The following is a 72,089-nucleotide window of genomic DNA, read 5'->3' as shown; positions in this document are numbered from 1 at the left end:
AAAATGGAGGGAATTGGGCTTCGTTTTACAGATGATCACTTAAGAAGAAGTACTGGGTAGCTGAGCAACTTCAATAACTTTAGAAAAGTATTCTATCAGTACAAGATAAGAGCTGTTATCAAGGTTATAAAGGTCAGTTCCAACCTTTGCTAAGGTCGACTTGGGAGGACAGAAAAGGCTTAAAGGCTTCTAGTGGATTGGTTCACATGCTGGCACAGACATCACAGTGTTCAACCCACTTTTGGAGCTGCGTACTCAGCCCTGGCCATCACACAGACATTTTGGCTCATGCTGTACATTTTGTGATTCCTTGATGGCCTCATGAAGTTTGTGCAGGATGTATTATGTAAAGAGGCAAGAATTACCAGTCTGGTGTCTTTCAATAACAGACTTGTTTTACTGTGAGTTCTTCAGATACTGCCCAATATGGAGGCATCTGATTTAGCTTTTTCTGGCCAGCCTTCATGTCAGTGGATGATGATTCAGCATAAAGTCTCATCTGCCTCTTGCTTGAGTTTCAACTCATGTGCTTCATTGTCTGACACTGAACCTAAGCACACTGTCTTGACTTAATGAGGCTCAGTACTTGGTTTTGATCAATTTGTGGTGTTTAATTATGACAACTGACTTCATAAAGGCTTGAACATCACATGGAACCTTGATTGCAAATTGCAAACTCCTGATTAGAACAAGCAGGATTTGACAGGTTCAGACATTGTGGTAAAATGATTCTATAAACTGGGACTGGGACTATAAAAGTTTCTCCACTTGTACATGAGGCCAAGGTATATTAATGTCAGGCATGGAACCATTATTAAACTACAGTTTCAACTCATGCAGGCATCTATCTGTAACAGGCAGCATTTTAGAACAGAAGCAACAAACTCATCAATTAAACATCACTCTTGGGCATGGTCCTCTGGTAGCATCTCGAGAAGTGGAGCCCTGGAGAAGGTATCACCTGCAGTGATGTTCTTTCCAGATACATGGGAGATTGTAAAATGAAATATCATGAGTTGCATACGGAAGCGTTGTATCCTCTGTGATAGCTTGTCCATTATCTTGCATCCCAGCAATGTAAGAACTTTTGGTTGGTTTTTATGTGAAACGTTAGTCCTAACAGGTAGTCATAACTCACAAGCCCATGTAATGGCCAGGGCCTCTTTTTTTAATTTGAGCATATCACTGTTCAGTGGGTGTGAGTGATCTTGATGCATACACCATAGGTTGCCAGCAAGCTGGAGACTGTTCCTGGAAGAGGACTCCCACTAAGCCGTAAAGAGGAGGCATCAGCTGAGACCTTGATGGCTTTATTCAGATTGTAGAGAACCAAATGTGTAGGGGGGGAGGTGCTGAGGGCATTTGCTCTCTCTTCAAAAGCCATTCTTTATGCCTCACCCCAATACCTTGATTGTTGGGGGCTTCAGAGGTCTCACAATGGTTTTGATTTTACTGCCAAGTGAGGGGAAAAATTTCCCATGCACCCAAACCTGCAGATGTCATGAATGTTTTGAGGTTCCAACATCTGGGCAATTGCATTGACTTTTCCTGATTTGGACAGACCCCTGTACTATCAATGATCTGGCCCAGGAATGTTTTTGAAAACTCATATTTATCATTAAGAGTGATGTCAGATGTCTCCAACCATTTCAGGACAACATGGAGTCATTGATCATGTTGTGTTTGTGTGGATCAAAAATGAGGATATCAACCATCTGGCACAGGATCCCTTCAAGGCCTTCCAGCAGCTGGGACATCCATTTCTCAAAGTGCTCAAGTGCTGAAGAAATGTCAAATGTCAATTAAAACAAAATGTCTGGGATTTCTACTCTTGAAATTACACCCACCTTTTACAGGTGTTCCAGTTCATCCTTTCCTCTGGGTAATAAGGACAGAGAAACTCTGTGTGGTGTTGCTAGGGCAAAGGCCTTTGCATTTTCTTTAAGTTCAATCTTATAGTCGTCCTCCAGGTTGCCTAGGCCCTGGAATGATGTGGGGAATCTTCTCTTGATGTCTGCAGCTGTAGAGAATTGTAATACTCTCTACCCTCTTCAGCACGCCTAGAGCCTTGATTGCTGGGTGGCCCAGGAGAGTCATGTGGAGGTCATCCACTACATATATCTCTTGGGATATAGTTTCTCTACCATGTTTGAAGGTAGGGTAAAATTTCCCCATCACATCTAGCAGAGACTGTCCTGGCCCTTTCAATATCTTGTGGGGTTCTTGAAATGTTGGTGCTTGTAAGATCCTATAAATTGAGAGGGGGATCACCATTACATCTGCCCCGAATCAATTTTAAATTCTATTTGGAGGCCTCTTTTAGTAACTATGGTGGTCCATGCTGGTTCTGTTGGAGTGTCTCTGTCAGTGGAGCCCAGGAAAGCTATTTTAATGTCCCTCAAGACCTCTTCTTGGGATACTGTCCCAAGCATAGTTTTTGAGTGGTGTACTGCAGTGTAGCCTTATATTTCTACAGTCTCTGCATACTGTATCACAAGTAGAACATTCTCTCCTTCTGTGGGACGACTGCTGGATTGCACTCACCCTTGAAAGTCCATGTTTTAGATTGTGAGCCCTTTGGGGACAGGGATCGATCTTATTTATTTATTATTTCTCTGTGTAAAGCGCTCTGAGCCATTTTTGGAAAGGCGGTATAGAAATCGAATAAATGATGATGATGATGATGATGATGATGATGATGTAGGCCCAACCTTTTCAGCTGTAGGCCTCCGTTCTCAGGTGGCTGTACTATGCAGAAACAGGAGCAGTAGCTGGTTGTCCTTCAGGGTTAGTAGATTTGATTTTGTGTCTCCCTGTTTCCATAATGATGTTTGCAGTGCCCTGCAAAGAGTTATTCCCCACTCTGACATCATTTGGAGATAGCAAAGAACCTGGACACCCTGTTGAGCTGAAACAGAAACTAACTTTTATTTTCTTTCTCCAAACCTTTCCCTTCTCCCCACACAGTGCCACCTAGTGGTCCTGAACTATATACAACTATTACCACAGTCTGGACATCCTAGCACTGCAACGGTGCCTCAAATTCTTAAAAATAACAAAAATCAGGTCTGAAAAACATTGGTGGATAACACAGTTTGACTGCAACAATTTGACAATGAGGTCATCTGGATTCTTTGCAATAAGTGAACAATGACATATCCAGACCACATAATAGTCTCGTTCAGATATTACATTGTATGTATGTACAGGTGTCTGTACACATGTATATGGGTTTTTTTTGTGAATTTATGTACCTGTGTTCATTTTGAAAGTGAGCCTGGGTACAGGTCCCTGAAAATGCAGGGTACAGATAGGAAATGTACTGCTGTGTGTGCATATGGAACATAATGTATGATTAATTTTTGTGTGTATAGGTCTGTACATGTGCACATTTTGTATTTGTCTACAGATTGCACATGCATTTTAGATAATGTCTGAGTGTAACAGGGAACTTGTCTAAGGCCATCGATGAAGGGCCATAGAGGAACTGAGAGTTGAAATGGGGGCTTCCATCTCATTCCCATAACTGCTACACTACACCAGTTCTTCTGTTTTTAGCACATCATCATCCAGTGCACATTTTGTGAAACTAAAAAAATGAATAACTGTGACATTTAACATTGCCACTTTTCAGATATGTTTAGATGGTTCCTTTCTTCCATTAATAGTCAAACAACAAATATGGCATAGAAGTAAAACACTTCCACCGCCATTTTTCTGTTGTTTCCCTATGTCTTTCAAATACTTGTTTCCTTAATTATGCCTCTAAGGTTCAAAAGGCCCCCTGCAATGTAACATTCTCATTTTGTAATATTTCAAACCAGAATAACTATCTTTTAATTGCACAGATATTTCACAGCTACCTGGGATTGCATGTCTTATTTGTTTCTTAATTCATCATTTAGGAAGCCATGCATTTTTATTTTTTTATGGTCAAGTCTGTGTGTATGTGAGATAGAGAGAGACGGGGGGGGGGGGGTGTCATGCATTTTGAATACCACTAGATACAGGATGCCAATTAAATAATTCATTCCACAAAAAAGGATCCAGAAGGTATGAGGAAAATAAATTAATTGTATCTTCTGGGGCTTTCATAACTTATGATTTTCATGTGAACATTTGCATTTCTACTGGACCGTCTATCAAACAGTTATGAAAATTATGCAAAATTTGAAAATGTTCTATGATTTTTCAGTCAAGTCTTCAACAACAACAAAGATTTTACAGAGGAAGCCGAGAAGGGGGCCTCAAAGGGATGACTTTTACAGGCTTTAAGAAGTAGGGCTGTGCATGGAACTGACTGTACAGTACAGTTCAGTTTGAGTCCAAATCGGACCCGAACTAGACTGGGCCATTTCAGTCTGGCACACCCTCAACCCCCCTGGTCTGGTCTGGCGGGGTTTGGGGCCATTTTGGAGGATGTCGCGCACGTGCAAATGGCCCTTGCATGGCCAGGTCATGACCAGTGGCCTCCAAAATGGCCTCTGTGCTGGGGGAAAGGCCCAGAAAGGGCTGAATACCACACAAATTGGGTGATGGGTGCATAACGGAGGCCAGCGGGGGAGGGGAACCTCCATAGACCCCCCCGCCACCTCAGAGAAGCCCCTCAGAGGGGTAAAATGGCCCTATCCACCCTCAGCACAGTACCTCCAGTGACTGTTGCTGGTGTCTATCTTATATTTCTTTTTAGATTGTGAGCCCTTTGGGGACAGGGATCCATCTTATTTCTTTATTATTTCTCTGTGTAAAGCACTCTGAGCCATTTTTGGCTGTATAGAAATCAAATCAAATCAAATCAAATCAAATCAAATCAATCCATCCATCAATAATTGAATAAACAATTTAAAAAACTTTTAAAAAATGTTTTGGTCTGCAAACCCCCTAAACAGCCAGGGGAAGTTCAGTCCAGGGTCAAGCTGAACCAGGAGTGATTCAGCTTGACACTGAACTGTCAAACTGAACCATCTCAAAATCGAACCAGTTTGTTTCCAAAGCAGTTCACACACCCCTACTAAGGAGATGTGCCATACCTGAGCTAGCTTACAAGGGCCAGGCTCAGAGAAGTTCTTTGTGTCAACTGCAGGAAGCTCAGCCAGTCCTCCTTTATAAAGCGTATAATGCTCCCCATCACAGAGCATTGGACCAGTATTAGCTGTACTCATATTCATTACCTAGGTTTCAAAATATACTTCTGCATATAGCTTGCCTTCTGAACATGGTTATCTATGCCAAGGGTCACTGTAAGGTGTAGTAAGGGGTAGCAGGTGGTGTCTCCAAAATATTTCCCATTCCCCCTTTCTCTCCCACCTCATTCTGGTACTTTACAGTGCAGTCAAGACAATGCAGTCATAGTTTATTATGGTCCTATAACTTTAATTAATTATTTTAAAAGTCCTCCATTGTGTAAAGAAGCCTCATTCATTCACTCCTCTACAAGCAGCGAAGCCAGTGCAGCCAGGCAGATAGGAGGTTTCTCTGGCCACCCAGAAGCCAGGCCAACCTGTTAGGTTTCATACTGACCAGGAACTGAGCTTAGGAGACCTATGCCAGGAACTAGACAGGGGGAGTGCATCCCTGTTGGTTCTGCTGGACCTCTCGGCGGCGTTCGATACCATCGACCATGGTATCCTTCTGGGCCGCCTCTCGAGTATGGGAATTGGAGGAACTGCATTGCAGTGGTTCCGGTCCTTTCTTGAGGGGAGGGTCCAGAAGGTAGTGCTGGGAGACTGCTGCTCGGCCCCGTGGCCGTTGGCCTGGGGGGTCCCACAGGGTTCGGTCTTGTCCCCCATGCTGTTTAACATCTACATGAAGCCGCTGGGAGAGGTCATCCGGGGACTTGGACTGAGTTGTCAGCAATATGCAGATGACATTCAGCTCTATCTCTCCTTGTCACCTGATCCTAGGGAGGCAGTGGATGTCCTGAATTGGGGGCTGGAGGCCGTGATGGGCTGGTTGTGGGCTAATAAACTGAAATTGAATCCAGACAAGATGGAGGTACTGTTGGTCAGTAGGAGAGTCAATCGGGATGAGGAGATTTTACCGGTTCTGGGGTTGCACTCCCCTTAAAGGAGCAAGTACGCAGCTTGGGGTTACTACTGGACCTGGCTCTGCTATTGGAAGCTCAGGTGGAGGTGCCTTTGCACTGCTTCAGCTAGTCCGCCAGCTGCGTCCCTTTCTCAAGAAGGCAGATCTGGCCACAGTTGCCCATGCCTTAGTCACGTTACGGCTGGATTACTGTAACATGCTCTACATGGGGCTGCCCTTGAAGAATATCCAGAAACTGCAGCTAGTGCAAAATGCGGCAGCTAGGATGTGCCCAATAGGAGCACATCACACCCATTCTGAAAGAGTTGCACTGGCTGCCAGTTCATGTCTGGGTCCAATTCAAGGTGCTGGTTTTGACCTTTAAAGCCCTTAACGGTTTGGGCCCGGGGTACTTGAGGGACCGCCTGCTCCCAAGGGTTGCTGCCTGCTTGATGAGGACATCTGAGGGTGCTCTGCTCCGGGTGCTGACAATGAGGGAGGCCCGGCTGTCATGCACTCAGGACAGGGCGTTCTCTGTTGCTGCCCCCAGACTTTGGAATGCTCTCCCAGTGGCTATTCGCTCCTCAGACCCCATTACAGCTTTTAGAAAGCTTGTTAAATCTTGGCTTTTTATCCAGGTTTTTACATAATTGTTTTTATTGCAGCTTCTATGTGTTTTTATCTGTGTATCGTTTTTATGCTTGTATTTTATAGATTTTAAATTTGGTTTGTTTTTATATTTTTAGCTTAATACTTTTATTGTCATTTTATTGTATGTTTTTTAACTTTTGTAAACCATCTTGTGATTGTTTTTAATGAAAGGCGGTATATAAATGCAACAATCAATCAATCAATCAATCAAATATGTTCAGGGAGTCATCACCCCTGAAGATACTGACCTCCAGAATTTCCTGCCACATGAAGCCCCTTCAGACATTATTACTTTGCCCCACTAAAGCTGTGTACAGTGGGGCAAAGGGAGAGGAAGTCCCACCCCTGCCATGTCACTCACCCACGCCCCGTTTGAGAAATCCTCACTAGGTCTTGATGGGCCTCAGACTTCCCTGTCACTGGTTTCCCTCCTTGCTCCTCTTTCCTAAGCTTAACTTATGGGGTGAGGGCGAGGAGTGGCGGGAAAGCAATATCTAGGAAGGCAGGAAATAGACAACTAACTTTAATTTCCTGCCAGTGTGGTCTCAGCAACAAAATGGAGGCTGTAGCTGGGATCACTGAGATCTTTAGTTTTAATTCCTCCTGGCTGGGTGGATTCCTCCCAGTTTGGGGGAAGCTTCCATGTTGTCACTCGGCAAAGAGTGCAAATTTAAAGATGAGCATATATGTGCTCAGCTTTCTCAGGTACCAACTTTCTTCCTTTCTGACCATAAGGTAAATTTGTGGAAAGTGGGAGAACAAAACTGGTAGCAAAGGAAGCTGGAGATCGCCAGTATAGAGGTAAGCTAATTAGGAGCCGACCTAAAATGTGGAGGACGTTTGGCTTGGCATTTTTGGAACACGGGAGAATGGTAGAAATTAATAAGTTCATGATCACCATATGCAGTCAAAAGTAACAATTACATGTTAGTTTTCCTTGGAGCTACTTTATTTTTTAAAAAAATTAGAAAAATCTTCATACGCCTTGTTAAGCTTTATTGTGTCTCTTGACAAAAAATAGGGTTTTTGAAAAATCTTAATGTAACAAATAAAGCTTAAAACTGACACCTAGTAGAATACAATAAGGAAAACAAATGCTTGCCGAAACTCAGGGGGGCAGCCCTGAATGGAAGGATCTGAATATTTTGAAAGGATGTGTGAAACCTTTTGGGTACGGAATGATCTGTACCCAAATCAGGCTGTTTCAGGCGATTTATGCACAAAACAAATTGTCTGAATTTTGGCTCCGAAAATTTTGTTGTTTCGGACCTCCATTTTGTGGAGATCTCCATGTAGTCTCCATTTTGTGTTTGACTTCTATTTGAATTTCCCGCCTTCAGATCAGTGAACAAAAGCATGGCCTGATCTGCTGACAATTGTCTCCTTGTTCCCGATTGGCTCTTTTGGCGCTTGCCACTTCTGACTGACCTCACATTGGTCAGGGGAAGGGTCAAAGAAGGGGCAAGGGTGGGGGGGGGAAGTTCAAGGAGGAATTTTAAATCAGATTTAAAGAGGCAGCAGTGACCATTCTGCCCTTCTGCCTTGTGTGGGAGAAGAGAGAGCCATTGCCATTGCCATTGCCATGCCTATTGCCTTCTGCCTTGCCAGCCTGAGCCCAGGCTGCCTTGCCACCCAGCCTGCCTGCCCCTGCTGGCTACTGCATGCCAGCCTGGAAATGGATTGTCTGCTGCATTGCTTTTTTGTTCCTGAGAAGAATTCTTTTTTCACCCCCTTGAGAGAATCACTGCCTGCCTGTGCCTGCTGTATCTGTGCCAGCAGCAGCCAGCAGCCTGCTGGCCACTGGTCACCTGGCCAGCCACCCACTTTCCCCCCAGATTTTCCAGGCCTTTGCCCCAGCCCCCCCCAGCCCCTCCCCCCCGAAGACTGAAGAAGGAGAAGAAGAAGATGGAAGAAGAAAGAGTAGACTCATCAGAGACTAGACCGCAGAAGTGGAATACTGGACGCAACGTGGGTGAAGCCTTAGACTGAGTGATTAGTACCCATTACACACACACACACACACACACACACACACACACACACACACACACATATCTCTGGAATTGTGTATTCCTGGGGTTTTTTCCTGTTTGGACAGAAGTTTTGTGTTGCAATTGAAAAATGTTGTGTGCTATTTAGAAGAAGTTTAAACAGGGGTTCTGTGTGGGAGAGATCCCCGTTAGCTAGTACTACCGGTAGTAGATGGTTAGAAGGGTAGCGTAGCCTCGTGGTTTAAAAAAACCACAATTCTTTCTTTTTTCCCATTCCAAAGATGGGGGGGGGGCATTTTTTTAAAAATAGAAGTCTGTCTGCCAGCCCTCTGTGCCCATAATATATCAGTTTTAATATTTTCTGCCCAGTAGCCTACAGGCTTTGAGTGGCAGGAAGGCACAGACTCTAGCCTCCTCCCTATGCCCATTTACTCCCCACCCCCCACCCCCAACTGCAGCATTCTGAGGCCATGGGAAAAATTAATCCTAAACCCACTAACCCTTTCACAGAGCACACACGCACAGGTATACTATGCTTCCCCCCTACATAATCTCAAGTCTAGCTATATATATAATGCAATTCAAATGCCTTGGATGGTTTGTTGCTGTGGCTGTATTTTGGGAACCTCATGGATGTGCACAGGACAGGTTCTTGCTCTTTTGCGTGCTCTCTTGCTCTCTCTCTGGACTTCTTTGCAATGAAGATTGGGTCATATTGTGACTTCTAGGATTGTCATCATCATTTTTATTCAAACTAGATTGCCTGCATCGACAGTAGGTTGTGCTGGTGCCACAGGCTCCGATCTGCTGCAGAAATGTCAAAAAATGTGCAATTGTGTGTCATTGTTGTCATCATCACTCTTTTACTTGTGTAGGTGGGAGAGGGGACAAACCTCGCTGTTCTACTGGCAGAATGTTGTTCACCCTTCCTTCCTTAACCCGCTTTTATGGCTGGGTGCCACAGATGTCGCTGTGTCTGTTGCTTGTGGATGAAAAATGCTTGGTGGAGGGAGGACAGGGCACATTTGATGCTGTTGTTGGCCCTAGTCTGCTGCATCTGTAATATCACACTTGCTTGCTTGTTTGTTGCTGGCGGCTGCTGTTACCCTGCATTGGAAGGGGGCATGTGGGGCAGTGCATTTCATTGTTGTTGTTTCATACTGTTGTGTGTAGATCAATTGCATTTTGAGGGGGCACAATGGATGTGGTGAGTGTGTGACACAGTGGATGGGTGTGGCCTTTGGGAACCTTGTTATTTGAAAAGCTCTGCTGTTGTTGTTGATGTGTGCTGCAGCCACCCTATGGGACAATGGGGACAGACAGTGCCCATTTCTGCCTGTGGGTGCCTCCTAGGAGTGCCACAGTGGGTCAGGTAGTAGTGCCCCAATGGATGCCTGCTACCACCCAGATTTGAAAGGAATTGGGAAAAGGGCTGGTTTTTAAAGAATTTCTGAAGTTTGCACATCTTTGAGGCAGGTTTGGGGCAGAAAAGGGTCTTTGGGGACATAAGAGTGGGTCAGGTGGTAGTGCCCCAATGGGTGCCTGCTACCATCCAGATTCCAAAGGAATTGGGCAAAGGGGTGATTTTTAAAGCCAATGGGGTCCTGGGTATTGTTTTTTCTGAGGTGTTCTGAGTGTAGATTTTCTGGTAGCAAATGAGAGTGGATGCATTGTTTGTCATTGAAAATGAATCTACTCTCATTTGCTACCAGAGAATCTACACTCAGAATACTTCAGAAACAACAAAACCCAGTACCCCTTGGGCTTGTGGGTATGGGGGTGGTTGGAACCCTATATGCACTACAACATCACTCACTCTGGGCCACCCCAGTGCCCCCCAAGTGGAGTTATGGGGCTGCTGAAACTCCCATTATTCCCTTTGGGGGAAAAGCTTAAAGACGTACAAACGTCACAAATTCTTTAAAAATCACCCCTTGGCCCAATTCCTTTGAAATATGGATAGTAGCAGGGACCTATTGGGGCACTACTGCCCAACCCACTCTTCTGCCCCCCAAACCCCATTTCTGCCCCAAATCTGCCCCAAAGACATGCCAACTTCAAAAATTCTTTAAAAATCAACCCTTTGCCCAGTTTATTTGGAATCTGGCTGGTAGCTTCCTTGCACCCATTGGACACTACCACCCACCACAACCGACCCTGGGCCACCCTGGTGACAGCCCCCCTCCCAGGGAGTTATAATTAAGGCTGCTGGAATCACCATTATTCCCTATGGGGAAAATCCTAAAGATGTGTAAACTTCAAAAATCATTTAAAAATCAGTCCTTTGCCCAATTCCTTTGAAATATGAGTGGTAGCTTCCTTGCATCCATTGGGCCCTACCACCCATCACACCCTGCTCTGGGCCACCCCAGTGCCCCCCATGTGGAGCTATAATGTTGCTGGAATCCCCATTATTCCCCATGGGAAAAATCTTAAAGAAGCGTAAACTTCAAAAATTCTTTAAATATCACCTCTTTGCCCAATTTCTTTGAAATTTGGGTGGTAGCTTCCACCCATTGGGCACTACCACCACCCCACTTTTTTGGCCCCAGGACTCTTTTTAAAAATCTGAATCGATTCAGATTTGAAAAATTGGGTACAAATCCAATTTGGGGTGATTCGGGGGATTCAGATTTGGACCCAAAACAAAGTGGAGGTGTTTTGATTTGGGTGCAAATTGAAATGAAAAAATTGATTTGTGCATTTTTTTTGATTGCAGAGCAAAGTTTCATTGCTCTCTAAAAACACAAATGAGAATGAATAGTGCGAATTAATATTATATGACTTTGTTCCATGGTTTGGGTGGTTATTTTATGTGACGTGTGTGAGTTTCCCTAACTGATAGAGCTGGGTAGCTGAGTCAAAACTCTGCGGGCAGATGCATAAGGAAAACAGAGGCAGAGAATACTGGCTTGTGGATGGGGTGGCTAATGCTGAGTCCTGTATACGTACTATGGGATTAAAGAAAGAGCTAAAATTAAGAGTGCAGTCATTCATTCAATTTATATACCACCCTACAGGGGCTCAGGGCAGTTTATATAAAAATCAAAAACACACGATAAAACAATTACATTTTTTAAAAAAAACATTTAAAGCAGATTAAAATTAAAACTAAAACTAGATATACTTAAAAGCCAAGCTAAAAAGGCTCAGTTCTAAGCCTTTAAGGCTCAGTTCTGTTGCAATAGAAAACTAGGGTTCTGTCCTAGTTTTCTAAGAGAGCGGAGATCTACTGCTTTGATTCTGGGAGAAGAAACTACTGATCTGCTTGCATGATGAGCTCAGGCTGTGTTCCTAATAGAACCACAACCCATTTTTCAGACCAGGCTGACACAGATTCTGAACAACAGAAGTCCCAGATCTAGTAGATAAGCATGAAAGTGAGAGCACAGTCCTTTCTACTTTGGATCTGACAAGATCTGGCAAGGTCATCTGTGGCTGATCAACCTTTGGACACCTGAGGAACTCTTTTGGGAACTTTAGGTTACTGAGCTCAGCTGTCCGGTCATGGACTTGCTAATGCTACCTCTTTAAAATAATTTGTTAATTTGGGTAACCTTTGGTTATTGTTTCAAAGTTTCTCAATCAATCTTTAGTTAAGTGATTCACCAGGTGTGAGCAAGAAGGTTTTTTAAATACATTAACGTATAGGCTGCGGTACCTGTATGCAAGCAACATGCAGTGCCTCATGGAGCTAAGAGCAGTGTGTGTAGCTTCTGCATGACTGAACAGAGCATCCACACAGCTTGTAAATGCAGAGGCTGCTCTGTATCTCTGAAGCTGTGTGTCATTGCTGCTGCACTGCTACTGCCATTGTTCCCAATGGCATGGCAGCACAGCACCAGTGATGCACAACTCCAGAGACATGGAGCAGCTCCCACCTTTGGAAGTTGCAAGCATGGCTGGCATGGAAGAACCTCTTCCATCCCTCTTGAATGGATGACTCACTGAGCAATATGGCAGCCATTTTCTCCAATGCAGAGCAGCTTAAAACTTACCAGATTTTTAGCAAATGTTCAGAACAAGCCTTGTCTGTTTCTAAGAATTCTCTCTTGACTCAGAATGTTGGTGCATGCATGTTATTTATTTGTTTGTTTGTTTGTTTGTTTAAAATATTTCTATACTGCCCAAAACTTGCGTCTCTGGGTGGTTTACAATTAAAACCATTTAAAACATTAAATCAATTAACAATTGAAATCATTTAAAAGATTAAAACCTTGAAAACCAAGTATTAAAATTATTTAAAACTATAAATCTAATTAAAAGCCTGGGTGAATAAATGTTTCTTCAATGCTTTTTAAAAAGTTGCCAGAGATGGGGAGGCTCTTATTTCAACAGAGAGCGCATTCCAAAGTCCAGGGGCTGCAACGGAGACGGCCTGTTCCTGAATAGCTGCCAGACAAGTTTGCAGCAGCCGCAGCAAACCTCTGCAGATGATCTTAGCAAGCGGTGGGGCTCGTGGCGAAGAAGACGTTCTCTTAAATACCCAGGGCCTAAGCTGTTTAGGGCTTTATAGGTAATGACCAGTACCTTGTATTTTGCCTGGAAACATATCGGCAGCCAGTGCAATTCCTTCAACACAGGAGTAATATGGTCTCTCCTAGATGACCCAGAGACCAATCTGGCTGCCACGTTCTGAACCAACAGCAATTTCCAGACTACATACAAAAGCAGCCCCACATAGAGTGCATTGCCGCAATCTAGCCTAGAAGTTGCCAGAAGACGAACCACTGTTTTGATGGTGCAATATACAACATGTGCCTTGTTGTATTGGTCCCTGGGAACTGTAGTTTCCAGCACCTTCCAGATGCACCCCCCTCCCCCACTCATGTCAAAACAACAAATGGAGAATTCCAAAGCCACTCTTTGTAACAATATTGAAATGATAAAGCTGAATAAACAGTATAGAAATGTTGAATCAGCATAAACACCACAAGGGGAAAAAGGCTGAAAAATTACAGAAACCCAGCAGAAATGCTGCATCGGTGTAAATGCCACATAAGCGTAAACACCGCAGTTAGAGGGGGACATCATGCATTATTTTTTCATTTGTGTTGAACGCTTAAAATTTTACTGCAGCTTGATCCTGAATTCTACTGTAAATGCTGCATCATCGTAAACACTGTAGGCAGCGATAAACAACTTTTAGTAGTGTACCTGCTGCAGCCTTTGTACCCAACATTACAGTAAGTAACATTGCAAAATTAAGGGATAGAAGACAGCACAAAGAAAAACAAATCACAGTTGAATAGTGTCCTTTTATTAAGCAAAAATATTGATTTTTAAAATATTAACATAGCATTTTTAATAAATCTGTGCATGTTCTTTGTTATCTGTTTGTATTTTTGTATATCAGTACAATTAAAAACAAAACACACACACCTGGGAACAAGAGAGGGTTTTCGGTAGATGTATCACCAATTTTGTGGAAGTATGGGTCTGAAGAAATGTTTGGTGTTCAAAAAGCAGGTTCTCAGAGCAGAGCTCTCCAAACTTCCATAATTATTTTTCCATTCAGAAAAGCTGCAAAATTTGTCCCTCCACCCTTATCCAGCCAGCCCCTTGTAATAATATAGGCATGGCCATGCACATGCCCCACCACCCCAGAGAGTATTCCAACTCCTAATTGCAACCAGCCCCATCTGAAACAGGGCCATCACATAATGAGATTCATCACTCCTGCCATCAATATGTGATGGCTCCAACATGTACAATGAATTGTTGACAGAGGGAGACTTGCAATGATTATGTGAGAATAGTTTACATCTAGACCAGTTCTCAGAGAATTTAGATAAAGGGTATAAGAGGAAGAAGCAGACTAACCTATTCTCAGATGTATTTTCCAAGAGAGGGGTGCATCCTCCAGTCCTTCATGGAAAGTAGTATGCTCTTCTGTAAAAGTTGGCCTTGTAAATTTTGTTTTTTAAAAATGGCCTTGCTAATTCACCCTGTAGACATTTTCCTTCACACCATCTCAGGCCAGCAGGGTGGGGGCAATGTGAAAAGCAACAAATCTGATGAGATACTGCACACAAATGGCTCATTGTGTGACCACTTTGTAGCATGATACACATAAGCTTACAGTGCTTTTATTTCTACTTTCTTTCAATGACCAGAAGTTAAAAAGGTATGGTGTTTGTGTGTACATAGGTAGGTAGGTAGATAAGATTATATCTATCTTTTTTATTGTATTGCATTGTATTTGAAGGCCTTTTATCTGCCCCAGGCCAAAGCAATAGTTTGGGATGGAAATAAAACTAAATGAACAATAAATTACCAAAATAAATCAAGTTCTTCTTTAAAATTATTTTTCTTAGATGCACCTTCTCCAGACTTCAGCTGCTACAGGCTCCCAGTTGATATCCTTTGTCTTAATAAAGACTTTAAAGAAATAAAATTGAAAGTACTTCCTGAACATTTACAAGTTTTTTTTTTCTTGTTAATACTGTCAAGAAGATGAACGACATTGCTTTCTCTGGGAACAGCACACCCGCTCAGGTTCATTTACACACGTAGCGATCTGAAATAGCCGCATCGTAATCCCCATAGTGACAAAACAGTAATTGTTCTGGGAGGCCACAATGAAAGTTGTGAGTTACAGAAGAAGATGTTGTTTCAATTGATTTCACTTATTGTTAGGAATTGACTCTGCTGTTCAACATCTAAATTTAATGTTTTCAGTTTCCCAGAGGATTGATCACAAGTTTTCATACGTTGTTGTTTCAGTAACTAACCTGTCACTTCGCAGACTTCACTCTCTATCAAACTGAAATAATCTCATTCATTTAGCTTTTATTGCACTTCTGTTGAAGTTCAAGGAAATACAATGCAGTGACACACACCTAAAGAAGACATCTTTTGCTTGGGCAGTTCTGTCTTCAGTCATCTCTGTTTGGGGTCCCTTCAGGAAGCTGACCCATGGGATGTTTGTGAATAGCCTGCCTCCTCCAGTGTTTAGCCATTTCTGTAGCAGACTCTCCTGAACAGTTGCAGGCTGGATAAAAAGAGTGACTTAGTCCTTTTGGGAAATATCCCTTTCCTACATATATGTTCTAAAGCAGTGCTGCTCAACTTCGGCCCTCCTGTCTATAACTCTCATATTTCCCAGCCACTGGTGGTCAATAGCCAGGGATTGTGGGAATTGTGGGCTAACATATGTAGGATGGCAAGTTGAGCAGCCTTGTTCTAAATAATGCTATATGTACTCATATATATCATTTTTACCTTTGGATGTCCATCCGTTTGAGGGTGAATGCTAATGTGCTACCAGCAGGGCCCTACTACTACTACTTCTACTACTACTACTACTACTACTACTACTACAACTACTACGATGACGACGACGATGATTATTTATATACTGTTGTCCAACCAAAGTTCTCAAAGTGGTTTACATAGAAAAATAAATAATACATAAATAAGATGGTCCCCTGCAGTGTTTTCTCTATTTTTTTTTCCACCTGTGTGCAGAATGAGTTTTGTTCTTGGTGACGGTATCAAGGCAGTTTGTGCACATAGGCATTCAGAGTGGGACCTTCCTGATTCAGCCTGAGCAGGATCTAAAATTAACTGAGCGGAAATTAAAAAAAACTCTTATGAATACATGCACATGCCTTAGAGGGAAAACTGGTCTCCTGTCCCTAAAGGGCTCACAATCTTATAATGATCATTAATAATCATTAATAATAATAATAATAAATTAATAATAAAGGCAGATACCAGCAACAGCCACTGGAGGGTGGGTGTACTGGGGTTGGATAGGGACAGTTGCTCCCCCACTGCTAAATATAATTATGACTTTAAAAGGCGTCTCTTTGCTCAGTTAGCAGGGATACAAGTTATTATTTTATTGTATTTATTTATTTGATTTATATACCACCTTTCCAAAAATGGCTCAGGGCAGTTAGGGGTACAAGTTAGGGGTACAAGTTGGCAGATCCTGGTCTGCTTGGCATCTGCAAAAACCAAGTGCAATGGGCCACGGGAGCAGTGGTCTTCTTCATTCTTCATCTTCAGTTTCAACTCCCCCTGGTACTGCCAGCATGAAGGAAGGGGAGAAGAGAAAGAGACATCAGCTTGGTTTGGATTCTCCTGAAGCAGGGGGAGAGAAATGAAGAAGGGGAGAAACAGACAACATAAAGTCTCCAGTTGTGAACTCAGACGCTGCCACAGTGTTTAAGAATCTGATTGGACTCCTTGAGACTCAGAAACTCTAATCATAATGCCAGAGTGGGAAGACAAAGGATGTTTAGAAAAAATAAAACACGGCAACCATATGTGGTCTGTTCATTCTTGTGTCACTGCTTTCCCACTCCAGTATTCACAACAGCACCACACCTCAAATTCTTCTATTTTTACCAGCATGTTGATAAAAATAAGAGTTGTTTAATGGTATTTTACTAAAAACAGAGTAAAGAACACTTTATAGAGTGTTCTTAGCTTGGCTTTATATAGAGCAGTTAATTAATCTGTGTCCCACTGATCTACCACCCCTTCCCACATTCTTCTATTTTTCACAGCATATTGAAGGTGTGTATACTTTTCTGTTTGTGCTCTTTGTTTTGGAGATTTTTACTTTTAAAACAAGCTGCCATTGGTCCAATGGTTATATATGAGTGAGAAAGACACTGAAAGATAGTGATTTGCCAATGCTTCCCTCCTGTAGCACTCCTCGATTCTGAGATTCTCACAAATAGTAGTAGACTATACACCATTTGCTATTGATTGATTGATTGATTTCAAAATTTATATACCACCTTTCATTAAAAACAATCCCAAGGCAGTTTACAAAAGTTAAAAAACATACAATAAAAATGACAGTTAGAAGTATTAAGCTAAAAATATGAAAACAAATCTGATTTAAAATATATAATATACAAACACAAAAACTGTACATGGATAAAAATGCATGATAATGTCCTCAAAAGATACCATACAAGTGATTTATGCTTCTGCCAGTGGCAATGTTCATCTCCATGTGGGGCAATGGCAAAGAACTTACTGGCAACTGATTAGCAGCTTTGCGGGGAGTTTTGTCTAGGCGCCTTCACTGGTATTCCGCAAGAGGGATCCTCAGCACTTTTTTCATCCATATAGTAACTCTAGGTCTTATTGGGGTAGCTTTGGGGTTGCCTGGAATAAGTAGCTCACTCTGCTAATTTCTCCGCAGAGTAGGTTCACGTCCAGATTTATTGTAGATGACGAGTTGTGCTTAAAACTCAGAATTCCCCAGTGTAAATGGCAGCCTTGTTTCTTCTGAAAGGAGAAACAACAACAGCAACCTTAGAATATCTGTAGAGTCTGTGGGTAGAGTGTGTAGCTTTGCCAGTCAGACTCTCTAACCTTTAACCTCTATAAGAGAAAAATAAATGAATCACATTTTAATTTGTGCCCAGCTCTTCTCCAAGTTTTTTACTCTGATGCTGATAGGTTTTTTTGTTTGTGTGTTCCAAGTGGCTTCAGCTCAGGCCCACTGGATTTTACCCATAGCACTGTCAAATTTCTCCAATATTTCCTCAAATTCATATTGCCATTTCCTTGAATCTCAGTAATTTCTCCATGAAATCAAGTGTGTGTGTGTGTGTGTGTGTGTGTGTGTGTGTGTGTGTGAGAGAGAGAGAGAGAGAGAGAGAGAGAGAGAGAGAGAGAGAGAGAGTTTCTTAAACACAGTATGAATTTTCTGGATGAAACTTTCTCCAGTTTTCAGAACAGCATCACAACAGCATCACAACACAAATCTTTACTGTTTTGCTTCTTGTGCCACACGATGGCAGCATAGGTCTTTTTGGTTGTGGATTAGAGCATATGTTAACCCATCAGCAGAGCTGGTGAAAAAGAATCTCCCCTTTTCTAAAAGTTGGTTTGTGTTACTAAAGCTGTTTTCTGTCTATACATGAAGGCATGCATGAATATATTGTGCAAAAAGGTCGGGCAGAGAGAGAACCTCTCAAACGAACATTCTAAAATGACTGGCATGGCATCCATGCTGATATTGGTTCTTCCTTACAAAGCCCAGTTAAACTTGACAGGCAAATAAAGGATGCTTTCATAAAAGCAAACCACATATAACTCACCCTGAGTCAGTCTGGAACAAAGCCATGTTATAATTAGAAGTGGTTAGGAAAACCTTTGTTGGTCATTCCTGGCTTAATCATTTTAAGTCAATAAAATCAATGAATAATAACTGTATTCCATGGCAGAGAATTTATGTGATGTCCGAAAGACTGGGCTTTTAAGGCTTTAGGAGCAAATACAAGTTAATTGTTTTATTTACAGTGTGAGTATTGAAGGCCTAAACAGCTATTAAACCAAAGTTCTACACATGAAAAAGGCAAGAAGATATTTCAGCATTATTTCATCAGCAATGAAGAGTTGCTGAAACATCAGTAGCTTTAGGTAACATGGCATATTATTCGAGAACTTTTTGGCATATTCAACATTTCAGGGTTTTTTTTATTTTACTGTATCGAAGAGTGCTTGAAACATGAAGCTGTATATAAAAAGCTAGAGTGCTAGAAGTTTCTGGTCTAAAACAGCAGGCATAAAACTGCAGTGTGTATATGTGTCTGAAATAGCTTGCATGAGACTATACCAATTCAATATCCATTATAGGCAAGTAGAGCCATTCAGAGAGTCAGGTAAACATTTGGTCTGTGATAGGAATGTATCTGAATTTTTCTTCCAACTGAACTTCTGTCTTCTGCACCCCTAAAGGTAAGCAGTTCCAATTTACATTGCTCTTGTTACAGAGCAGCATCAGTGCAAGTGCCTTGTCCCATTCTTCCAAATTGAGTTTTTGGAATTTGTAAGATCACTGCACACAATAATTGATCAATGGACTGTGGAAGTATCTCCTCTCCTCCCTGCTTTCTCCAGTGCCCACCCCACTCTCCATCTCTCAAGATCCTAACTCATAAGGCAATTCTTTTTCCTTTCTAACACTTAACCCCACTCGTTCTGCCTACTAACTCCTGAAATCTCTTTCCACATGATCCTAATCCCCTACTATATATGTATGCCCTCCCACATGACTAGGAACCCTGACTGAACAAAATGCCTGATCACATGTAGGGCCTACATGTGTACTGTTATATGCATGTGTATGAGTGTCCTTGTATGTGATCCTACTCCCTCTCCATGTGTGAAGTGTTCATGAGAAGAGGGATTATGTTTCTGTAAGCCAAATTAGATGAGACATTGGAGATCATTCACTGGACTACAGCCCCTTTTAATGTCTCTTTACAATAACCATAGGCAGAGGCATGGCCACTGGTGCTCACACATCTTGTGAACATGGCTGCCACACCTGTAGCTGCCACTGCCTCCTACACGTGGCCTCTTGTGCAAGTGAAGAAACCTCCCATCCCCTCACTGGCTGTCTCACTGGCGGTGGCAGTGAATGAAGGCAAAAGGCAGGAGATTTCCTTGCTGGCACCAGAGGAAACCTAATTCCAAAGGTTTTGGTGAATTTTCATTAACTGATTTATTAAATATTGCCTGACATGTTTCATAAGAACATAAGAACAGCCCTACCGGGATCAGGCCCAAGGCCCATCTAGTTCAGCATCCTGTTTCACACAGTGGCCCACCAGGTTTCAAGCATGAGATGCAGTTTTTCAGAGGCAACTTGAGTAAATAACATCAATCAAAGTATCTTTTGCTTACTTGTCTCTTTGGAGAAAGAGACAAGTAAGCAAAAGATACTTTAGTTAATGTTATTAAGTTGCCTCTGAAAAAGAGCATCTCATGCTCAAAATGTAGTAGGCAATATTTAATAAATCAATGAAAATTAATCAGTAACTCTGGAATTTTTTTCACTCTTTATTCAGTCTTGATTTGTTGGTGCTGCATCACCCCACCCCCACCCCCAGTTTCCTCTTTTTTGGTCAGAGAAAACCTCACATCTTTTCACTAGTCACTCTGAGAGCCTGCCGGGAGTTCCAACTCTTAGAGCAGCCAAGGGGGGGGGTGACGTTTTCCCCCCTGGTGTGAGAAAGGAAATCTCACATGCCTGCAATAGCAGGCAGCTTAATGACCATGGGGAGAGGAGGGAGGAGACTGAAGTGAGAGGAGGAGGAGGAAGAAAGAGGCAGGTGGCAGCAAGGAAAGGCAGGGGGTGACTTGCCTCACATACAAGTGAGTGACGAGATGATGGTGGAAACACAGGCCACCATGGGACTTGCTATGCCCCTGTGAGAAAGAGGTTGTGTAATAACCAGCCACCCATCCCCGAAAGAGTTAACCTGAAGTGACCCCTGTCATGCCCTCTCTCCTGCTGTTTCTCCTCTGCAACTGGTATTCACAGGCATCATTTACGGGTTGTAAAAGATGTAGTTTTGCTCCAAGCTCTGTTTTTTTACAGATTGTAAAAGAACAGAACTACAGCCCTGGGAAGGGGGTTAGGCCTTCCCCACTGTCACATTTTCCTGGCCAAACTGGCCCTCTATTTGTCCCAATAAGAAAAAAAAATAAGGGTACATATATATTTTCACTAATTGGGCACAGACCAGACTAGGGGGCAGTATTTAGACTGGGAAAAGCACAAAGGGAAAGGATTAACCAACACACCCCAAACAGAATGGGCTTCCTAGAGGCATCTGGTGGGCCACTATGTGGAACAAGATTCTGGACTAGATAGGCATTGGGTCTGATCCAGCAGGGCTGTTCTTATGTTCTTAGAATAGTCCTGATGCAATTCAGGGCCCTGATCCAATTCAGGGCTGCTTTAAAAATGAATTGAAAGAGACAAGAGATCCAATAATGGATCTGCAATGTTTTGTAGTTTTGCTCCAAGTTCTGTTCACAACTGACTTGGAGAGAATATTTCCCCCCAATCTTATTCTCTCACGGGAAGAATATGAGAGGGGGAGAAAATTCTGTTTAATTTCTACAGAACTCCTGAATTTTCTCTCAAATTCTTGTGCAAATCTTTTTCTTCAGCATGGCATCTGGCTTATCTGGGCAAACTTTCCTAGGTGCATAATTTTCTTTTTAAAGAAACCCAATGTATTAAAGGAGAAATAAAGGTTTACCTTCAATACGTTAGCAGTCATACAACTGATGCAACAGAAAATACTGAGTTATCAGAATGCATCATGATTAATCTCTCTCTCAGAGACTTTATTATTGTTTATCATGTTTCTATACAGCCTGGTATGTGCACCTATAGGCAGTGTACAAAGTTTAAAAACACAACAAATGTAAAAACATTATTAAAACAGTTAAAATTCACAGGACAAATAAAAACAATCTCACAAGATAAAAACACATTGAATAGTTTAAAATTTTCAGTTAAAAGCCTGAGAAAACAGGTGCATCTTGAAAACAGATGTGTCTTGCCATGATTATCAAAGGCTGCCTGCCCTAATTGTACACATTAATAAAACAAAAGTAGGTGGTGCTTTCACAGTGGGCGTAGAGGAGGGCTATTTAAAACCAACCAACCATAAGTCTTAATTAATTAATGTCTCATATAAAAATAGCAGTACATTTTAAGGGCCTAATGTCATTAAATGTATACAAATACGGTATACAAATGTGTTAAATATAATAAAAAATAAAAGTCATCCTTTTTTATTCACATAGAATGATCAATTTGGTTTCCAGATTTGTACTGATCTGTTTTCATACAGTAGAGGTCCGAACAGCTCCATTCCAACAATGGTTGATAATTAATGTTGCCTTTTTATTTTTCTCATTTTCTGAGCTAAACAGGTGACATTCTAAGAGCAGAAAAGATGCTATGTATAACATCAGTGTTCACTGCATGCTTTAACAGGTATTGAGCACCCAATGCACATATCATCTAGACTTTAAAAAAAAAAAAAAAACCACCATGAAAGTACAGAGACCTATTATGGATACTTATCATCATCCATGGTAGGAATGCTAGTTTTAGAATCCACCTAGTTTCTAAATTAAATAGAGTTTGACAAAAACTAAAATAAAATGCATGGAACAGCAGATATGTGTTACTAATGCTCGAAGACAGGGGGAACTGTGTGTGTCATACAACAGCTTTGGTCTTCCTTTGAACCATTGCTCTTTTTCTGAAGCTTTCCATGCGTATGGGTAAGAAGTTATAGTACTTTTTGATGACTTCCACCCCACCCCCCAATAATAATAATAGGTCTCCACACAATTGAGGAATTTGCTGCCTTTGCCCATCCCTTCCTCCCATTTCTGGATTCCATCTGTGGTTGGCGTTGCATATCCTTTTTAAAATAATGGTTTTTAAAAGGACATTTCTAACATAAAAACAAATGGATCCAATCTTTAGGTAACATTGTATTGGTTACCAGCAAATGGATGTCATTTACAAAAGAAATCTGACAATAGTGATTATTAAGTTGATGAACAAAGTCTACAAATTTGTCCATTTGTGTGATTTCCAACACTTTCAATAACCACTCCATTGCTGTGAGTGAAAATGCAGATTTCTGGCATTTTTCTAGTTCTATCTTTTGCTGCAAAACACTGAACATACTAACCTACATACTCTATAATGATGATCTTCAAAATAACTTCAAATCATCATCAAAATATCAAATTTCAGCTTCATTTGTCATCTAATTAATGACCTGAACCACCTGATGCTAGTGGGGTTGGATCTGAGCATCAAACATGCTCAGCCTGCAGACTGAACATTACTATTTCCAAGGTTGAACATATTGATCTGGAAAATTTTATTTCGTTTCTGATTAGTATTATCTATGTAGATGTGGGGATGCTGCTGCTGCTGCTGGTGATGATGATGGAGAGTGGTAATTAACTCACACGAACAATTTGTACTGCTAAACAAATTAAACTAATTTATTGAGGAAGTTTGCAAAGATTCCATATTCAGTGCAGATGGTGACTCATCCAGAAGCCTTCCTTCTTCCAAAGCTCTGGGGAATTTCTTGACTGGCTCTTAGAGCTTCTTCAAAAGATAGTACAAGCACTACTTTTTAATAGCATAGGTGAACTTTATATTGTTCACAGTGTTTAGATCCTTCCATAATTAGTCACTTACTAATGTAATTACATACAATTAGAAAACAGAGACAGGATGCATAATTATGTAATCCTAAAACATAAGTGGACATACTTATAAGTATGCAAGTGTCCTGTTTCTGTTTTCTGATTGATTCTGACCATGCTATATTAATATCCAAGCAGATGTCATTTTGGCTGTTCTCACAGGATGGGCTTAACGTCCACTTTGTTGATGAAGGGTTTTGTTTTTTAATGTGCTGGCATTAATCAGGATACAGGCAATGATGCTATTGTAGCTGGTCAGTAACTCATTAAATGAAGAGTAAGATGGTATAACAGCAATGAAATATGCAGAAGAGTACACAACTCATATTCTGCTTGTTTGTTTGGCTAAAAGAAATAGAATGTCCATGTCCATGAATCCATTTGGGGTCAAAATGCCTTTTGCAGAGCTTTATCTGACCTCAGATCATGGAGGTTCTATAGCCAAACAACAGAGAAAGAAAACAGAAGATATAGGGAGAAAACAGAAAATGGATAACATAGCCTCCAGTGAAGAGGAGTCATGAACCACCAATAAACAATCTTACAAAATTCTCAAATAAAAGCACAGCAAAAAACAGTTAATTTTTGCTTCTATTTGTCCTCTTTTCATTTATGAAACTCCATATCCTAAGCATTCATTTGTTACATTTGGCAATTATGAAGCAAATGTTGACATAATCCTACTGTATCTAGTAGAAACCTTTTCTGACCAAATGGCAATAAGATGTAATAAATGCTAGCTTTCCCATTGGGATTTTGAGGGCATGGGGTTGGGCAAAATGTATGCACATTCTCAGTAATGCTGTGGTTACTCCTATTCCAGAGAAGGTCCCAGTATGATGCAGAAAAGGGTGGCTGGAGCGAGGGAAACAGGGTAATATTGTTGTTGTTGAAACTCCTTAGACTCAAAGTTTCTCATTGGTGCATCCCAAACGGAATATTATAGTAGCTGAATCAAGCTTTAAAGTATTATCCTAAAAGCTATCACCCGAAGGATGATGATTTATACTAGTCTCAACATAGTTGAGTAGCTGAGAGACATATATCCTCTGTAGTATGGGTGTGCAATTCGGGGGAAAACTTCTGAGGTGTGAATTCTCATTGTATCATAGCAAATGAGATTTTTTTTCAATTAGACAACTCTCATGACCCCACTTTCACTTTTTCACACTCTCTATTACTATGAATAATATGAGGAAGTAATCAATTTAGCACACTTCACCTTATGAAGACAAACCTCATAAAAATAAATTCACCAAAATTCACCCCTCTGCCCAATCCCCCTGAAATTGGGGTGGTAGCCTCCACCCATTAGGCACTACCACCCCACCCCACTCTTTTGGGCAGATCCACTTTCTGCCCCCAAACTGCCCCAAAGTCACTAAAACTTCAAAAATTCTCAAAAAAATCACCCCTTTGTCCAAACCCCCTGAAATTGGGGTGGTAGCCTCCACCCATTAGGCACTACCACCCCACCCCACTATTCTGCCCCAGGCCCCTCTTTCTGCCCCAATCTGCCCCAAAGACATGAAAATTTCAGAAATTTACCAAAAATCAGCCCTTTGCCCAATCCCCCTGAAATTGGGGTGGTAGCCTGCACCCATTAGGCACTACCACCCCACCCCACTCCTTTTGCCCAGATCTTATGCTATGCCCCTGAACTGCCCCAAAGTCACTAAAACTTCAAAAAATCGCCAAAAATCAACCATGAACCGAATCACCCGAATATTTCAGGTCCGAAATTCGGGTGATTCGGCTCGTGCCCGAAAAATATCGGGGGACATCAGGGGTGATTCGGTTCGGCCCTGAATCACCCGAAATTGTTCGTTTCAGGCACAGATCGTTCTGTGCCCGAAATTTTTTGCACATCCCTACTGGACACCGCCCCCCAAAAGACTCTACACCAATCATGGTATCCTGGTCAGCTTGAATATGAGTCAATGTGATATGAATAAATATGAGAAACTTCCACTGACATTTTAATTAGTGATGGTGAACTACAACACTGGAAGAATCAGACAACAGATTTTTGCAATCTACTCGTCCACAGGAATCCTTTTCAGATTGAACCCACATCCCTCTGGAGTCAGGACCTTAACTCTTTCAGCCTGAAGTTTTCACTGAGTGCTCTCCTCATTGATTCTCCCTCCTCTTTCCCAAATACACCAAGGTAAGGGAGATGGCAAAGAGGGAAATCAGGAGCCACAGCAGGCAGGCCTTTGGGTGTCTTGCTTGAAGCAATGTCCAGGGATAGTGTTCCCATTGTTCTCCGAATCTCTGGACACTGTGATGAGAATGTATGACAGTATCCAGAACCTAAGTGCTATCTACAACATTGCCCCAAAGCCCTCCCAACTGCCACTTAGTGCTGTAAGTTTGTAAACATGGGGAATGGGAATGAAGAGGAACCCTATGGACCGCTGTGAACAGGTCAGAGGCCTTTACGTCCTGTAGCATGGCAATAATGTTATTACTGGGCACCCGAGCTTAAGGGCCCAATCCACTTTGGACACAATTTGTAGTTTGGATGATTTTTCAAATGTCCTGCAGACATATGACAAAATAAGTCATTTACCCTGTATTATTTATGGAGTGGACTGGAGTGTCGCTACCCATCACTAATTTTAATTCTGACATCATTTTCATTAGCCTTATAGTGCCATAACTTCTTTTACTGGAGCTATCTCCAGTCGTACTAAGCAGAGACAAGGCCCAAGGGCTGTGATGTACTAAGTAAAAAATAGTTCTGAGCTATACAGATTCTGTCGAGCATAATATTTTGTTGCTGAAAAACCTGTCTTAATTGTGGAGTTGGGCAGGACCACAATCACCATTTTCATTTGCTGTCTTCATTAATACCAAGGGGAAAGGGGGGAAGATAAAGTGGCCTCCCCTCCCCTCCAGTAATGTGACACTATAAAACAATCAGACAAGAGTAAGTAGGTGTTTACAGAGGCTGGAATTGATTTTGGTGTTTCACTATTGTTCCTGGTGGGTGGAAAAATCAATTGTAAACACCCGGCGTTGTTTAATACAATTTTGTTAAATTGAAAAGGAAATCTCCCAAAGAAAGGAAGGCTTTTAGTGTCTTGTTGCTAAGCCAAATAACATATGGAATTTCTGAATGAGAAATGCAGACAAATTCTCAGCTCAAAAGTTATCAAAACCATTTCCCTAAATGTCCTTTCCTAAAGGTGCTGGAACAGTGTAGCACAGTGGCCAAAAAGCTAGTAATTTCCACCAGAAGTTCATGGGCTACATTTGAGTTCACACATGAACTTAATACGAATGTTTTGTACCAGCCTGTAGGGTCTCACGGATCGTGAAACCTGCCTCATTGTATATCAATGCCCTGCTGCCCAACCAGACAACACATGCATCACCTTTGAAAGCGTACCTTTTTGAGGAGTTGCACTACACCAGGTGTCTTGCTAATGAAAGGGTTCCTTGTGCATGTGCCCCTTCTCCTTCCTCAGATGGAAGCTGTCAAAACATTTTCTATGTTCATTCTAGGCAAAAGTCCTTCATGCTGGGCCAGGCGTCAAAGTGTGCATTGCAGGTTGCTCAAGAAATCCAGTCCAATAGACAGAGACAGAAACCAGATCTGTGGGGCTACATGTTGTCTCTTTAATTGACTGAAACACAGGAGATTTGCCACAGCCGGAGTTTCCACAGGTGTGTTCCAGATGTAACATTGATGGGAACCCCATTGTGCACAGGGTTGGCAGATTGGTATTTCTGATAAGTGCCATGGTATCACTCCCCCAATGGCCTGGCATGTGTGCCCTTTGTAGGAAACAACCTGGTAGTTCAATTTCTGGGGTTGCCAAGGTTTCATGTGTTTGTGCACAATTCACTGCAGTCCTGAATTGCTGGAGACCTCTCTTGCTGTGCCCGTGCTGTCATCCCATCCTTTTTGTGTGGATTGACAAGCAGGGTGCATAAGAAGCAGGGAAACGTGGGCTTTCTCCAATGTGGTTCTTTCTTTCCCTTTAAATGAATGAATTCTTGGGACATGGCATTTCTGTTGCCAAGCACCAGCAGGAGGAGTGAAGAGACAGCACAAGGTGGGACACTAGCTCCAAGAGGCAGCCAGAAAGAAACACAGCCGGCATAGAGCTGACCCATTTCTGGGCTGTTCTGAGCCACCCTCTCTATGGTTTCAGGAGAAGCTAGAGCACAAAACCCAGGTTACGGCAGTGGGAGAATTTGGACAAAACAATGGCCCTTTGGAACCTGATGTTTTGGGGGCAAAACTCACTACAAACTGAAGGTTCAAATTCAGGTTTGGAGATGAAAATGGAGCCACAGTTGGGAGACAAAACTGCGGCTTCATGCATTTGGATGACCACAAACTCAAACGGACCACATTTTTGTCTGGTTTTGTGTTATGTCTGAAGGCAGGCTAGGTCATCTTACAACTGACACTGCATCCAGCCAATTGCAGGGCAAAATACAATGTTGCCAGAAAGCAGCTGCAGGGAGGATCTCCATTGGTCAGTCAAAACTAGTCCAAAGACTCAAAGGAATAATAATAATAATAATAATTATTATTATTATTATTATTATTTTATTTTATTTTATTTTATTTTATTTTATTTTACACAGTCATTTTATTTTACACAGGTGTTATTGACTGGTTTGTTTTATCCAGACATCGAGTCCTTCCCAAGGACCTGGGATGCCAGAATGTTATTGTCAATGTTGTTGCTGTTGTTATAGGTATCGTCGCAGAATATAGGCTGTTCCCAGTAAAGCTGGTTTTTGTAATTGGCTGATGGTGATTTCTGTGGCCCCTATGGTGTTGAGGTGCTCTTCAAGGTCTTTTGGAACTGCACCCAGGGCGCCAATTACCACTGGGATTATTTTGGTCTTTTTCTGCCATAGCCTTTCAATTTCAATTTGTAGATCTTTGTATTTGGTGATTTTTTCTATTTCTTTTTCTTCTATTTTGCTATCCCCAGGTATTGCTATGTTGATTATTGTAACTTGTTTTTCTTTCTTCTCGACTACGGTTATATCTGGTATATTGTGTGGCAGATGTTTGTCTGTTTGTAGTCGCAAGTCCCATAATATTTTTACATCTTCATTTTCAACAACTTTTTCAATTTTATGGTCCCACCAATCTTTGGCTACAGGTAGCTTGTATTTTTTGCAGATGTTCCAGTGTATCATCCCTTCTACTTTGTCATGCCTTTGTTTGTAGTCAGTCTGTGCAATCTTTTTACAACAGCTGCTTAGGTGGTCCACTGTTTCATCTGCTTCTTTACAAAGGCGGCACTTGCTATTTGTGGTTGATTTTTTGACTTTTGCTCTTATTGCATTTGTTAGTGCCTGTTCTTGCGCAGCCAGTATTAAACCCTCTGTTTCTTTCTTCAAGTTGCCATTCTTAAGCCATTGCCAGGTCTTGGTGATGTGTGATTTTCCACTTATAATGTGCAAATATTGACCATGCAGTGGCTGAGTTTTCCATTTTCCTGCTCGGTTCTTGACTTGTTCTTTCTTGTAGGCCTGCTTTGTTTCATTGGTGTTGAATAGTTCCACGTTATTTACCATTTGAAATGCATCTTCTTGATATATTCTTCAAGGCCTCTTTTCTCCTCCTCTACTGTTTGATGGACTTGCAGCATTCCTCTTCCACCTGAGCTGCGAGGGAGGTATAGCCTATCAACATCACTGCGGGGTGCAAAGCATGATTGATGGTCATGATTTTCCTGGTCTTACGATCTACCGTCTCTGGCTCTGCCTGGGTCCAGTCTATTATTCCTGCAGTGTATCTGATAACAGGTATAGCCCAGGTATTTATGGCTTGTATGGTGTTCCCACCATTGAGTTTGGACTTGAGGATTTTTCTAACTCTCCTGATGTATGCACTTCCAATTTTTCTTTAAACTTCAGTGTGTGCAATGTTATCAGCCTGGAGAATGCCCAGGTATTTGTAATGTTCTTTCTCTTCCAGGTTCTTGATCTTGCTTCCATTGGGCAGATCTGTTCCTTCTGTTTTTCTTATTTTTCCTCTGTTCATTATTAATGCAGCACACTTGTCTAGTCCAAACTCCATTGTTATATCGCTACTGAATATACGGACAGTGTTTAGCAGTGATTCGATTTCTGACTGGGACTTTCCATACAACTTCAGATCATCCATGTACAGCAGATGGTTGATTTGACTTGATGTTTTAGATGTTTGGTATCCGAGGACTGTTGTGTTTAGTATTTGTGAAAGTGGGGTCATGGAGATTACAAACAACAGAGGGGATAGTGAGTCCCCTTGGAAAATGCCTCTTCTAATGCTAATCTGTCCAAGTGTCTCGCCATTGATTGTTAACTGTGTACTCCACATGCTCATTGCTTTTTTTATAAATATCTGAATGTTTTTGCTGACACCAGTTGTTTCTAAACAGTTTAGTATCCATGTGTGAGGCGATGAATTGAAGGCTTTCTTGTAGTCAATCCATGCAACACTTAGATTTGTTTTTCTTCTCTTGCCATTTTCTAAAATCATTTTGTCAATCAGCAGCTGGTCTTTTGTGCTTCTGGTGTTTAGGCAATTTCCTTTCTGTTCAACTGGAAGCTGCTTATTAGTTAATAAGTGTTGCATCACTTCATCTGCTATTATTCCAGTTAATAATTTGGCAGGCAGGTTATCGGTCTATAATTACTTGGAACGGCACCTTTTTCTTATTATTGTATTATTATTATTATTATTATTACAGAATAAAAGAAAAAGTAATAGAAAAAAATAGCAAAATACAAAGATCTACAAATTGAAATTGAAAGGCTGTGACAGAAGAAGACCAAAATAATCCCAGTAGTAATTGGAGCCCTAGGTGCAATTCCAAAACACCTTGAATTGCACCTCAACACCATAGGGGCCACAGAAATCACCATAAGCCAAATACAAAAAGCAGCGTTATTGGGAGCAGCCTATATACTGTGATGATATCTATAATAATAACAGCAACAGCATTGATGATAAAATTCAGCCATCCCAGGTCCTTGGGAAGGACTCGATGTCTCGATAAAACAAACCAGTTCAAGAACATCTGTCTAACTGTGTAAACAAGAAATAATAATAATAAAATAATAAAGAAATATAATCTTTGTTCCCACATTTCACTTAGTATCTGTTTGAAATGTGAATTCAATACAAGGCTGAAGCCTGGGGACTGCAAGCCTATTATAATAAAGGAAAACATGAGGCTACATTGTTACTTTTGTCTCCACCTCCACCTCTGCATAGATAGATAGATAGATAGATAGATAGATAGATAGATAGATAGATAGAGATGAGCTGGAGTGGTAGGTTCTTGTAAGATACACTGGAGCCTGGAGGCAGGTGTCATTTTAGCCCTAGGTATGTCAAGGAGAAGGCTTAACCTTCAAGGATACATTTTAGATAGTCTGGGTCAAGAAGTAACAACTCTGAGTCATCATCTCTTTTTCATTCGGCTCACTAGTTTGATGAAGTGAAAACATTACTTTATTTTAGATGTATTACCAATGGGAAGCAATAGATGTTTCAGCTTTAGCCAATGAAAAATCCTTGGCTACCTTGCTGCTCACTGAATAGAAGGTGCCATAAGAGAATCAGATAGTCCAGATAACCAGACTCCTGTGTAGGGATGTGCACGAACCATTTCGGAGGCCCTTTTATGGGCCTCTGAACCAGTTTGATAGACCAGCGGTTCTGCCGGTTCGAAGGTGGGGTGGATAGCTTTAAGGATGGGGGAGGGTACACTTACCCCCCTCGCCATGCTTCCCCCACCGGTGCTCTGTGTAAAAATAGTCCATCGGGGTGGCAGCATACCTCCTTGCTGCCCCGTTGATCCCACGGCTGGAAGTGGCCGGAAGTGCCTGGCATGTGTACGCATGTTGCATGCATGCATACACATGCACAACATGCGTGTGCATGTGTGCAATATGTGCCCATCCATCTGCAACGTGTGCATGCGCTCCAGGCACTTCCAGCCACTTCTGGTCAGAGGATCAACGGGGTGGCAAGGAGGTATGCTGCCGCCCCACTGGACTATTTTTACACAGAGCACTGGAGGGGGAAGCACAGTGGGGGAGTGTAGGTGAACTCTCCCCCATCCTTAAAGCTATCCACCCCCACCATCAGCTAGAAGGGCACTGGTTCCATGCACATCACTACTCCTGAGGTCTCTCCCTTCTGACGATTGGTACATATCAAATGTTATACATATTTTAATTTGCCTATTAAATTGAGGTTATTAGATTTGGGTGGGGGGCTGGTTAGATGACTGTTAGTGTTTCTTTGTACTTTAAATAGCTCTTCTGTGTACTCTAATCCATTATGCCTTATTTCCATGTAAGAACTTTGAATTTGTTTAGATTGTATTTCTTCTCTTTAATAACCTTTGCCAGAAATTTTAGGGCTTTGAAGAAATGTTTGTAGGAGGGAAGAAGAGGAGATAAATTAACTGCTAAGTTGGATGAAAAACTTGTCACTTGCCTTTAAGAAGACTGGCCCACATGATCCGCAAAATAACACATGGCTGCAGACTCCTAAAGAAGTGGTGGTGGTCCTGTGCAGGAGCACAAATACTTAAAGTAGCATCCTTAAAATTGGAAGCACTGCTTACATTATTTCCAATGTAGGTAGTACTTTCAAAGTGTGAGCATACCACTGTAAGCATTTGCGCTCTTGAGCGATATCACCAGCACTTCCTTAGGAGCCGGCAACAGGGCTGGTGGCTCCGAACTGTTTGCAATGTTATTCTTGGAACATGCAAATCACTGTTTCTTTCCAATGCACTGTGAAGAATAGGTAATTTTCTGAGCAGGGAGCTACAAGTCTGGATGCCTGTCTTAGAATACACATGTTGGTGTGTGGAGGTTGGAACTAGGCTGGAACCAGACTGCATGCATGGAGGCTGGAACCAGGCCACTGCCCACCTGGAGACAGAGTACCAGTGGGGTTTAGAGGAGCCACTGCCACACTGCTGCCAAAGCCAATGAGGTGCCCTCTTCATTTACTCCCCTACCAGCTACAGGGAGTAACAGCAGGAGAGAGGGATTGCCCTCAGCTCCTACCTGTGGGCTTCCCAGTGGCATCTGGTGGGCCACTGTGTGAAACAAGATTCTGGACTACATGGGCCTTGGGCCTGATCCAGCAGAGCTGTTCTTATGTTCTTATGATTCCCCTTTGCTTGAAAAGGGGAATCCTCATTGGATTCCTCATTACAAGCAGAGCTCTTCAAACTGGATTGAACCAGTCCATATCAGACCAGGCCCAGTCCGGTTCAAACTTGGACCGGCCAACTTTTTTGAGGCCAGTCCAGTTTGAGTTTGAACTGCTTGAACCAGCCCAGTTCAAGTCAAAGATGGTTCAAATTTAACCGCTTTCACACACCCCTACAATGAAGTGAGACAGCTGATTTGCAGCAGAGGAGAATGACCAAAACCATAGTAATCAAGGACATTGAGAGTCAGCACTGCTGAACAGATTAACAGGTGCCCCAACATATGTGAGTAAATGAAGCCTGACTCTCGTCTCCAGAGCGCATAGAAGAACTGACACTAAATCCCAGGAACAAGAAACAGTTCCTAAAAGGTATTTGTCATTCATATCACGCATGATTTTTACAAATGTCTGGTTATAAATACAAATCAGGCAGGAAAAAATGTAAATCGCTTAAAGAAGCATACCTAAAGACGCTAAACGACACCAATCAATCAGACACAGCCTTTCTTATCCATTTTTTAAAACAGCCAAAGGACATGGGAGGAGTGGAAATCAGTGTTAAAAGTTTGTACCAAACCCAGAGAAATGAAGGGCACTGCTTCCTCATTGCAAGCCGGAATCCCCTTTCATCTCCATTCCCTTGCCTTAATTTTGACCAGCATGATTCAGAATGGACAATGGAGATTTAGCAGAGGTGTACAAGATTGTACACTGTATCCTAGCTTATTGCTCCAAGATCCATGATTTCCCAATACATTAAAAGAAAGTCATTCCAATTGTGCTTATTTGGTCTTAGATAAATATCAAGCATTTAAGGATCTGATCCAAGAGTGAAAAGACATTGGTCAACATCCAGACTAACGAAGTGCTAGTGATGCTAATGCTGTATTGGTACTATGGGGGTGTGGCTATTTTAATCAGTCTTTCCTTCCCCTTGAAGTCTGCTATGACTCCTGAAAAATATATGCAACTGTATGGGACATACTTTCAGGAATCACAGTTGGCTAGAGATGGAAGGGGAGGAAGATGAAAAGCACCCTCTCTCATAGAGTGCACATAACATCGCTTCACACACATTTTGTTAGTTTGGATGTTGGCCATTGCCACAAATCTTATACTTGTAACAAAAATTGGTGGGAGGTAAGAATGGAATTAGAGCCAACAGTTTACATTGCCTGCTTGTTTTGAAGTTGGCTGTCCTGAGCTACGGGATGTCCTGAGCCAGTGTCTGCAAATAAGAATTCTCTTCCCTGTGCACGCAAAAGGAGCTTGGAACTGAGGTGGTGCCTTAGAGCTTAAAGCACCTGCTGATTCCTTAAAAGGAGATGAGCACTTTAAACATTTCATGCTTTGCCCTATCCTTTAATTTGTTAGCCCTGTGTGAGAAATTAATTGCTCACTTAATATAATTCTGACAGGATCTTGGTTCGGGTGTGAAATGCTCCCCCACATGAATCCTACTGCAGTGTCTTTCTACCAAGCAAGCAGTGTGATAGCAAAAGAAAAAAAGTATTTTTTGACTCCCATGTTTCTTCCCCAGCAGGGGGCACAGCATGCACACAACAGGCTCTCGTAATTCCTATCTGTAGGTGGCAGCATCCTAGAGATAATTATTGGCTCTGTAAAGAGATTTCAGCAATGAAAATATTTTGTCTTTTCCCCCACCCACTCATTGTTCAATTTAGATGTTTCAGCAAATGTCTAGGTTTAATACAAAATGATCCCTGCAGAGATCTGTTTTTCGGCTATGCTTGTCATTTTTTAAAGTTCTTTTTAGTGGAAACTTTCCAGAAGTACACACTAGTACAGTAGACCTGTGCTATATTTCCATGTTCCCATTTTGCTCTGTGTTATTTTATCCACTCCTTGGAGGGAGCATATGGGGGATAAACAGCAGGATTTATACATGTGAAAAAGGTGACTGGTGATGTTCCTATATGACACCATTTTTTGTTGGGTCTGTGGAACAAAGGCAATAATTAAAGGGTAAGAATAGTTTCTGGTTGAGTGAATTTAACTGTTATTTTATCAGCACTTTGTTGAAGAACACCAAAACCATCATATGCAACTGCTTCTGTTACAACTAACTTGATACATATGAAAGCATCAAGATGGAAGTCATCCTCATTATCATCATGGAAAATCTGAAGAACAAGAAAAACCCTAGAGGTAAGCTGTATCACCAGCTTCAGAGGCAATATGTCTTTGGCTTGCCTTCTAATTCCACATATTACAGTCACTGGGAGATGATATTGTGTGTTAAATAAATCTTAGGTCATCTCATACTTCTGATGTACCTATTAATTTTTCCTGTGCGAAGATGGTGCCAGTTTAGTTGATGTTTTTCCAAGTATTTGAGCCAGCCCCCTCCATGTGATAAAAGCACACACTGGTAAGATGTCAAGACATCTGAGAAAGATGCCAGGACAAGCACACTGCCACCACATTCCCCCTTTTAATTATATGGGACAGTTTGGGGTGAGGGAGTATTGTCTAATCTGCCCAATGGAGAACCATACATGTGAGAGAAGGTTCTGCATTATAATGAGCCTATACTCACGACCAGCCCTACCTGGGCTATCCCTGTCCTATCCAGGTAGGGCTAGTTGTCAAGGGCTCTGGAAATGCTCCTGATTCCACTGCTCTTCACCTGGGTAGCCCTGATCAGCTACTCAGGTTTAAAGTGAGGTAGGATCACAAGAGTGTGCCTCCTACCTCACTCTCTGGTTGTTTGTGTGGCTGCCAGCACTGCTCCTGGATAGCTGGCAGCCATGTTTTTCATAGAATCAGGGAGAGAGAGGAGCCAGGCAGAGCAGAGCTGCTGTTATTTTATTATTTATTTATTACATTTATAAACCACCCCATACAGAGGCTCTGGGCGGTGTACAACAACTTTTAAAAAGACACAAAAACATACTCAAAAACACACAAGCTGAGGGCAGCTTGCACAGTGTATTATGGAATCTTGGAGGACCAAATGCAAGTGCTCCCCTTCCCATCTGAGTTCTGGAGCTCACCATCATGATGCTCGTGTGGGCACATGGGTGGCAGAGATCAGAGAAGGCTCCTGTCATGTGGGAGGAGGCAGGTAGGAGCATGCCTTCCCTTCTGCTTCTCCCTGTTTGGTTGTGAACTTAATATGTAATCATGTAGTTCCTGTCTTTTCTTGCATCAGTAAGTGCCTACAGAAATCCAAATTACCCTGAAATAAGTGTTCTCATCCCAAGGTAGCTTGGTCACCTATAGATTTTTGCCAAACAGCAAGGAGTGCCAGAATGTGTGGTTAATTAGTGATCTGTATCTACCAAGAGTCATCCAAAGAGGTCTACTATATTAAAGCAGACAGGACAGAGAAACTTCATTCTATTGATGTGTTAACTATGGTCTTCACTTGTCAGTTATTAGCACTTTCCTGGTAGGGCAACTGAAGGTATGTGTCACTTTAAAATGTTCTGTGGTGCCAGCTGGCCAAACAACAAACAAACAAACAAACAAACAAACAAACAAACACAGTGACCTGCTGCTTCTGAGTAATTTAAAGAGGTATACATGAATGCAGCTTTTGCAGCTGTTCGGGGCTCATCTATTTAGCACTGAGTATAAAATGTCAAAGATGAAATGAAAAGAGGGTAGGCCTGAAGCATCTCTAAGATGTAGGCCTGAAGCATGTCTGTGCTCACACTACAAAGAGATGCAGTGAAATGGGTAGGACAAGCACACCCTAACCAATTCTGTCCCCAGCTTCTGAATGAGGTAGATGTAGTAAACTGGGTAGGAGTACTGTTTTTGGTTGAGTGTGAGTGAGAAACATGGTATGAGGCAGTGAGCATAATTGTTTGCAAAACCCCAGCTGGGTAGAACAAGCACACCCTACCCAATTCTGTCCCCAGCTTCTGAATGAGGTAGGAGGAAAACCCATCCTACTCAGCTGGTACTTAGCAGACAATAACACTCCTGGCCTCTTTCCTTGTTTTTCATTCACACATGACTCAAAATTGGGAGTGCACACAGCTCTCCAAACTGGATAGTATGCTTGCCTATTTCACAGTTGTGTGAACAGGCCTATTGTCATACTGTTGTATTCCAGAATATAGGCCTGTGGACACTGCCTGTGTTTGTTTGTAGCAGGGGTGTAGCTATTATTGAACAGATGGGTTCAAAGAACCTGGGCCCCACCAACTCCTGAGAGCCCTCAGCTCCACCCCTCCCTATTTTCTTCATTATATCTCCTTCATTCCAGCCGTTCACTCCAGAAGGGGGTGAACACAGGCCCCCTCTGCCCTAACAGTGGTTCGTAGGTCATATATACTCCATTGTTGCTGCTTCCTTTGGGATTTTAAAGTCTGGTAGGCTAAGGGGGTGCCAAGTACAAAGGCAGCTTCATCACAAGCATATTTTAAGCAGGGATTCCTTGTTCTGTGCTTGGCCTTGCCTCAACTGATGGTTTGAAATCCAAAAGGATGGTCTATGGCTTTGACATTCCTACATTATAAAGTGACTGTAAAAAATTTTTTTGATAGGGATATGAAAATGGCATGTATTATTGTGAAAAATTTAATGAAGCAAGCTGAATTGAATGTGTGTGTTTTTCACGAAACAAACCACCATTATAACCAAGCTGGTTTTAGTTCATCTTCCCACCCTCAACATTAGCGGTGGGGGGGATCAATTGAAAATTGGCCGTCTCTTTAGTCTTCTGGGACAAATTAGTGCTTTGATCAGAGAATAAATTATTTCATTAGCATCAGTGGGGACAGGGGAGGGTGGTACAAATGGAATATTTAAGTAGAAAAATTAAATTATAAGAAGGAGCTGATAGTGGAATGGGGAATCCTGACATTTGAAAAGGCCTGTTAATTGCACAGCCAGAGTTTAATAAAAAATATAATTGGAAGAACTGAATGGCAGCTGCAGTGGAGGCAAAAGACATGTATTGTGTGAAACAATGAATAAGCATCAGTGTTAAAGAGATGAAACAAGATGTTTTCTAAAAAAACAAGTGTATAATTATAACTAGTACAGTTTGAACATTACATAGGATCAACCAGGTCATCACTCAGTAACAAGACACCATTTAATCAAATTGTGCATTATTTTATTGCTTGTATAGAATGAAACCCTCAGACCTAGTAAGTGTCTTGGTTAGTTCTGATGAAGTATTGATTAGTTCTAATGCTTTGTATTGTATTATATTGTATTTTTATTAGATTTTTTTTCATAAGTGGCCTTGAACATTATTTTAATAACAGAAAGAGAAACATTGTAATTAATTAATTTATTACAGCATCTAGTTGATTGATTAATTTGATATCATAAGGAAACTTTTATTCAGGTCAAAGAACAGTTTAATTTAAAGCATGAAGGCATGACTGATGGTATTTGGATACTGTTAATGAATGTTGCATTAATAGGTAGTTAAGTACATGTGTTTAAAATATGGTAAAGTCAGCCAGTGGCATAACACTGGTTCTGGTCTCAGAAAGCACTTGATTGCAGACATTTGTCCTAACCAGAAAACCATAACAGGCTGCATACTCCCTGCACTTATGGCAACCCAGAACAAGACTATACAAGGATCCTAATGGAGTCATGCATACGGTTTTACATGCACCACTCATTCTCAGATGTGTACAGCAACCAACTAATATTTAAACAGATACTCATAGGATGATTGTTGTTGTACTGGGATAACTATCTCTATGTTTCTTCTATGAGACATTCATGTGTTCACATGGAACACTTCTCACATGGAATGTTCTCAACATGCATCAAAAAGTATGTTGAGAACAGCTTGCCTGCAGGTATCTCCACATAAAAATTCCCTCTATGTAGACAATGCTGTTGTCAGGGATAAGGTTTCTAACCTGATCATGCAACAGAACTCTTATTGTATGAGTTCCTATATGTTTGAATCCGTTCCTAAGAAGCAAGAGAGCACGCGGACACTCAATGTTCAAACAAACCCATGTGCCTCCTAGTTGTTTCTCCACTCGGTCACAATGAAGCTATTCACACGTATGTGCAAAACTGGGCTAAGGAAGCCCAGCTCAGTTTTGCATGTGTGTATGTTCCACCAGGATCGGGCCCGATCCCACCGGCACCGCAGAGGCAAACCTACCTATGGAGCCTTCCTTTAAAATGAGGTTAAGGGAACAACCGCTCCCTTAACCTTGTTTTTCAGATTGTCTGTAAGCTGCAACTTCAAGAAGTTGTGGCTAGCAGACTCACGGGGGGAAGGGGGGATCCCCATAATGCACCATGCACTCGCTCAGTGCATTATTGGAGCTTCGAGGGGCAGGGCGACACAGGGTGACGTGTCTTGGCAAACCCACCATCGGCAGCAGCTGATGCTCATCTGGGTGGGTGATCGGCCCACCCAGGGAGAGGGAACTGCTCATGTGTAGGGAGGAAAACTCTTCAGACCTTCTTCCCTGCTAACCCTATTGCCCTATCTCACTGGTCATGAAAAAGGTCTCAGTAAGGGTCTACACATGATCCTTGTGTAGAGCTGAAAGAGGTTCTGCGGAGAGGGCTTGATCAACCACCCCTTCCCAGGCAGGGGGATTGCCCACCCAGACAAGTTCACTTGTGTGCTCCCGCGCCTGGCCATGGCTTGTCCGGCAGCTCCAGGGGTTGGGCAAAGGGAAGTGCTGCTGCGTGGCTCCCCACCCCCACCCCAGAGCCCAAGTAATGCACCATGTGAGTGCACTGTTCATTCCTGTGGTCCCTCCTCCCTGAATATGTCCGTCGTGGCTGCAAGCAGCCACAGCAGGCACTTGGCAAAAAATCCAGGGTTAACAGAGCGTTGTCTCCACTAACCTCGTTTAAGGGGGAAGGCATTTAGGCAGGCTTGCCACCAGGAGCTGCACAGCTTCTGTTGCTGCACATGAACAGCAGAAACCAGGCTGAGCTCCCTTAGCCCAGTTTCTGATGTTCGTGAGAATCGCCTCAGTGTCTAGCAAACTTTAGCTTGTAAACTCTTTTCAATCTTAATGGGAAGATATAAATTTGTACCTTAAAATAATTCTTCTGTGCACCTTAATCAAACAGTGGATTTGACAGGATTAACAATTTTGTTTTTTGGAATGTGCATAATATATTGGCCACAGTTCATCACAGAGTTAACCATATTTAAGCCCATTTAAATCAGTGGGCATAAGCATGCAAAGTTTGTGTTAGAATGCAGCCATGCTGTAAAAAACAAAACAAAACCTACCAGTTTGTAAATATCTGGGCCATTTTTTTACCCTACATACATACAGACACACACAAGCACCCGCATGAGCCTGTACAACTAATTCTGTTTGCCCAAGGGAGTGTTGGACGTGGTTTTTAAACAGCTCATATCACATGGTAAACTTATTATGAAACTGCTAGATGTTTCAAAAGTCACTTGTGATATAGCTCAAGGTTTGGTACTTAAATGGAAAATAGTAAACTTTCCATTAGGCATGCCCAAATCTTTGAGCACATCATAGGTATATTTTTGGATCCAAGGCATGATTTACACATGATTAAAGAGTTTGAATGGAAAACATCAAAAAATAATGACATGAACCAGGGATCATGTTTGTGCATGTGGAAATATTTAACATTTAACAAAAAAACAAATTTGTATGCCTCCTCTAATATATTCCAAAGCTGTCTTTAAGATTAGCCTTTTCTCCTGTACTAGCTGTGCACCAAGAATGCATTACAGAAACATGTAGAAAGAGAAATAATTTGTAATGCCAACCATGACAGTGAAATGCCCTTCCTCTGGGCAGTTGCATTATCTTCTAGAAGGTGAAGAATATCTTGTTTGAGTGAATTTTTAATAGGCAAAACTGAACATGAATAGAGCCATTTTTATTCAATACCATCTTTTAGTGTTGTTTTCTGTTCCAAGTCCTAAGGATATGGTAGGTTTGAAATTTTAAATAATGTGCTTTCAAAGCAACCTGGTATTGTGGGTTGATTTGTGGAATTGTGCCCTTTCTTTTTAATTTGATATATCCTGAATCTATATTTTTAATGCAAAATAATTCCATTTTGTTCTTTTAATCCAGTCCAAAGCTCCTTCCATCACCTCTCCATGCTGTTTCCCCAAGCTAACTGGCAACAGGAACAAACAGCCCTCCCCCCGTCTGTGGTTTGACATCATCTCATATTAATGAAACAAAGTTTTTAAACCATTCTTTAGCTTCAACTCACATTTTTGTTTCTGAAATTTTCACATCTATATATACAATACACCTTTTATACTTAGGCTTTGAGAGACAATTCATCTCAACACCACAGTTCCCTTAACACAAAATTATAATTCAATACACATTTGTTATTCTGAATCTTCTTGTAGAGACTTAATACAAATGCTGGTTCATGTCACATTTTCCATAGGAACCAATGACATGAAACCTTCTAATCCCTGCTAAATGAGTAAAAATGCACATTTTAAAGTGGCGATTCTCTTATATTTAGCAGGGTGAGAGCAACTGGCCCTATCCAGCCCCAGCACAGCATCCTTCCAGTGGCTGTTGCTGGCATCAACCTTATGTTTCTTTTTAGATTGTGAGACCTTTGGGGAAAGGGAGCCATCTCTAGCTATTTATTATTATTATTCTATGTAAACTACTTCGAGAACTTTTGTTGAAAAGCAGTATATAAATATTCATAGTAACAGTAGTAGTTGCATAGCCAATTCAAAATGCTCACTATGGCGATGAATATATGTATATACTGCTTTTCAACAAAAGTTCCCCAAAGGTAAAGTAAAATCAACAACCATCATTGAATTATAATACCTATGACTACCTAAAAATATTGATCTCCCCCAACCCAATTTTTATACTTAAAAAATAAAATAAAATGTTGGCTTCTGCTTATATCACTGCTATAGTAGTTGGCATTTACTGAAACAAACTTTTAGTCAATAACATTTGGAGTATGCCAACCATTTCCAGTTTGCATTTAGTAGTAAAAATCAATGCTAAATTTTAGTGATGGGGAATCTTATTTGATGGGCAGAGATGTGTATTTAAATGGGAAAAAAAATCACCCAAATAAAAGAGGGAAAGTTTGCTATGCTTCAGTCATGCACTGAACCTTCCAATAAAAATGTTGCTCTGGCCTCCATTAATTTTAGTGTGGCTTCTGATTGAAAAACTCTGCTAGCATACTGATCAGAACATGTGGACATATCAGTATGCTAAAGTGTAGGTTGTCTTCTTCCACACAGTATCTGTTGGGTAACATTAAGTATGCAGTAGCAACATGAGGAACCTGGTTGAATAACCTTGGCTCAATCTATGCTTGCATCATTGTAGCTGGGTTATGTCTGATAAGACATTAAGGGCTGCAGGGCGGGAGTAGGGTGGTGAAATTTGTCTAAAACAGCCGTCAAAGAAAGAAAGAAAACACAGAATGAAAACTTGCCATTAACATTTAACATTGTTATTAACATTAACTGTCATTAGAGTTTTGTCATTAGCATTTCCTTCCTTTACCTGTAAAAAATTCCCAAAGGATCATGGACACATATTATTATTAATTATTACATAGCATTAACTATTAATTATAAAATTACACAGTAGTATTAATCATTACACAGATATGTTTAGCAATAAAGACCAGACTGGATTCTGAGGGATATTTGTTGACTTATTTTGAAAGCATCTGTTTTGAAGGATGGAGAAATGTTCATGTTTTATATATTAAAATATACTAGATTGGTCTAAGTATTGGAAAAATAGAAAAGTGGCAATCCTAAAAGAATGGTACTGAAATTATTGCATTTAGTGATCATGAGTAAAATAACAAGCCATGTCTGAGTAGAAGAATGACAACAAAAATCAAGCTACAACAAAAATCAAGCTATTTGAAGAAAAATATAAATGTTTTAGATCTGATTGGAGAACTAAAGAAGGTGCTGTTAAAGGAATTTCTTTCTATTTAATATATATTTATGTGTTAATGTTTTGATTACAAACTAACTGATTTTTGTCTCTGGTTGTCAGTTTTTCTTCTAATTCTGCTCAGCTTGAACTCTTTCTAAAAAAATGATATGAATAAATTAGCCAAAAATACCCCTTGCTAAAACTGGAAGGTATTGGGTTCAAGGACAACATATTCATCTACATTTCAGAGCTGTGTTCAACTCTGTGTTCAAAAAGAAGGCAAGCATTTCATGCTGATAAATGTTGGACAAGGTACACACACACACACACACACACACAGCAACACAATTCCTTGTAAATAGTTGTTTAAAAAAAAACCATCAACACAATCAACTTTATTAGAACAAAGTTTACATTGCAGAACAAAACGAATCCATACACAAACAGCAAAACATCATACAGTCAACCCCGATTCATCAATCCATCCACATTCTAATATTACCTGGGGTAAGAAGGCAACCATAATTCTCCCAAGTGGTATAAAGAATGAAATCTGACCATATTACATGAAAAGAGTTATTTGCGGTCTGGTTTGCACAGGACCAAAAAATATGGGTTAAATTTTCTGATATTGCAATATGCCATAGATGCTTTTACCAGATATCCATCGACATGGTTTGATTTTTCAAGTGCTTGGACAATTCCTTATATATAGTGATATATTTTTCCTGTGAAATGGCTTTTAGTAGAAACCAACAAATTATCTGTATTTTGGTCTTTGACCAGCTTCACAACCTCTCACACACACAAATAATAGTAAAATCACAAATACAATGAAGAGGATGTGATCTTTGCCCAATACAATCTTTACTTTCCCTTAATTATTAACTAATATAAACTTTTGCATACCGCAGCACAGAATTTTGCAGCATTATATGTGACTCTTAGATGTTTATCAGTAAGAAGCTAGGATAAATAAAATTCATCTGAATGTCCCAGAAAACATACTAATATGGGACTAATTAAGGACCTCCTAAGGTTGTTATAAAATGGGCAATAAAGTAAAATATGCCCTAATGATTCAATCACCTCCATTGCCACATGGGAGAAGCCACCATAAGCCTTTTGATCAGGTGCCATTTGAGCAATTTCAGACAATGATTTATCTGACTGACCTACCCCACATAATAATAAGGGTCAGCAACATGTTTCCAATCTTATAGAGTTTCCAGAGTACAGGGAGCAGTCCAAACTCTAAAGGCTCTGGTGCAACAACATGAGCAAGGGGACTGGGGAAGTTGTGCAAGGGCTCCTGGCATGTTCTTGCAGTCCCTCGAAGCATGCACCGTTTTAAAATCAGGATATCATTGCTGGTTTGTATTAGACTGGCAATAATAAAAAATACAATACTTTATCACTATTAGAAGAGCAATTCACAGCACAACCCCAGCAACTTTAGAAGCGAGGAGAGGAGTTCCATACCTGCTCCTCCATCGCTCACAAGAGCTTCCTCTGTCAGCAGTGCATCCCCCATCTATCATCACACGCCAGCAACAGCAGGAGTGCCACGGTCATGCAATAATAGCTGGTGGGAGTGCCACCGTTACAGGAAACTGAGGTGAGCGGCGGAGGAGCAGGTATGGACCTGCTCTCCTCTCTTTTAAAGGCGCAGGGGCTGTGGTGAAAATCGATCTTTGAATCACAGTTCATGCATTTCCCTAATTTGGGGTTCATGCTTTCACATTTAAGCAACTTTGGTGGTACCAGGATAAAGTTATTAATCTATTGCTTAGTTACTTATTGAAAGATGATCAGAAAATATTTTATAAGAACTGTTCCTAAATTTGCCTTACAGCTTTAAGGACAAGAGAACAATATCTAAATCAAACGTTTATCATACATGTGATCACTTTGTTTAATGTTGTTTTATTAGGCTGAAGTGTAATTGAGTTGCATTTGTAATTTTTGATGTTTTTGTTATACTTTGGAAATTGCAATGCCCCTGAAGGATAATGAATAATTCTATCTATCAACAACCTGAAATTTGCCATTTGGGTTTGGAACATAAAATTGGTATCCAAAGTTACTAAGCACTAGAGCAAATCAGCTGTCAGATATGGTCTGCTATTATGACATGCTGTTTGATAACCAAGTGTCTCCTGTTGTCAAATGCTGACTGCCATCACTTGTCAGTTGTCAGATATGGTGAAACTCTAATTGCTCCATGTCAGGTGCTGTCAAATTTTGCCTGCTACTACTTGTCAGCTATCAAACAGTGTCAAATATTGACAGTTACTATCAAATGTTGACTGCTACTGCAAAATTGTCAGATGGCAAATACTGATGCTTAATATCAAATATCCGACAGATATTCGCACAACCAGAGAATATTCAGAGAATATGCATTATCAAAAGTCTCAAAGTATAGTTTTCAAGAAGAAAATATTTCAGATCTACCTGCATTTTTCTACCGCAAAGTTAATCAAAGGCATATTAATCATTCAAGTTAACATAATAGGTACTTCCACTGTTACTTTTTATCCATTTACAGACACTACACACATATAAAAATTTAGGCAGGCAGACAGGTAGACAGGCAAGAAGAGAGGAAGGGAAGGAAGAAAATTGGTACAACCAGACTGATTTCATTGAAGGAAATCTGCTGGTGATTAATAGCATCAGCAATTGAGTTCAATTTTTGTCTCTCTGTGCGGTCAACTTTCTTTTTAAAGTTAGTAGGCACCATAAACATTCTATTATAAGACAGTAGGTACAGAAAAGACAAAATGTATGCAATATATTAATTGTGGGACTAAATTAGAGATCCAGTACATCTGCTCACTCCATTTTAAAAAATCATTTCTGGCATGCTGAATTGTACCACTTTAAAGAGTTAAAAGTGTTTGTTTCACAGGAAATTGGAAGAAATTTATGTGCGTAAGTGAAACTGAAAGGTCGAATGTGTGACTCATATCTATTGACAGATGGAATGAGCATAACATAAGCAGACAGTGACTAGAAAACAAGCAGGTTGTGTGAAAGTATTTTTAGAGACTAATTTCTACCCAGCTGTGTCATCTATGAATGGAAGAAGTTTGTAAAAGTTACCTAGAAGCTGCCTAATTTTTTGCAAAGCCAAAGTTAGCAATACCAACTGTTTTCGAAAAATATCTGAGAGTTGAAGCTTTTAAAAAAAAGATATATGTATACGGGGAGAAAAAAGCATGCTTCATCTGCCTTATGTATTGTTAAATTTCAGTCAGTTCAGCTGTGTTTCTGTTTGGTCTTCTATCTCTCCCCTTTTTTTCTGTTTAGAAATATGCACATATTTTTGGAGAACTTTCACAAATGTTTACTTTTTGTTTTCTGGTATAACAATCAAGGGTGTTGCTAGGTATTTTAAAGACCCGGGGCCCACACCCACAGGGCCTGACTCAACCCACACAGCCTCCCTCAATTTTCATGCTCACCAGTACATCCTTATTGTATCTGCCATGTTTTGGCCAGCAGTGTTGTTAGCATCCTATTAGGATTGTGTCCCTAGCCCACAATACATAATTTATTTTGAAATTTACTTTCTCTTTGCAATCTTTCTTGCAGCAGCCTTGCCATTGTGTGAAAAATTGGGGTTACAGTGCATTAGTATGTCTTCACCCCACACCCACACCAACCCCTCTCCCTCTGAGATGGGTTTACCACCATGTACAGAGTTTTGGGGAGGTTACCCACCTTTGTCTCCTGTACTACCATCTCTTTCATGAACCCAGCAGCTGTGTTGCTGTTGGGTACAATGGACACTGCTGACCCATCCATTGAGCATAGTAGCGGTGTTGCTCTGGACACAAATCAAGGGCCCTGTGACCAAAACAGCCAGTCCCCAGCACAACTGCCCCCCCTATTTAAAAATGGAAATGGAAGGGACAGAAAGTGGAAGAGGAAATGGAGAGGAGGTGGTCAGTGTTGGAGATAGGACCCTGGAAGCATCAGCTCTCAGCTGCAGTATCTAACAGCAACCACTGGGGGGCTTTAGGGTCATGGATAAAAGTGCTGGACTCCTCCCCAATTTGTTCTTCCAGTGTTAGTCTCCATTTATGTCTCTCCAGAGATGGCTGTTTGTTTTAGTCTTTCTTCCCTTTCAGCCTTAAGCTCAGCTTTCCTATCCTTTTGTAATTTCTAAATAAATCCTTCTTGTTCTTCAAATTTAAAGAACTTTCTCCAGACCTCTTGCTTTGCTGAATTCTCCCCAAACTGGCTTTGTTCTGCTGTTTGGGGACTGAACTGCCATTCTTCCCCTATGATGAGTTCTGGCCACAGAAGCCAGTAAATAAAAGGGGAAAACTTAGAGAGTTGAATAGAAAGCAAAGCAAAGAGAAAAGCTTTGAAATGGAGACAGCACAAGGATTCCAGATGCTTGAAAGGTTGCAAGGTCCTTGAGTACAAGCTCTGATTTCTCAAGATGGAGATGCTTCTCAAGAGTCTTGGGCTTGGCAGTGTACTGTACACCCAGCATCATGCAGATGCAAGAAAGGAGCAGAAAGAATGGGACAGAGCAGATGAAAAGGCATCAGGAATGATTTTCTTGGTGCTAAATGATCCAGTCTTAGTGCATCTAAGAGACAAATAAAATGCAAAGAATATGTGGGAAACTCTGAAGGGATTATATATATTAAAAAGTCTGTGGTGCATCCAAAGTGCATCTAGTAAGAAAACTGAGCAATAAAAGACTTAGAGAAGTAGAAAGTCTATCCAAGCACATAAATAAAATGTTAGAAATATCCAGACAACTGCAAGCTCAAGAAGTATTCATGCCAGATGCAGTTTTGATAGGATTGCTGTTGAACAGTTTGCCATGTTACTTTGATACTGTGCCTAGTGCCTTGGGAGTCAAGAAGGATACAGACTTACAATTTGTAATTAACCATCTAGATGACTTTGATTTGCACAGAAGGGATGATAAGCAACCAAAGGAAAGTGAAGAAAATGCATTTAGAGCCTTGCAAAGAAATAATAAATGTTTTATTTGTGAAAGCTCCAAACACTTGCAGAATAAGTGTCCCAAGAATAAAGAGTTTGCAGACAAAAGGCAAGCAAAACAAAGTTGCAAAGAGAGTGAGTCATCTGGGAACACAGAGTACAGAACTTACAAACAATCAGGGACTAAAGCTAATAAGCAAAGAATATACCTTGTAAGCACAAATAAAGTTTTGATCATATGAAAAGCCTACAGTTTATTTATTTATATCTATGTAAACTGCTTTGGGAAGTTTGGCTGAAAAGCGGTATGTAAATATTAGCTGTATCTGTATCCATACTGAGAAAAGAACTGATTTTTTCAGAACATACAAGAATGGATCTCCTGCAGGTGTTTAAAAGCAGATGTAGGGGAAGAGATCAGATTGGGATCATGACACGGGGGAGGGAGGTTGACCCTTACTCTCTACAACATTTCTTTGATTGAAAACTTATTCCTGAAGTTGCTCTTTTTGTCTTGTGAGGAAAGGGCGGGGGGGACACCAACCTGTATATCCTCCCTCCTATAATATCTTCAGATATTTTGGCTAGGAAAAAAGTACAGGTGTTACTCTGTCCCACATTATTGCAGTCCCAACCTGGCTGCTTTAAACCTTTGAAAAAATGCATGAGATCTGAGCTTTTATCTTCTGCCATCTGGTCTAGTTTGGCCCTTAATTATATTTAACAATTTGATACAGAAAAATGAATGCACAAGTGAATGGTGCTTAATATAGAAACTTATTTCATTTGTGATCTGGCCCGTATAGGTTCATATGTGGAGGATGGATGGGTATTGGCCATTTTATCCCTTCCAGTCTTGTTATTTATTTATTCATTATTGCATTCTTTTATTTGATCTGGTGCTGTACAGAAGATCCCGAGGACAGTAAAAGGCAATGCAAATTTTCCTGCTGAAATTCATGGATCACTGTCAGCATTATAGAAAACAACATAGTGTCTTGTGACACCATGAAGTTTAACACATTTATTGTAGCATAAGCTTTTGTGTAGTTCATTCTGCTTCATCAGACGAATAAAGAAACTGCAACAGACTAACATGTCTTCCCATTGGAAAATGTCAGCATTACAGTTTATATAGACATAAAGAAATTAGATCCCAGCCTAACCCATTCCTTTCCTCTGCCACTTCCCAAGGAAGGGGTAGAAGGGGACTGGGGATGAAGGTCTAGCATATAATTCTGTGTTACGGAATGTGAATTGGTCTTGTAAGATGAAGCAGAGTCCCAGGAAGTAACTAAATGAGGAAGCCACCATGTGGGGGTGGGCACAAATTGGGGCCAGTTGGGAGGTTTGATTGTGGACTGAACCAGGGGTGGTTCAGTCTGTGCTTGAACTGAACCAGGCACAGTTTGGGCAAACAGGTTTGGGGGAAACAAGTGCATCCCCACATTTACCACACAAGCTCTCCCCTTCTTTACCAGGCCGGCAACCTGAAAGGAGGGGAGCGTGCATGTGGCAAATGCAGCAAGGCCAGGAGAGTGAGAAGTGGTGAGCAGCAGGGATAAGCAGCTCCCCCCGACTCTCACCACCTTGGGAATGTCCCACAGCACCTTTACTTGTAAAGGGGAATCGACACCAGATTCCCCTTTTCTAGTGTATCCCCCAAACTGGTTCGGACACAATTTGGGTGGATACAGAACCAAACGAACCTAACTGGTTCTGTGCATACCCCTACCACAATGATTCCTTGACACACACACCCCTTCCTAGGACTCTGTGCTAGGAATTCACAGACCTGACATCCACGGTACTGTGTTTGGGTAACTGACCTTGGCATACATACTAGTGGATTAACAGAGAGGCAGTAGAGATGACTGCCTAAAATTTCCCCAGCAGCAGATTTTGTTCATTGAAAAACTAATCTTAATGTTTAAAACTGCCACCATGCAGGAGCATGGCGGTGAGAGCTCCTTCACACCCACCAGCCTGCCTCCCAAATTATGAAGGTGGCAGGTCGGCCTATGGGTGGCAAAGAGCTTAATCTGCCCCTGGGCATACACAGAAAAGTGGGGTTAAAAAGGATTCATTTCTCCATATTCATGGTGTTGGGGTGGCTGGAAATGTGGTCATTTAAGGCCCTGAAGTCCACCAAATTAAAGGAAAGGCACCATTATGTGGCTCATTTGTTGTTGTTTTTAAACTTTTTCCAGTGAAAAATCACAGGGAAATGGCAGATTTGGGGCTTTTGAGGGCATTGCAGGACAGCTGCAGACCTGCAAAGAATGGTAATGCACCTTATTTCCATTATTTATGCCCTTTTGGGGGGCTTTGCAGCCTCTGGGAACCCAACCCCTCATTCCCATTGATTTAATATTTTGTTATCAGTGGTTGTAGCAGAGAATGGAATCCCCGCAGATAACTGGGTTTGCTTGTAATATATTTCTTGAAGACTGTAAAACAGCCTAGAGTTATAATGCTTTAATCAGAGATACTAGAAAGACTTCAGGTGTTTTTAAAAAAAATTTAATTGTTGAAAGAAGTATAAGCAGTACTGATTGAAAAAAGAGAGTAGCATTTAAACTGAAGATTATCCCTAACCCTCTTGATCCTGAAAATGCTTTGTAGACAATCCAGATTAAAAAGTCACATTCATGATTCATAGATATGAAATGACACTGGTACTCTCAGATTATCTACTCTTGACCATTTAAACAGACTCATAAGTATGTAACATGAACTTCTAAGTTTGATTTAATCATTGCTAACTCTTTTCTTATTTCTAACTGAAATGTTATTTTAATTCAAGCCATATTCTACCAATAGCTCTGCTTCTATTAACTGAGCATTCAAGATGAGAAAATGTGAGCAATATTACACAGGTAGCAGGTTCCCCTCTGATTTTCCCCAGGGGATTGCCAGCCTGCTGGAATTCTTAGGAATGGAAAGCTGATATGCACAAAGGCTTTACACAGAGACATGGCGCTGGACTGGTGGCTAATAAACAGCAAGGATAGACATTACAAATTTGCCATTGTGCTTTTGTATATTGTTCTACAACCATGCAATTTCCCCCCTATGTAAAAAAAGAAAATCACTATAAATAAATTTCTCTTTGCTTCAATTCCATAAAGTACATAGACAAATGTGAACTACAAGGGGAGATTCTTCTTCTCAAGTTAACCTATAAACAACAGGGGCTTACCAGCTATTGGCGTAGGAGGAAGAGCTGCATGTTCCGTTAAGAATAATATTTCCTTTTTAACCTCCTATCATGCTGCTACAATAGAGGATAAATTAGATTTCTTGCATGGCTATACAGATGGCAACTCGGGGAGAAAGTGCCCAATGGTGCGTGAAGTTTTGGAATAATTTACAACTGTCTTAGTAGGCAACAGAATGGGGAGAGGGAATGGGCTTGGGGAAACCATCTTAAAGATAGCTTATGTAATCTAAAGCTTACATTTACAAAAGGCTCAGGAACCAATAGACGAATGTGTTGAGATGGCTCTCATTTACCATTTAGAATGTGGTTGCAGTGGGGCACACTCCAATACTTCTCCTGGATAAAATGGTGAGAATTTAGAAACCCAACTTCCATACAGTTTATGGCTTTCACAAGATTTTTTAAACATATCATTAATGCAGACATAAGAACTACTTAAGTTGAATCAGATCACAAACATTTAGCATGGCATTCTGTCTCCAGCACTGACCAATCAGGCTGTTGAGAAGTTTGGCAGACAAGATGGCAGCCATTTTTTGTTGTTTGCCCCCAGCAGCTGCTGATCATAAATATGCAGACTCTGAATGAGGAGATTATAATATCTGATAGACATTAATAGAATAAGAATGTGCAAATTGAAAGAAAATCCATAATGTAGCTGTTATTGAGAGAAGTCACCTACCTTTGTGTTGACATATAAGGCCCTGGTGTTCTTTGTCCTCAAGAGATTCCTCCTTAATTCAGGCACTATCTTTAAAGTGATGAATGCATCCTCTAACCCCTTCTCCTAAATGATTACATGTCATGTAAAGGCACCACATGCACTCCCCAGAAACCAACCAAGGTGGGGAAAGCATGATGTGTTTCCCCTGGCTCATTCATTTCAGTATGGGAATTCCTTTTTTCATGCTTTCCCCTCTGCAGTACCCTTTGAATTCTGGGATAATTGTTCCCATATCTACAGCATTCATTGAGAAGGGATGTGCACAGTGAGTGAAGATTCCAAACAGGTAAGCAAATCTACAACTGGCCAGCAGCACTAGCAAAGATCCTGGGCCATTCAGATGTTATTTTCCCCATTGAAATGTTACCGGGACCAGTGCTCTTTAATAGGGATGTGCACGAACCGGTTTGGAGGCCATTCTAAAAGCCTCCAGACCGGTCCGGACATAGGTGGTTCAGGGTTCAGGTGATTGGGGGGGTTCCTTTAAGAGCGGGGGGAGGGCTCACTTACCCCTCCCACCGCTTTCCCCCTCCGGTGCCGTAGTTCTTTTAATAATTGGGGTGGCAGGATACCTCCCTGCCGCCCCTTCTTACATTTTGCTGCTGCCGCTGCTGTTGGCTATGCTTCCCCAAAGGCTTGAATAAGCCTGTTGTGCGCGCGCTTCACACAGTAATGCAACCAGCACAGCAGCAAAGACAGAGGAGGAGGAACCACATTGGCCAATGGAGAGGCAGGGAGCCCTGGAAGGGCAGCGCGCTGAGCCAATTGAAGGAAAGAAAACGCAGAGAAAACAGTAAAGTGGGTGGGGAGGTTCCTTAGTACCACCCATCGCTTCTTCCCGAATGATTGAAGACGAGGAGAACTCTCTCATCTCCCGGGGCAACCGTGGGAATTAGAACGCTGGGTGATGTCATAGAGGGTGGCACTGGTCTCGCACGCTGCCTGTGCTTCTCTGTGCAACAATTGGGGCTTTTTTGCCTGTGTGTGTGTGCGCGTGCAAAATCTGGGACCCTCCCTCACATTTTCTGCTGTGCAGCGTTTTCTATCATGCAAGCTCTCCTCCCCCAGGTGAAGTTTCCAAGCCTGAGACTGAAGGAGTATCCCCTATTCTATTTTTAATTTGAAAATAAGCGAGGATAATGCCAAAAAGCTATTTGCTCCAATTGACTCCATGGAAGCCCCCCCCCCGCTTTACTTGCTTTGCAGAACGCCGGCTAGAGCGGCAGTCCTGTGCACGATTTCCTGGGAGTAAGCCCCATTGACACAGTCACACCGTGGCAGGGTTGCAAGCGAGGACTTTGCCCTGGGTGGGCTGCTGTAACGTTCTGGCTTCTTGTTGCAAAACCTCTTCACGTGCAAAAGTCGGGGAAGGTTTTTTTTTTTAAAGGAAAGCCACGGCCCAATCCTAGCTTTAGACTCTGCACACTTTCCTGGGAGTAAGCCCTTTTGAATACAGTGCGACTTAACTCCTGAGTAAACGTTCATTAAGTAGACACACGACACATTGCCAGTGAGTGCATTGAAGAAAGGCATCCGTGAAGAAACGTCTCCGTGAAGCGTGCGTGCGATGTGCACTACAGGCTTATTCAAGCCTTTGGAAGTGTAGCCAACAGCAGCGGCAGCAGCAAAATGTAAGAAGGGGTGGCAGGGAGGTATCCTGCTGCCCCAATTATTAAAAGAACTACGGGCGCCAGAGGGGGAAAGTGGCGGGAGGGGTAAGTAAGCCCTCCCCCCGCTCTTAAAGGAAACCCCCGCCCCAGTGCCTGACCACAGTTCCGTGCACACCCCTACTCTTTAAGCTGTTCATAAATTATCTATAAGTTGGGATAAGTAGGGATGTGTTTGGAACCGGCTGGCCTGGTTCAGTCCAAATCTGAACCGGACCTGAACTGGACCAGGCACAACTGCCCCCCCCCCAATTTAAAAATGGAAATGGAAGGGACAGAAAGTGGAAGAGGAAATGGAGAGGAGGTGGTCAGTGTTGGAGATAGGACCCTGGAAGCATCAGCTCTCAGCTGCAGTTTCTAACAGCAACCACTGGGGGGCTTTAGGGTCATGGATAAAAGTGCTGGACTCCTCCCCTCTTTGTTCTTCCAGTGTTAGTCTCCATTTATGTCTCTCCAGAGATGGCTGTTTGTTTTAGTCTTTCTTCCCTTTCAGCCTTAAGCTCAGCTTTCCTATCCTTTTGTAATTTCTAAACAAATCCTTCTTGTTCTTCAAATTTAAAGAACTTTCTCCAGACCTCTTGCTTTGCTGAATTCTCCCCAAACTGGCTTTGTTCTGCTGTTTGGGGACTGAACTGCCATTCTTCCCCTATGATGAGTTCTGGCCACAGAATGTTAAAACTGTTAAAAATAATCATACAATTAAAACAGTATCCAATTAAAAGGATGCTGAACTAGATGGTCCTTACCTGATCCAGCAGGGCTGTTATTATGTTTTTATGAAACAGCTCACACAGTTAAAAAAAGGAGAATATACTCCAAGTGCACACATCCTGACATCTTTCCTGGACATCCTGACATCATCCAGCAAGCTTCTTGATTGCATTGGGGGCAATTCATCAAAACTGCCATTCTACAAGTGATCCAAATACTAGTTTAAACTAAACTTTGGACCATGTGTGGAGTGGCAGTGTGGACAAACACTTCCCCCCATGCAATAAAGGAACATGCCGGGGGACGTCAGGACATGAAATCATGTGGGCTAGTCCAGGGGAGGGGATATAATCTGAAGTGGCCCACAATATCTGGGAATTATTCAATCAAGCTCCAAGCTCCAAGGGGCATATGATATGTTTCACATGTTTGTATGCATTCTACCTGCAAGCATTTGTTCATCATTGAGCTATAGGTTTATTAGTAGTAATTCTTTATTAAAATATTTTTACCCTTCCTTTACATCCTTATGGACCCTCAAGGTTGGTCTTAGAAGTAATCACATATAAAAAATATAAAAAGCAGATTAAAATCATATGCCATCATTGCAACAAATAATAAGCTGGAAAATTCAAAGAGAGAGACAGGAAAACAAAGACAAACTGGAATAAAAAGAGCACAGAATTACTGCTCAGGCCAAAGAGCAATGAAATAATAAGGTGTATGTGCATGCAGGTGTCTGTATACATGTTTTCATGTGAATGCCTATAGATGCAGTTATTTTAAATGTGAACCTGAGTACAGACCCCACTCAAAAGCAGGGTAGAGGCAGAAAGGGTACCACTGAACCATATAATGCATGAATAAACTAAATGCATACAAATCTGTACATAAATACACTGTATTGGTTGTATGTGCATTGAATATAATGTGTGAAGAGTAGCATCTTAAAGCGAATGTTTGAAGGCAGACTGGGAGGGTGGGGAGTCAACTGGAAATCCCAGGACAAAAAAGTGAGCACCACCACTAAAATGCCCTGTACCACAATAGGTGGTGGAATATGCAGCAGTGGCTTGGATGAAGATCTAAGCATGTTAAAATTGTGACTGTATACTTCATTATATCTGAGTGCAGAACCAGGTAGACTTGTATAGACCTGCCCATCCAATATGTGGTTTCTATATTTTTTTAGAAATATCAGGTTTTCTGACCATTTGATGCAAATGCTCCAAAGAAAGATAAAATACCTGGTATCTGGTGGGAAATTCACCCATCTAAAAATATCACCGTCACACATAGAAAAATGAAAATGTATGGCCAGATTAAGGCCAAATTACATGAAAATAATAATGGGGAAAGTAAGTAGCAGAGGAATACTGTGATGACTGTATTAGTCATTTCATATTTCAGTCTGTAAAAAGCTCCATGCATTAATTTAACTGGAACTGCTGGAGAGGCTTTCATCTGCAACAATGGAGATTGATGGGAAAGGGAGCTGTGCCACAGCACTCATGGCCAATCTCTACCATGTTACATGGGAAATAGTCTTCAGCCTACATAACAACCTCTCCTGGATTTAAATTTAATTCCTTTGTCAATTAGCATGAGAAATGTGGGGCTTGGCTGCTTGGATACTTTTTGGAGAAAAAAATTAATGACTTCTGCTGAAATCTGAACTCTAAAATCCCCATTGCACATAACACTGCAGTGTACGGCCAGTCCCAGTTCACATGGAGCTGTGTGCACATTAGAATCTACGTGTGAGTGCCTGAGCAGCAGGATGGAGCCTAAAAAGGAAAAATTAAAAATGAAGTCCTGGTGGGGTAGTACTTTTCAGACCATCAGTCTTCGGCTATTGAAGATGCATGGGTAGATTGTGAGAACAGATTCTATATACATACGGACATTATGGGTGTGTGCTCTGTAAGTGCACTTAGGTGTGTTCTCAGTCACTCTCCATGTATAGGTCAGGGTTTGGGGCCTGCCACCACAATTCCATCTCCTCACCACAAATGTATTCAGTATCCTGGGTCTGATTGCCAGAAAAGGAATAAATTGCAGGTTCAGTTGATTTCAGTAAGACTTGGCTGGTTCATACAGTAAAGTGCATCACAACTGTTCTTTGGAATATAATGAGGCTAGTCTCACGATGGGGGAAAAATGGGCTAAAGAAGCCCAGCCCAGTTCTTCCCCATCATGAGAACCAGCAGGCTCGCAGGCAAGCCCAGTGGTTCTCTGGTGGCTAGCCCACCAAAGTAACCCTCCCCTTAGCCCAGGTTAGCAGAGCGAGCGCTCCGCCAACTTGGGTTTTCGGATCATGTGCTGTCACGGTGCAGCTCCGCGCCACAGCAACACATGAGGAGACCCCTGCCAGGAGGCTGCAAGCAGCCTACCAGCCTTGGGAGCATCTCCAGGATGCCCTGCACACTCTCTCGGGGCATCCTGGAACTTCCGGGGGCTGCGCGGCCCCCGATCACTGCCGCCCCTGTCAGCTCCATGACAGAGCCGGCAGTCATGTGGGCAGCCAATCCGGCCGCCCAGCTATGAGTGGCTGCTCGTCTGTGGGGAAAGTTGGCAAAGCCCGCTCTCATCGCAGAACCCTCTCAGGTGCTTCACACCAATCGTGTGAAGCACCTCACTATGTGAGAATGGTATGCATAGAGCTGCAGCTGCCCAGAGGTTACTCACTTGATCACCGCAGCTGAAAGTGTGATTCTGCAGCTACAAAAATGACTATTGGGAAGCTGCAGAGGTATCCATGGAAGACCTGCCAGGTCTCACAATATGATGGTCAAGCAAATACGCATCTGGTAACATCTGGGATGTCTCATGTGGAGGAAGATTTGGACTGGATGGTCTGTTTCAGAATCAGAGCGACACTAAGTCTTGGTAGATTGCTTCACAGAGACAATCTAACTGATATCTCTATCTAATGAGCCCATTTCATGTGGGCTATGAGGTTAAGACTGCCTTGGTCAGCCTGATGGATGATCTCTAACCAGCTATCGACAGAGGGAGTGTGACTCTGCTGATCATTTTGGATCTCTCTGCAGCTTTCGATACCATCAACCATGGTATCCTTCTGGACCACCTGAGGGAGGTGGGATTGGGTGGCACTGTTTTACAGTGTTTCTTCTCCTATCTCTCTGGTAGATTCCAAATGCAAGAACTGAAGTGTGGAGTCCCACAAGGCTCCATACTGTCTCCAATGCACATTAACATCTACATGAAACCGCTGGGAGAGATTATCAGGAGACTTGGTGCTAGGTGTTATCAATATGCTGATAACACCGAGATTTACTTCTCCATGTCAACTTCATCAGGAAATAGCATATCTTCCCTAAATGCCTGCCTGAAGGCGGTAATGGTCTGGATGATGGATAACAAACTGAATCCAAATAAGACGGAGGTACTTGCAGTGGCAGGGTCTGGTCCCGAGAGATGGTTTAGATATGCCTGTTCTGGATGGGGTTACGCTACCCCTGCAAGATCAGGTACATAGCTTGGGAGTGCCCCTGGATCCAAAGGTCTCCCTGGTTTCTCAGCTAGAGGCAGTGGCCAGGAGTGCTTTTTATCAGCTTTTACTGATATGTCAGCTATGTCCATTTCTAGAGATGAATGACCTTAGAATAGTGGTACATATGATGGTAACCTCCAGACTTGACTATTGTGATGCACAGCAAGTCCAAACATAAATTGGATTCTTGGTGGCTGTATGAGTTCTCTCAGTGAATTCCTATCAAGATCTCTCCACACACACACACACATATATATACAGACCAGAGAAGCTAATCTAATAGAGAAAGACTTATTAAAAGGACAGTAACTGAAAAAATTCGGGGGGGGGGGGAGCCATGAACCCCACCGGCTTGGGGCTGCCTGAGGGAAGTTGTGGTACAACCCACCGTGCCCCCAGGCCAACTTTGGGGTCCCCTGGTACCCCCCCAGGAAAGAATGAGCCAGCTGGTCCACCTCAAATCTCCATTATTCCCTATGGGGGGGAATGCAAAAACTGGAAAAATCTAAAAGTGTCCGATTGCTTTGGAGTTCGGTGGGTGCTTGGCACCCCTGGGTGCCCACCACCCACCCCAGTTTTGTGCCCCGAGCAGGCCACCATGGCAACACACAGTGACACAACTAAGAAGACAACCAACTGGAAACCAAAAAAAACCATCTCAGAAACAGACCTGCTGTGCTGCCTGCACAACTGCAAAGCCAAGGGGACCAAATCAAACAGCACAGACTACACAACAACAGCCACAAACCAGCAAGACCTAACTAGACAGCACAAGGCAGTAAAACTAACATGCAAACTTCAAAGAAAGAGGGGCAAAGCAAAAACACACCAACACACTGAAGGAGAACTTAAAGTAACACGCACCTGGTTCTTCTGCTCTTCTCTTCATGTGCAATGCATGCATTTTGCCTATGGGGAAAGAAATGTCTCAGAGTGTCTGGTCCACCACATCTTTGCTAGGAGGCCACACAGGGCACCAGGCATGTGGTGGCACCAGCAGCGTGCATGCGTGTTCGTGTTTGGTGTGTGTGTGTGGGTGCTGCTAGCTAGAAGAGGAGAAGTGGAGGCTCTGAAAAAGTTAAAGCGATAGGAAAGTCCAGCTCAGACACAGGTCAGTGCAGGCCACACACGATGTGGTATAGCGGGAGACCACTTACTTCTCATGGCCAGTGCATGCGTGTCTGGTGTGTGTGTGTGTGTGTGTGTGTGTGTCAGCAGAACCAAATGAGAGGGAAGAGAGGGGGCACACTTAATAAAAACAATTCACAAATACATATATACACAAGTATATATACAAGTATATATATAAATCCATTGATGCAGCAGCTATACAGTAATATTTACACTACCACCATCTATCGACACAAACCAGACCAAAAACACTACAGAAAGGAAAGGAAAAACCTCTACTACTGACAACATCCACCACCCGTACACAACAGAAGAAACCTCCACGCGCGCACACATATGCACGCACAACACTTCTATCTACACAAGGACATATTTACACACACCGAAATATTTACAAATATACATTTTGGCAGTCCCGCTGCCCTCTGCCCGCAAGTCAACTATGTACAACAACCACCAACACAACACACATCAAAATATTTACACATCATCTACACAGTGCCACACTGCACAAACTGCCTAGTGTCTCTGTGTGTCCCCACAGCCCCTCAAGTGCTGTGGTCAGATGGAACCAGGAGCTAGTTCAGCATCGGGTTACACAAGTGTGAGGGGTGTATCCAATTGCCAAGTCACAGCACTAGCGGGCATGCTGCAACTTGGCATGGCTGAAAGAGGAAGCGGGGAGAGTAGGGATAAGCAGAAGCTGCTGTTGGGCAGGTGACCGGCACCATGGGTCATACATGGGCCAATCTCTCACCCAGCTCAACATCCAGCATGGGGTAGCCCAGCAGGCAGAGCTTAACCTTGAGGAAAACCAGCTGCTTGACCAAGCCAGGGTCCAACCAGGACCGAGTGGGTGTTACTACATTGCCAGCACATGAAAACACCTGCTCGTTCTGCACGCTGGGCAGGAGAGGAGGCGCGCAGCAACTACCGCCAGGACCAGCTAGACTTGGTGGTGGTTTGCCCAGAACTGTGTGTGGTCTATCTTGGGGTCTTCCTTCACAGGCTCCTCCAAGTTCTTAGCAACGCATTGCGCAGCACTGGTGGGCCTGGTAGGCTGAGCCCTGCAAATCGGGCAAGGTGCCAAGGCACACCCGCTTAAACCACTGGGCTGATTTAGTGGGAGGAACTGTCTGTTGTGTTGGTGCCGTTGCCTGGGATGCCACACCACCAGACTGGGAAGAAGAAGGAGTGGGAGCTGAAGGGTCAGCCGCACTGCTGCTGCTGGGTGTGGGTCATGCACGCTTGGAGAATGCACCATCACCAACCTCCTGGTGTCTGCCAGTCCTAGTGACCTCCTCTTCCCTAACTCTATTGACCAGGAGGTCCCTCCACCTGGGTAAATCATCAGCACATGTGACATTGCCCTTGATGGTTCAGTCACAGAGACAAACCAGGACATACTTCTCCCTATCACCCAACTCATTGACCAGCCTGTAAACAACCCCAGTCCTCAGCCTTTTAGCCAGAGCATGCCCCTCTGGCATAGTCAGTGAAGTCCAAAGTTCACCCATCAGCTTCTCCAGGAGGAGATCCACGGGCAGGGCTCAGAGGAGCAGGCAGAGCTCTGAGCCAGGGCTTAGAGGAGTGGTGTCACCACACAAGCTCTGTGTGGCAAACAGGAAGGGCTCGAGTGCTGACACCATCTCAGACATGAGCTTCTACTCTGCACTGGATAGGTCACACATGCCCAAGGACTCGTTCCTTGCCAGGCCACTGAGGGCCACCTCCTGTTCCAGCAGGTGCTGGAACAAGAGGAAGGTGCAGTTCCACCAGGTATCTACATCTGTGGGGATGATATGTTGTGCAAGTCCATGGACATGCTGCTGCTCATGAAGCAGGCACCTGGACTTCTCACTCTGGTGGAAGTGGGCTGCAATCTTGCAGGACTTCTCCACAAGTGCAGCCGTGGCAGCAACAGCACCTACCATGGGGTGGCCATGTTCCCTGGATGCCTTTGCCTCTTTGAGGCCAAGGGTGTCCCTGAAAGGTGGAGCGTGTGTGCCATGCAGTGGATGTTCACACACTCCAACACTGACTCTACCACCGCCATGACACTGGAGCCATTGTCGGTCATGATGAAGCCCCGCGAGAGGTGTGGAAACCCACCTATCCACTTCTCAATGTGGCAGCTGAGCATGGCTGCCACCTCCTCCTTGGTGTGCTTGACATCCAAGGTCTCCACATGCAAGATGGCCAACCTGTGCTGAAATGCAGTGTGGGATGCACTGGAGCCAGAGGCAGCACTGGAGGTCCCTTCTCTCTCCAGACCCCACCAGTGGGAGGTCAGGGCCAGGAAAGCAGCATGCATCCCACTCACACTGTTCCACAGATCAGTGATGAAATGCACGTTGGTGCCAGCTGGTGCTGCATGCAGCATGGCTGACATGTGCTCCCTGCACCACCTATACAGGGAGGGGACCATGTTCTGGCTGAATGTGGTCTTTGAGGGGATGGGGTAGTCGGGCACTAGCAGCTGGAGTATCCGGTGGAAACTGGAGTTCTTGACGACCTGAAAAAGCTGGTTGTCAGTGATCATCATCTTCCCTATGAGGTGGGTGAGGAGATGTGGGTCCACGTGTCCAGGGCGCTTCTTGCCTGATGACTGCATCCACCACTTGACTGGCAGCGTGCCCTCCTTCATGGAAGTTGGCGCACTGCCCTTATCAGCACTAGTCACAGGTACACGAGGCACACTAGCACTGCCAGCAGAGTCAAGGAGATCTGGGTGAAGCCGCTGCATGTGTCGCCACATGGAGGTTGTCCCCAGATGCTTAGCGTCCTTGCCCCAACTGACCTGTGCCCTGCAGTGGACACAGCGAGCAGTTGTTGCCACCAAACATCACTGCTCTGGGTGGCCTTTAAAACAAGCCTACCTACCCACTCCACCCACAACAATACAATACAATAAAAAACAATGCAATAAAATAAACTGGGGGTGGGACTAAGGGAAAACAAGAAACAACCTGTGAAGAAAAAACACAGAAAATATACTTCATCACACCAAAACACAAAAGGAGGCCCTATTTAAGGAACACTAAATGGGAGGAAGGAGACAACAAGAAGTAATCACTTACCCCCTTGTTGTCCTGGAGATCTTCTGCCCCACACACTGATCAAGAGAAAAAATGAATTCCAGAGCAGTGGTAAGCTGGCACAGCTGGGCGGGGATATGGCAGAATGAAAAGCTTTCTAGCTATTTCACCTGCTCAAAAAACAAATTAAAAGTAAAAACACTGAGAAAATTAATTAAAAGGCTGGTGCAAGAAAAGGCTGTGGGAATGGGGATAGGGAAGTGGGGGGGGGAAGGGAAGGAAAAGGGAGGACAGAGAGGTGCTGGACTTTGGAGCAGGTGGTGTGCTAAGCACAGCAAGAAAAGGATTAACAAAGCACCTGCTTCAGAGAAAACAAGGACCCCCCCCCACCCAAGAACCCAGAACAAAATAAAAAACTGGCAGTGGCTGCTGAGCTGAGGAGGACTCTCTCTCTCTCTCTCTCAGCTCAGCCAACAGATTTAAAAGCACCAGCCAGCCACCAAAAGCAAAAAAGGTGTGTGGGGGGGGGGGGAAGTGGGGCATGTTTTAGCGAAATGGGCCAAAGAGAGGCCTCAGGCCAATGGGTCTGTGCCCCCCTGGCCCAGAGGAGTGGGGGGAGGGGGAGAGAGACAGACCCTCACTCACTCCGGGGGCGGGGGATAAAAGCAGCAGAACAAACACACAGCAGAACAGACAGACACCAGGGGGAAAGGTGTAAAGCAGGGAAGAGATGCGGCGGGGGTGGGTGGGTGCAGAGAGACTCGAGCAGAAGGGAATAGGAGATTGGCAACAAAAACACAGCAATCTGTCAAGCAGACTCTCACCCACCAAGAGCACCAGTAACAGCAGGCCAGAAGGAAACCAAGCAGCAACAAGAAGGAAGCCAGAGTAATTTTGCTAGGCCAGAGGCTTGGCTTTAAATAGGATTTGAAACTCCCTCCTTTGGGAGCCCCCACCTTTGCCCTCCCCCCTGACCAATAGGGTGCCAGTGCTCAAGGACTAGCACAGTGCAGAGCCTACCAGAGAGTCAGACTCATCTGGCCAATCAGGGAAGCAAGCAAGAGCTCATCCAAAGAATTCAAGCAACACAAGTCACATAAAATGGAGGACAACATCTAAAATGGCCTCTAGAACCTTCGAACGGGCTCAAACAGGCTTGAACCGAACCTGGTTCAAACTCAGACCGGCATTGCCAATGCAATGCTTTGTTTGGTCCAAGTTCAAACCTTCGAACCGAACTGGTTCAAATTAGAACCGGTTTGCACATCCCTATTGTCTACACAGACTGACAGTGGCTTCTCCAAGGTTGCAGGCAGGAGTCTCTCTCAGCACTATCTTGGAGATGCAGGGGAGGGAACTTGGAATATTCTGTATGTAAGCTTACAGGTGCTCTTCCCATAGCAACTCTTTCCACTAAGAGGGATATCATACAGTGCTTACACGTGTGGTCACTCATTCATATGGACCCTGCTTAGCAAAGGGGATGCTTGCTACCACAGGACCAGTATTCTGTGGACTGTGAATGTTAACTTCTTCCAATATTGTTTGTGAATACTCATCTGCCCAACTCTTCCCCAGTTATAAGGGAAGGATTGTAGCTCTGTTGTAAAGCACCTGATTTGCATGTGGAAGGTCTCTGTTCAATCCTTCATATCTCCAGGTAAGGCTGGGGAAAATCTCCATCTGAAACCTTGTAGAGCCACTGACAATCAGTATAGAAAATATCTAGATGGACCAATGGTGTTCTCTGTTCCTAGCTTGTTCTTGAAAAACTGATGTGTATTATATTGTTACTTATTTACCTTTGTAGAGGGAATGGTGCATATTGTTATGGACTTTAGTGAAAAATAAGTATACTCTGCTGTGCTGTGTGATTTACTTTTTAAAGGAAAATAATATTTTGCATCTGAAGTTAGCCAGATTGAGATGGGGTGTGGGTGGGTGTGACACACCCCAGCATACTGTTTACAGCTATAAGGACAAAGTAACACAAAGGGAAACTACCAGTAATCAGCAGCTGAATAGAAATCAAATATAGTCCAATTTGCTCCAAGTGGGGAATAACTGGCATCAAGAGATTGCTTGATTTCTTACCACACACTCAACTTGCCTGCAGTGACAAAGTAATAATAATATTAGATTCTTTACCTCGGAAGGTGGAGGGTTTTGTACATACGCACACACCTATATTTGCATGTTTATGGCATTTAACATCAGAACAAGACAAGCTATTTTGTCCTTAGACATTAACACCACACTACATGATCAATCTATGTGTACTAAGATTCCCGGTGATAATAGATTGCTTAACAATTTATCTGGCATTACTCAGTTCCTGTTTGTATTCATTCTGCCTCTTGTTTCTTAAGTGGAAATACTTGACAAAAGATTACAATTAGACTAATGGAATAAAGAAGAGCTAGAATGAGCCTTTCTGGCACACTGTGGTACATGACAGTCTTATGGCTTAAAGAATCCTGCACCATTCTATTTTTGTATATACTCTAAACATTATGGAAACACTATAGAGATTTCTCTTTTCATAGGGTCACACTGACACAGACCTCATTGTGAATAGCTCTGGTCAATTGCCAGGTGCACTGACTGGCAGGCCACACAGCAGAGGCAGACTCTCTGCAGAGTTGGCCAGCGGCATGTGGCAGCAACGGGACATCTCAGACATTTGTAAAGGTATAATTTGCTTCCTCAGCCAGCCCCAGCTATCAAGTATGATTTTGGTGCTCTCCCTGCACATTCAGTTACAATTATATTCTGTATGGTACATAATATATGTTTTGCAGGATGTGGAGAGGGCATGCCAGAGTCATACTTTACCTAGAGCACCAAAAACCCGAGGGTCAGCTCTGTGCTGGGGGAACCATTGGATAAAAACCATCCCACAGGCAATCTCTGAATAATGTCACAAGAAAGAGAGAACAAGGAATAGTTGTGATGATGGATCAGTTGTTTGGAAGAGCGATCTCAAGGGAACTGTCCCTGGCTTCTATAGACCAGGGAAGCCTCCAGTTCCATGATGCAACCTCACAGGCAGACTCAGAATAGTTATAAAATCCAAAGAGAATAGGGACTGTGTTATGCAGTCCTGAAACTGAACCACACTGGTAACCCTCCCTGCTCCATCTCCATCTCCATCGCTTTCCAGGACATGTTCTCCACACTCCATGCATTCCTTCATGTAAAGACCAAATGGCCCCATTCTTCTCAGATCTGGACTAAAGCCCCAGGGGTTCAAAGATCTTCACAATACTCTACAGGAATTCCTGACCTCCTCACAAATCCCAATCTTCTGTATGGCTCCTGTCTAGCACTGTTTTGAATCATTTTGTTTTCTTAAGTACCCATATTGCTTTCTTCTGGGAAGTATCAATGGGCAAGCATTAACCAGGGAGGCCAAGCCAGCTTCCTTTTCAGCTTATTAGTTTAATTACTTAAAAACCTTGAGAGGAGAGCAGCTTTGAGGATTCATTCTGGAAACTGTTATACCATTCTTACACCCCAGTTTTGTTCTCAGATCCTATTCTTCATGACTCATCTTGACTGGACAAGGTGACTATAGAGGATGACTGGTCCTTCCATGAGCCTCAGGAGTCTTTTACATATCTCACCCTTTCTCCCCCTCCCATCCTGAATATGCATGATTAGGTATGTGTGTGAAGTTCCAACCAGTCAGGCTAGAAGCTTTAAGTTTATTTGTTACCAGGAAACTGGGAAAGGTATGCTCCCTATTCTGTGGGGAGGGCAGTCAAACTCCTCCCCAGAATAAAAAATGAATCCCCAGAGAAACCCTCAACCAAATGATCAGCCCCAAAGACTGTGCACCTTATGAGAAGGGTGTTTGGACATCAAGAGTGCCTGGAGTCAAAAGCAAAAGAGACATTTTTTGCTTCCTAGGGTCACTGGCTGCTAATGGCAAACCACTCTCAAACCATTGTGTTGTCAAAGGGACAAGTTAAACATAGCCAGGGAGCAAGATTCATTGGCTACTAGAAATGACTACCAGCCAATTCCCTAGCCAGGGATATTGCTCTGGTATCCCTTTTCATCCAAGTGACTCGGACCACCTGAACCCCTTTGCCATGGGTTCTGATTGTATAAGCTTCATACATGACCATCCATTTCCCTCAGGTGGCTTTCCAGGATTCTGCTCCCAGAATTCACTGCTTCCCTTTCATTTGCATAGCCCCACCTCAGAACTAGGTCTGCAGCCAGAAAGCTGAGCCATGGTCTGTCCTTAGACAAATGTAGCCATTTCTCCCAATCTTTGCTAGTGTGTCTACCTGAACTGGTTCCGAAGAGCCCGAGTGAGTGCTTGCCTATCCTGAAAGCATCTATTCCCCTTTCTCTTCCTCCAGAGAGGGAGAGAAAGGGAGAATAGATGCTTTCAGGCAGCAAGTGCTGCCTGAAGTGATACAGAAGTGCTCGCTTGGGCTCTTTGGCGCTCAAGGCCACACCCACACAAAGGGGGCATGGCCTTGAGCTCCAAAGAGCCCGAACGAGTGCTTCCATCTCATTTCAGGCCGCACTTGCGGCCTGAAAGTGGGTTCCCAGTAGCCTGGGCAGGGGTGGTTTGTTCGGGGCTCTTCTGGAGCCGGGGGCTTCAGCAGCTCCTACCATTGGCAGCCCGGGTTCCTTGAACCTGTTCATACAATTGTGGCTACACCCCTGCCCCAGTCTCAGTCAGACTTTACTTGCTCCCTTCCCTGTTCCTTTCTCTGGTCCCTCGGGACCAAGCCTGTTCATCTTTCTTCCCTGTTTTTGCCAAATTGTGTCTGTTCCCTTCTCCTGTTGTCTCCTGATTTGTCAACTAACCTGGTTGGTGTCTTTCCCCCAAATTTGTTTAGATCTATGTCTACCGTCCCTCATTTGTGTTCTGCATCAGGGTTTGTCCCTGTTCTGTCTCCCCCTTTTTCAACCCTCACCAGCTTCCCTTCTCTCACTCTTTAGTATACATAGGTGACTAAGTAGTAAAATACACATATCAAAGAATTGCTAGGTATCATAGCATACAAAAAGAATCCACATAGAAGAGGTTAACTATTAGCACCAAGACATGTCCATCTTGAGTATTCTGTGTCACATGGGAATGCCCTGGATGTTTTATCCTGCTCAGCCCTAATTTTGTGTTCAGTAAAGTATGTGTTCAATACAATTAGACATGTATTCTTTAATTAGATTCATATAATTTACTTTGTTTTATTTTTTAACTTGTTCTAATGTTTTAATTTTGTTTTGAATAGTGTTGTTTTATTGTAAACCACCCAGAGACATGAGTTTTGGGTGGTATATAAATATGTCAAATACCCCCTCCAAAATGGCCGCTATGCCGAGGGGAAAGGCCAAAAACTGGCCGAAGAACAGCCAATCTCTGAAGTAAGGGGAACCATATATATATATATATATATATATATACATACACTATATTTAAACTATATATGTTTTTTAAAAAACTCATAACCACCATCACCCCCCGGACTGGACTGAACTGGGGGTGCCGGACTAAACTGGCCTGGTCCATTTCGCATCCAGTTCAGACTCGAACTGAACTGGACCACCAGGTTCCATGCACACCCCTAATCTGGTCCAGAATCCAACCACCCTGGGCGGCTCAGGGTCAGTTGAGCCTGACTTGATCTGGTTCTGCTGTCAAACATGCTTGAGGGGCTCAATGGCTAGATTTGTAAAGGGGAAACAGGCAAGGATTCTCCTTTACAAGAAAAGGGCTTTATTTGGGGGTGGGGGCAAGGGAAACTTCCCCCATCTGTTCTTTTACCTTTAAAACTCAAGCCTCTATATGGCAGGATGGTAGTGGTGGTGGGTGAGGGAGAAGGTCTCCATCTGTTTCATTTTAAAATTCAACTGACTGTGCAGTGGGATGGTGGCAGTGACTGCAGTGGCCACAACAGCTGAGGGGGTGGTGGTGGAGGAGGTAGGAGCGACAGGGGCCCCTTTCACCTTCCTGCCAGTCTCCCAAATGACAGACTGGGCCAGTTTTGGGATTCTCTACTTGCATGCATGTGCAGAGGGGCTCAAAATAGGCCACAGATGGGAGGCCGGCAAGAGGGTGAAAGGAGCCCTTGCCACCATCACCACTTCCACCACAATCCCCACAGCCACTGTGGCTGCTACCACCACTGCCATCCCACTGCACAGCAGCTTGAATTTTAAAGGTGAAAGAGCAGACAGATCGTTTCCCACACCTCTCCACCACACATATAGCCATTTACTGAAGGAAGTTTTTCCTTCAGCTTTGGGTGAAGCCAGCACATCTGTGGGCCACCCTGAGTCTCCTAGTACCTCCCACTTGCCTGCAGGTGAACTGGTTCTCCATCCATAAGGATTGTAATGTTTCCAGCTCTTTCAGAATTGGTGCATATGTTATGGAGGTTCATTTTTGGACTGTTTGTACACACACTCCCTTGGCACCCCTCTCAGAGGTGCTTAGCCTGGTTTGATATGTGTTTGAGAGGGTCCAGGAATGAGATAGTGAGGCTATTCACATGGGCAGCCAAGCCCAGACTTGGGAAATGCAGCCTGGGTTTGTCTGCCCATGTACAGCACCAGCATTGAGCCCGATCCCGGTGTAGGCTTGGGCCCAAGACCGGGAATTTACCCCAGGCTCTAACTTGGGTTTAAGGGCATGAGCATGCCCTTAACCCCTGGTTCGGGATCGTATGTATGCACCGACTGTAGGCAGCCTGCATACATACAGAGCCGGGAGGATCCTTCAATGCACCACGTTCCTCCCATGGTGCATTGAGGGATGCTGGAGGAATTCCTCCTCAAGCTCCCTGCTCTGCTGAATGCTGTGGCATTGCCTGGATAGGGATGGAGATTAGGAGCCTGCCTCCCAGCCAGCACTCCACCTGCCAGTGAAAATGGTCATGTGCACAACTCTAGTGCTTACCACTGCAGCCAAAAGCTTCTTAGGGAGACTAGCTAAGCAAGGAGCCTAATAGCTGCTCCCCATTTTAGGGCAGCCTGGCCTGGGCAGCTCAGTATTTTGAACTAGCTTCCCCCTATGGAACTATTGGCCACCCTGAAGACCTAACAAGCCAAGCAGCCAGAGATTACCTTATTTCCCCCAGTTGAACTCCTGACCTGTGGTCCTCAGTCATCCCTCCTGGAGGATCCAAATCTCAAGAGTCAACAGGCCAAAATCCTTATAGTAGCCATTCAGCTTCCAGCCTCAAGAAATTCAATCATTTAGTCATGGCTAACTTGGAAACCCATTATTCTCAGCCAGAAGATTCCATAGATAACCATTAACCTCTGAGCCCCACTCTTGCATGCAGCCCTCACTTCTAGAAGCATATTTTTCTCCCTATAAGAGCAGCGAGCCCAAAAGCCCACCTTGAGCAGTCTTGGGGTTCGCCCCACAGCGTCTGCTCCCTACCATCACTGCACCCTAGCAGCATCCCTAAGAACCCAACTTCCTCCTTCACATCACACAGGTTGTACAGGGAGATTTTCTCTCTCCTCCAGTTCTGGGAAACCCCCTCCCCCCCTCCCCCATGGGTGGTTAGGTGGATGGATGTGTGTGTATGTGAGGCTTGTGAATTCCTAGGCTGAGCCAGAAGTTGTTGTTAGGTCTAAATGGCTCTTCTGTAGGGAGCCCCAGACTAGGGCAGCCCCAAGAAAGCATCTTCTAGTGGAATCCACCAGCCAGGGACATCCATTGGGTGTCCCTACTAAATTCACTTTCAGCACAATCCATTATTTGTTTACTTCTGAGGTAAGTACTGTTGTGTTCAATTAGGCTGACAAGGTATGAATATATAGAATTGCAGCCTTAATGTGCTAACTGACTGTCTAGCAAAGGTAAGGTTAATTCCATAACCAACACTGTTGCTTAGCACATGAATGGTTAATTCACTGTAGTTTTACAAGTACTTTTTTCTCTATTTTAGTTTGCTCTTTAAATTTTTTTAAAAATGGATTTCATTTATTCTTATATGAGTGAAATGTCTTTAATATTCCAATACAGAAAGGTTATGAGAGGGCTTTATAATAGCTAGTACATTCATACACAATGGAACAGATTTATTTTCAAGCTGTCTCTCATTGTATTTCTTTTAACAGCAAAGATGGTATGATCTTACCAGCTTTAGTGGGGAAAGGAACAGAATCCCTTGTGAATAAACAGCATCCAAGATATATTTCTTTTATATATTTTTGTCCTTAGGGAAAGAGATTTAATTTAATCAAACCTTGAAGATCAAATAATTAAACCTGTAGACAACCACAGGTTTTTTTTTATTGCTAATTAGTCATGGTGAGGTGCCATTTTCATAGGATGCACAGTCCCTAAATTTAGCTGTGGAATATTACATTGATCACACAAAAAACCCATCATTGATTCTCTGGGGATACTTGGACGTCAGCATGTGCGTTTTGGCTCAAACCACCTTTCACCTATTAACGGGGGTGCTTTTTTATCCCTGCTGCACATAGCAACAAAATGCGATTGTACCATCCTTAACCCTTTGAGTGTTGTAGCTGAATGATTCACTCTTTCAGATCTTTGCACTGCATGGTTCTGAAAGCTCTGGAAGGAATTCGATTCAACTCTCAGTCTGCTTCTATCAGTCTATCAATTCTGTTTAAATTGTCGCTGAAACGTTTCACAGGGAGCATTTGTCTGTCATACATGGGGTGTATGTTGTGTGTATATGGGGTGTATGTTGTGTGTATATGTGTATATGTACATGGGGTACACACACACACACACAGACAGTATAGTAATACTGTTAATGTGCGCGCACACAACACACACACAGGCAGTATAGTAATACTGTTAATGCGCGCGCGCACACACACACACACACACGTATATATACACAGTATAGTAACAATATTTACCTAATTAACTTGAGGTTTATACCACCCTGTCTCCAAAGGCACAGGTAAGAACATAGAAATAACTCATCTCTTCAAGCACTGCATATATTATGGGCAAATCTGTAGGGAGTCCTTAAGGAAATCCACAAGGAAATCCACTGACTCCCCCCCCCCCGCCCCCCGGCACTGCCATTTAGCTATATCATTGTTCCTGCTGTAGCAGAAGTGTATCGATTGTATCTAAAAACAATAGTTATTGGAAACAAAATAAAAAGGAGGGCCCTTCTGCCTCCCCTCTCATCCAATCGCTATCTTTCCCTCCACTGGCTTGTTTATTTTATTTATAAAACTCTACCAAATCTTTCTTATACAATTCAAGGTGGCTTACAAATAATTTTTAAACATCATAAAGACAGGCAGAACAATTTCAAACTAAAAATATATATGTATACAGAAAAAGGGATCTAAAATGTCAAGGCCTTAACTAAAAACCAGCTGAAAAAAGAATGCCTTCAGCTGATGCCGGAAGACAGACAGAAAGGGGTCCAGCTGAACCACAGATGAGAATTCCAAAATGTGGAGGGCACTACAGAGAAGGTCTTCTCTTGTGTGACCACACAATGGACCTTAGACTGTGTTGTGAGTCACAGGAGAACCTCTCAAAGTGATTTTACAGGGTGGACAGACTCATATGGGGAAAAATGGTCCTTCAAATATCTTGAGCTTATGGGGTTTTTTAACGCAATGGCCAGCACCTGGAATCATACCTGGACATAAACTGGCAACCAATGCAGCTGCAGCAGGACAGGTTTGATATGAATCCTTTTGCCTAGTCTCTCAAGTCTCTCACAGCTGCATTTTTGGTCAGGTCCAGGAGGACCAGGGATGATTCCAAGAGGCAGCAAGGGGTAATGGGCACTTCCCTCAAAAATTTACAGCTACCTCTTTCACTTCCCCATCCGCAAGACTGGAACTTTGCAGCAAAGCATCAGAGAACACAGCCATGGTATGTTATGGTCCTATAGTTTGAATTAATTATTTTAAAAGACCTCCATTGCTTAAAGAAGCCTCGTCCATCCATTCCTCTACCCCAGAACAAGCAGCAGAAGCAAGTACAGCCAGGTAGGTAGGAGTCTCATTAATTACCTTACTTACTTACTTCTATAAATATTTAATGTATATCAAAATCCTCACTTCCCATACAACATTCTCTGTCACGCTTTGCTCTCCCAGACTAGTTGTTCTAAAATCACTCCTGGGGTGGACTCTCAAGCTGCAAACCGGCTTCTTCAAAGGGAGTGCAGTCCTTTCTAGAGCAGGCTGACATACCACTGCTGAATCAACAGTTCTTGGCTGGCTCTCTTGGGAGGCCCACATCCTTTGAATGTTCTGAACTGGTGTTAGAAGGCAGTGATTGGGCTGGATGTGAGTTAAATAACTGAAAACAAATCCAGACCCATTTATAGTCCAATTGT

The 72,089-nt window shown here is 42.7% G+C and overlaps 1 long non-coding RNA gene across 1 annotated transcript; it reads right to left on the bottom strand.

The window, feature by feature from the left end:
• Positions 1-16,395: 16,395 nt before the first annotated feature.
• On the bottom strand, positions 16,396-62,202 carry LOC128340371 (uncharacterized). The gene is made up of 3 exons (XR_008313654.1): positions 61,798-62,202; positions 17,668-17,921; positions 16,396-16,757 (listed from the first exon to the last, which is right to left on the bottom strand). It is a non-coding gene; the product is annotated as an uncharacterized LOC128340371 (long non-coding RNA).
• Positions 62,203-72,089: the final 9,887 nt, after the last annotated feature.

This window comes from Hemicordylus capensis, chromosome 1, assembly GCF_027244095.1.
Source record: "Hemicordylus capensis ecotype Gifberg chromosome 1, rHemCap1.1.pri, whole genome shotgun sequence".
Lineage (NCBI taxonomy): Eukaryota > Metazoa > Chordata > Lepidosauria > Squamata > Cordylidae > Hemicordylus > Hemicordylus capensis.
The sequence above is the reverse complement of the archived record's forward strand: the minus strand, read 5'-3'. Positions and strand labels throughout refer to the sequence as shown.